Source organism: Bombus impatiens, unplaced genomic scaffold (assembly GCF_000188095.3).
Source record: "Bombus impatiens unplaced genomic scaffold, BIMP_2.2 scf_0723, whole genome shotgun sequence".
In the NCBI taxonomy this organism is placed as follows: Eukaryota; Metazoa; Arthropoda; class Insecta; order Hymenoptera; family Apidae; genus Bombus; species Bombus impatiens.
Window position 1 is genome coordinate 19,843 of NT_177142.1, and position 72,089 is coordinate 91,931.

Sequence of the window (72,089 nt, forward strand, 5' to 3'; positions counted from 1 at the left end):
AAAAATCAGGCGACGATTTTAACACGAAGAAAATAAAAGAGCGTTGCTTGCGAAATGAAAGCCTATTGGCTAATCTGATATAAATGGCAATTGCAACAAAATATATCTAGCTAGCTTGAATAAAACGATAATAATAGGGATAGCGCTGAAGAAAATAAAATCTCATTGCTTTTCGTTCATTATTTTTAACCGTAGACTTCCAGTGACCTTCGACTTTCTGGCAGAAACGAACTTTTATAAAAATTCTTTCTTACGCGATCGAACGTTTAATAACGTTATCGCTGTGGTTCGAGCGCGCCTGAATCACAGTATACACAGAGCATTTGGTTTACTGCTGATTATCGGTTTTAATGGTAAATAATGAGCGGAGCGAATCAGTCAAGATATCTCGTACGATCTCGTAACCTATGGATCGTCGTTCCTTTAAACGAAGTTAAACGGTCACGCCGGCGAGTCGTTGTCAATTAAATGTCATATTACAACATCAATGCAGCCGGACACAATGCCATTAACGACCGACTGACCTCACGCGATTTACAATTAACTAATATCGCGCTGGATCGCTCCGATTAACAAAGTGAATTTTTCTTTTCGGTTGGCCTGGCCTTTCCAACTCAACGATGTGTTTCTTTTCTTTTCCTTTTTTTTTTCTTCCAGGAAGAAACAAAAAGAAAAAAGGCACTGCAGAATGCAATTTCAAATACATAGAAATATAGCGATAGAGCTTGATTCAACTTTGTTTAAATTTCTACGAATAATTTTGTTTGCAAATTATTCCTAGAAATTTTCTATCTGATATTTTCGTCTCTGGCAAGAAACCGAAAGAACGATTCTCTCCTATTCGTGTAATATTCCGAGTAACTTTCGTATTAAAATAAAATAGTTTTAAAAGAGATGGTTATCGTACTGCTCGTTTTTCAACTGCTTCCGTATGCTTCTCTATTTTGTAAGTTATTTTAACATCCGAACTTCTTCGGTTTACAAATGTACAATAGTCAAATGGAAGTTAGATTTACGTTAAAAGAAGAAAATATGGCAATTAAATTAGAGCTTATGCGGGTAGATTTTTCCATATAATTGGAACAGAGCTTTAAACGATAGAAAGAGCACTCCTCTCGTCTCGTCGTGCATGTGTTTTGGAAATCGATTTAAATATCGTGGAAATGTGTCTTTTCAACACTTGTGTAAAGCAAAATGGTAGACTTTAATTCATAAAGAAGTCATAAAGCGTAAAAATTATTTTTAGATAGACAGATATATTGGATACACGCATTGCTCGGGGTCAAATTAAATGGACATCGATTAAAAATAAGTAACAATATTATTGGCGTGATACAGAGAGTAATTGCAAACTATTTCAGTTTGTAAAAAAACACTTTTCCAGATAACATTAACACGAATACGTTCGAAAGTAACGATAAAATGTTGTAACGTGTTCTGAAAAGCGTACTTACAAAGCTTACTTGAAAAACGTTACAAATCGCTTTGTTAAAATATTTGATACATTTTTCATTGCCAATTAGAAAACACAAACATATTTCTCTAATACGAACATTTTTCTAATCCACAACAAATTGAAGTTTTGTGGAAACTCGCAAAACTTGAATGTTCTTGTCGCGGGGTTCAGAAGCATCTGTCCTTAATAAATTGATGAATAAAGATTTTGTAATTTAGTAGGAATATTATACTACTACAAAATGAATTGGATTTTATTTCGAGAACATTGAACTTGGGCGGAGATCTGGTCGTTAAATTATAAAACTGATACATTGAAAATTATGAATCGAAAATGAGAAGAAAATGGAAATTATAACAAATTAATAAACTAAATTTCAGACTAGAGTTTGGTGTGTTATACTATTACAAGATGAACCAGCTTTTATTTAGGATCTTATTGGAAAAAAGTTTTACTTGCAAGGAAAACCAGTCGCTAAATCAGAGAAACTATACAAAATTAATAAAGCAAATTTCATTGGTTTGCTGTATTATATTATTACAAGAATTTGCTCGTATTTCAGATTTTATTTCAAAGAAATTCCACCTGAAGGAAAACTATCTATTAAATTACAGAAACTAAGAAAGATTGAGAAACTAAATTTCAATAGTTTGGAGTATTACATTATTATATAAGAAGAATCTTCTTGTATTTCACATTTTATCTCAAAGATATTCAATTTGAACGAGGAACTAACCCTCACATTGAGAAAACTAAAAGAAAGATCAGAAAACTAAATTCTACTATTTTATTCAAATTATTCCATCTATTATAATTATTACAAAAATTTGTTCGTATTTCAGATTTTATTTCAAAGAAATTCCACCTGGAAGAAAACTATCTATTAAATTACAGAAACTAACAAACAAAGAAACTAAGAAACAAATGCCCAAATTGAGAAAACTGAAAAAAGATCAACAAACTAGATTCTACTATTTTATTCAAATTATTCCATCTATTATATTATTGCAAGAAATTTGTTCGTATTTCAGATTTTATTTCAAAGAAATTCCACCTGAAGGAAAACTATCTATTAAATTACAGAAACTAAGAAACAAATGCTCAAATTGAGAGAACTGAAAAAATATCAACAAACTAGATTCTACTATTTTTTTTACTATTTTATTATATTAGTACAAGAATTTGCTCGTATTTCAGATTTTATTTCAAAGAAATTCCACCTGAAGGAAAACTATCTATTAAATTACAGAAACTAAGAAACAAATGCTCAAATTGAGAGAACTGAAAAAATATCAACAAACTAGATTCTACTATTTTTTTTACTATTTTATTATATTAGTACAAGAATTTGCTCGTATTTCAGATTTTATTTCAAAGAAATTTCAACTGAAAGAAAACTATCTATTAAATTACAGAAACTAAGAAACAAATGCTCAAATTGAGAGAACTGAAAAAATATCAACAAACTAGATTCTACTATTTTTTTTACTATTTTATTATATTAGTACAAGAATTTGCTCGTATTTCAGATTTTATTTCAAAGAAATTCCACCTGGAAGAAAACTATCTATTAAATTACAGAAACTAACAAACAAAAAAAACTAAGAAACAAATGCTCAAATCGAGAAAACTGAAAAAAGATCAACAAACTAGATTCTACTATTTTATTCGAATTATTCCATCTATTATATTATTGCAAGAAGAATTTGCTGGTATTTCAGATGTTTCGAAGAAACTCGATTCGAACGGAAAACTAGCCGTTAGATTGAAGCTAGTGCGTTGCCTACAGTCAACATTAATAGAATGTTTAAACAACGTTAGATAAAAGTTCATTCATGAACAACAGTCGTATCCAGTGTGGAGGGAAAAGAAATGTAGAAAAGTAGGATGCGGTCATCACCGAACAAATTTCAAATAGTTCGACACGTTTCCGGTGCCCCCGTTGCCGTACCAGCTACACAGCCGTGCTAAAATTAATTTCGTCGAAAGAAGAAAAAGATTAAGATGGACGAAAGAAGAAGTAGAAGAATTCGTGGCCGATCGGCAAACCTTACGTATTCGAAAATAGCGCGATGCCTTACACCCGTACGCTAAATCTTTTCCTCTCGTTTATTAACTTATTTATTTACCATTTATTTTCTCTGCAATTACCATCGGCGAGTGTGATCGTCGTTTCTTTTCCTTTCTATCTTCTTCTTTTTTCCGCTTAATAAACAAAATAAGCGGAATTTTTATTCCCTTGATAATTTACACGACATGATCGCGTACTGAGAGTTTTTCGTGTTTCCAAAACACTCGAGGACGGATTTAACCCTCTGCAACCATAATACGCTAGTAAAACTTGTATTCTTTTTTAAGTGATGATTCGATGTTCTGGAAATGCGCAGACAAACGGGAGCAAATAGTAAAAGCGAAATTGTATAAAAGAGCAGCGGACGCGAATACAAATTAGCGTGTTTCAATGGGAGGAAATCTCGCGCGCGCAAAAAAAAGAAAGAAAAAAAAAGAGAAGCAAACCGAAAGGGACATAACTTTTTCGCATTAACATTCTTTTCCCATTCCTACGTTCCAACATCCAACAGGCTCTACACTCTGGTAGACCTTCAACTCGTCCTACTAATACTCGTGTCTAGCTTTCCGCTATTTAAGTAATTTTATGGCCTCGTGCAATTTTTTCATACCTCAAACTTTACATGATAAAGTACTTGAAAGTTACATTTGCCAGAATCGCGGATAAAACAGACTTACATCTCGAGATGGTATTTTCTCGAAATATCATTGCACGAAATATTTATTTATAACTATGTTTCGTACTAGTAGTTCCAAGCATTTGGAGTAAGGTTAATAATTAATAAAAATTGTTTAAAAAAATAATTCAGTAATCACAAATAAGCGGTTAACATATGGTTTATAATATACGTGGACGTTTTAATCGCATCACGGATAAATAACCTGAGCTAGAAATTTCATTGGAATTTGATTTTGGATTAGAAAAACGTAACTGGAAATTAACAAAGTTGGACAGTTCTAAATTGTTTAATAACTTTATTCTAATCGATACCGATATATTATGATCTAATTCTACGTAATCTGTTATCCCGAATAATTAAATAAAAGAAGGAGACAAGCAAGATTTCTTTTAATCTATGCAATTCTTCCAAACTTCATGACTTTCTAATGTCAGAATACCCAACGTTTCTATAATACAACAGCGATACAAATTCGGGTTAAAAGATTGAATGCGATATTTATATTTGACTTTTGTGTATATGAGTTGAAAATTGTGTATACGACTGAGCCAGAGACTAACAGATATACATAAAATTGGTATAGGAACAAGAGGCAGGTGTCTGGACGTGTAGCAACACACGATAATAATGGTAGTTCAGCTGAAAAAGATAGATAAGAGACACAGAGAATTTATTGCTTACACGACGAGAACTGGGTATCGTACGTACCGATGTACGAGTGGTCGTTTCCTATTATTTAACACTTTCGCTACCGTAAGCGTTGATTACTATCTTTTGTTACGTACGCGTCACCAGCCTAGATAACATCAATCACAACTATTTTTATTTCCACCTTTTCTTTGAAATCGCTTTATTCTCCGCAACGAAAGCTACTCCGTGCAAATTAGTCATTAGAAATTTCCCCATGGTCAACTACAATCGCCACGACAACCATGATCGTATTCCGTAATTGTTCATTTCAGAGATAAATCAACAGTGAAGGGAATATCAAAAAGGATATCAAACGTTTAATAGTGTTCTGCTCATTGACTCAAGTAAGAATGTCGTATCTATTTAGCATTTCGAAACCTCCAAAAATACTCAGGTTTTGTTATTTACACAGTTACATTTAAAATATTTAATTATTGGCTTGGCAACTAAGTGATTGCGGATTTTGTCATTAGGTGGTATTTGTCATTAGGCGGTATTGACAAAATCCGCAATCACTTAGTTGCCAACCCAAATATCTCGTAATAGTCTGTTTATTATAAATTTACCTAACAGGTAGAAACGTTGTTGATTTGAGATATTTGCATATACAGGGTGGTTGGTAATTGGTGGTACAAGCGGAAAGGATTTTCAATAATAACAATTTTTTTTTTAAATAAATAAAAAGATATGTAAGATGTCCAAAGTATAGCGCTTTCTATAATATTCGATAGGTAAAACAATTTTCTACCGAGACTCGACTTCTTCAATTATATTGTCAAAAATATGAATTTGTATCAAAATCCGCTAGCAATTGTAATCATGATTGTAATAGGAAAATTTGAAAGCCATTTGAAAATACGTAGGAGTTGCAAAATCATTTATTTCAGATATATTCTTCTAGTTTAGAGAAGAATTAATATGCGCAAATAAACAAACATATAATGCTACAAATGGCCTCAGTATACAAAGGGGTGATTCTATGCGAAAAAAGAAGTCGAAAGTATAGAATAAAAATTTTTTTTTAATTTTTTTTTTAATTTTTCCATCGAGACAACGATCTACAGGGACATCCGTTATAACGAGACGTGATAAAGTGCACGCGTACCCAGCGAAAATTCAAAGTCGATTTTCTCGAAAACAAAGCGTCGAACGAAAAATTGTTATTCTATATTTTCGACTTCTGTTTTCGCGTAGAATCACCACTTTCCGCTTGTACCACCAGTTACCAACCACCCTGTATATCTTGACGAACGAAAAGATGCTAAATGGGACCATTTTAACGAATCAGAATGGTACAGGTCTATAATCTGTAGGAAATTTATTATTGCTGAGTGTATTCTCTAATGGAACAGTTGAACTTCCTGCATACAAATAGGAACAAAGTTCTTTAATCGATTCGAGCAACTCTTAATTCGAAGGTAGCTACTGCGATAAAGCTAAGACTAAAGTTTCCAAAGCAATTGATTCAGTTCACCGTTTTGTCTTACGGATCGTTTTTTCAAAACAGTTCCTCCACGAATATCGACCAGATACTTCGTTCGTATAAAGAAAATCCGGAAACAGCGACCTTTAGTTTTTTTCATTAAATTCTCATGAAAAAAAAAGGAACAACGATTTATATTAAAATTCCTATCGGATGAGAGCACAGGGAAAAAATCGGCATTTTTACCGACGACCTTCGGCTGACAATTGTTAACCGGTGAATTCGTAAATTCGATTACCGAACGAAATCCGATCGGTCATCGTCAGAAACTTGGATTTCTGTTCGTTGAGTTTCAAATAAATTCCTTGTTCGATAATTTACACTCGCGCATAACAATCGCCAAGCGCAAACTTTACCATATTCTACTTTATGGCGAAGGTCACGCATTAGATACAGCAATATGTTCATATAAGTGGCACGGAAGCGTCCGCAATCTGTAATGTCACTACTTCCGGACCTGCGTGTATAAGCATGCTAATAATATCTGACTTTTAATTATCGCCCGACGAGAAATTATTTCTTCCACACCTACGAGGAAGCTGAAGGGTTACGCGATTACAAATCGAACGATTAGACGTATTTCTTTAAAGCATTCGATACAAATATTAGGATCCTCGATTAGGAAAACGTTATTATCAGAAAAAAATATCGAAAATTTGTAATTTTATCGTATCCTTCTTATATCTATTTTGTTATATTTTATAATCATCAATGCTCGTTAAACGAGTTAGTTTTAGACCGCGAAATTTTTTTATGCAGAATCATATTTTTGAGGCTAAATGACTAAAGATAAAAAAAGGTAAAAAATTGTTTTATCTTTCTGTAATATAGAAAGCACAAAACGTTGAATATTTTATATATATTTTCATATCACCTGCGTTCTAATAATTTTCCACTTCGATGCTCTAAATGCATAGAAATTCGCGGTGTAGTTATTAATAACGTTATTTTATTTAACAGTCGAACCGTATTAAATGTATCTCAACTGAAAAGAGAATTTCCACGTAGTAACAAATACGAGTACGTGGCAAATAAAGAATTTAGAATTAACGCTCGTAATGTATTTTTAGGAAGCATCAACATTTAGAAATCATTGTCTTGATTTTCGATAAACTATAAAATCATCCGAGCTATTTCTCCATTTTATCGTGTTGAAGTTAAGGCGATTGAACGTTACGTAACACGATATATTCTCTAGATAGGAGACGTTCGTTCTAATTATTGCGAATTCCAGGAAAAGATATCTCACGATTGATAGAATGGACAAACGACGAGGAAATAAAAAAAAGCACCACCAAATGTTCAACGTTTAATCGTTTAAAGTGTCACATCGTGTCAACTTTTTTGACAAAAAGAAATATTTCCATAAAAATACGTATCCACATTGTGGAAGAATGTTCGTTGAGTGGAAGAGCGTCTTATTTGAATATCGCTAAAATATCGAGATAATTGAAAATAATTGAAACTTAAAGGAAAAAGAAACGTCACTTAATTTTCGTAATTCGACGATATTTCTAATCGCCAAGTCGTCTCATCGACCACTTTCACCAGGTACTTGATCGACTTCTCATCGTGTCAACCTTTTACTTCAAATTTTTCCAATACTCTCTCATTCAGCGTGATAATTTACACCGGTAATTGGTCCGAAAGCGCAATTCCGTTGAATCGATACCGCTAAGAAGCGATAAAAACGAAGCTTATCCGAAGCGTATAAATTATACGGCGAAATATTATTCGCTCGGTGCGATGATAAGCTAAGAATCACAGAAAATAAAAGCATAAAAATATATGGCTCGAATTAACAAGCGAAATTTAGATAAATCACGTTGCATAAACGCGCTTATGTTAAAAAGAAATACAGTGGCGGATGAAAGAAATGTTTAAAATCGATGCGCTGTAATCTCAGCAAATTTTCTACTAACAGTTCCAATTTACCATATTGCTAACTATATTATACCGTCTTTTTATATTTCTTATTTTATAAACTTTCCTTTGTCCGCTACTATATATGTTTAAGAATAGATTTAGCGCGAACATCGGAAATAGAAACGTAGGTGTGAGCATTTAGGTGTGACCCATACTACATTAAAAACAAAGGAATGATGAAGGTATGGGAATGAGTGAATTGGAAAACATAGAAACGGAATCCATTTTCCAACTATCAGTCCAGTCGAATCAAATAGATATTTTTATTATATTACTCGTTTCTGACATATCAATGGTGAACATCGCGTATTTTCCTACCTGTTTGTTTTCTTCCAAATGAATTTATTATTATTCATTTATTTCATCTAGGACCGCGTCTACCAATTTGCATAGTCATTAGCAACCGCGATCTACAAAATAGCCTAACAAGAATATAGGAAAGCTGACGTGTAAAATACAACAAAGCAAGTTGCAAAGTGAGCATATATATCATATACAGTGCAATTGTACGACACAGTACAATTAATCTAAACACGGATTAGCATGATACAGCGTATATTAGAAGTGGCTTAATTATATATAAATAGTATAGAATTAGAACTAAAATTAATACGACAGAGTGTACGTTGGAAGCATAAAGCATCGTAATCGGCGACACGAAGAAGTACAATTAACCGAAACTTAAATTAATACGACAGATTGTACGTTAGAAGCAAGTAGCTTACGATATGACAATTGGCGATGCAGATTAATATCTTTGAGAAAATAAAGAATATGCTTGCAACGTCTTACAAAGAACGTATTGGATATTGGCAAGATACAGGCAGAGAAGACACGACGTGACACCGAGTTCGCCATAAATCGACAAACTGGCACAACCGAGTGTATAATGCGCACGCGAGGAATCCTCGTACGGCGACACTATTATGGTAATACCGGTCCGCCGAAGGTTAAGAACTTAATCGGTGCACAATGAATAGAGTTATGAGAGACTGTGACCGAGAAAATTATTCTGTACTCCATACGCTACTCACGTCCTCGTGGCCGGAAGAACAGAGTCCGAGTTAATGCTTGAAACTTATTTCTGCACTTACTCCAAACCCTGTGAGACTAGAAATACAAACGATCGCAAGAAAAACCGACCGAAATTCCGATCTAGTAAGTAATATGGCTTGTTTACGGAAACCGTTTAGCGTAGCACGCTAATTTGCCTCGAAATTGCCCGGCCTATTTGTTTGAAACGAATAGCGAGCCGAACGTGCTGTCTAAACAAATAGCGGGTCGTTTCCTACATTCTTTTTATTTCGCGTTTCCAGTGTCTAAGATGGAATCGGACGTTAACTGAAATTTATAATTAGCTGTTGGAAGAATCGCGGATAGCAACGATACAGAAGATGATCGCCACAGGGCGAAAACAGAATTGGACGAATAAATTAGAATCACCGTGTCAGCCGATTTATCTCACGGACCTAGCAGCCATTCATTTTCAAAATTCTGTCAAAATTTAAGCGAAAAGCAAGCATTCTGCAATTCCCTTCTGGATATCTGAACAATTTCTCGAGAGAAGATTGGCAAAAGTTTGAAAAATGTGAATCGCGGTTACAGAAAGCAAAGGACGATAGATCAGCTTGGCAACTAAGTGGTTGCGGATTTTGTCATTAGATGGTATTGACAAAAGCCGCAATCGCTTAGTTTCCAATCCAATACATATACATTTTTACATTTCGATTCGATATACGTTTATCGAGTTATATAGGTGGCATTTTGTCCCACAACCTTTCTCCGTCCTTCGCGCAACTTTAATATTTCAGAAGCTCTCAGGTCTTTTCCTGCGAGAAACTTCTCGATACGAGTTTTTACGTCGACGAAATTCCTCGAAAATCGAAACGAACTTTCCGAGCGACCCAATAGTATGTGTATCGTGTACAAAGTATTCGTTTAATTCGATACGTTTACTAATTAAAATCGTGAAATAATAACAGAAAAGATCGCGTTATTGGAACTGCAACGATTTAAGGAAACTCGATGAGGTCTACTCGCTTCGGCTTAACCCGAAGAGAAGCTTCGAGGTATAAACGATCGAATACAAAAAGCGAATAATTTACGTGATCTTTTTTTCTCAATCCGAATGGATCAACGTCTAGAAAATTAACTGCTCTACTATGCCGAAATTCGCCACAACCCTTCATCAACTCGAACAATAGGAACTCCGCCATTAACCACAGACTCCATCGCCAAACCCACGAATCCACCAATTAACCCTCCGTGATGAAACACCAAGCAATCGACGCCCAATATTATTCGCCGGTAAATGATAAAATTGTTGGGCTTTAGGATCACTAAGTTTTCAGAATGCTGTTGAAACTCGACCTATGAGGGAACCTCGATGTTTCGAATAAACAAATTATTTGACAATTTTCTCCCGAGTATCTGGACAATTTTTTAACACACCAATTGCAAAAATACCGAAAGAGAGCGCGTCGAAGTTGCAGAAAATAAGAGATAATGTATTTATTCGTCGACAAATATGATAAAATTGTTGCCTTTTAAAAAGACTTATATAAATACGATATTGCTTATCCCGATATACGGGATGATCTAATAGCTTTGAACGCGATTGAACAATTTTTAATTTATTATCTTTGCCGTTTGTGCGTGTAGGATGGACGTGCATGAGTGGAAAATTAGCTTTTTTCGTTTGTTTTTTATCTTACAATTGATCGTAAAATTTAGGATTGACATCATCGTCAGTTTTCATCAGCTTCACTAGCATCAGCTTCTATACGGTGGATGAAAGAGGCGAAATTGTACGATAAAAGTGTATACTATGCTGACTGTGATTTATGTTGCAACTATCTTTTTCGCGTTCCACCCTCCTGCAAGAATTCTCGCGAGCTTTCAGAAACGATCAGCTACATTACCGAAACTAAAATATTTTCCTGCTAGCGGAGTTGGGAAATTTTGTATTTCTTGGCATCGACTATCAACAGATTTTCCAATATATGTACCGCGACAAACGCTATTAAAATGTTACATCCAAGGGATAAAATTGCATCTTAATAATTAGCAATAATTAGCAATCCATTCATTCTTATCGCACGGATCACGCACAACGTGTCGAAGAATTTTAACACGTAATCGTGTTTTGTTATATTTCGCATATTCTTCCGCTTCAGCAACGATATCAAAGAACAAAAAAAAAACAAAAATTACTACAAGATCAAGCAGGAATTCGAATAAATCGAACGAAATAAATTAATTCCATGCATTTCGAGAAATTACATTACTACGAAACATCAAAGTGAATTAAAAGCATACGTTTCTGGATAGTTTTGACGCCGTACTAAAAATAAAGTGCGCTAGATTTGTAAAAGGAATATAAATCACGAAATAACATTTCGCTATGCACACATGTAATTCATACAGTATATCGAAGCTTTTAAAGTATTCAAACGACTCGATCAAGTAAATGATTCTTGAATTACTCGATACGATCGCAAGGAGCGTTTCATTAACTCTTTCGCTATCTACTGAAATGTAGTACACCGTTTAGAATGTTTAATATTTTCAACACAAACGTACGCGCGTGTTCATCTTTTTATTCTATCTTCGCTTTATGACTAACAGGAAATATTTGAATGTGACGTGCCTCGCAGACGCAGCCGAGTCTCTTAAAACCATTTGACAGAAAGTAAGAAAAGCAAAGTATCAAATTATTGAGAAGGCTATGGTGGAATACTACGGCGCGCAATATTTTGAAAAGCATTGGCAAAATGATTTTAAAATGAAGTTAAAACGAAGAGGTTGAAAAGCAAATGGAAACGTGCTGAATCTTACGATTGTTCCTCTGTAAACAAACAGAGGATGTGACTTACGAAATGAAATAAAAGATACCTTAACTTTAAATTTGAACTTTGATCGATAAGTGCGTTTCCAAGTTCACGCACTTCTACCAGCTTTCTTTTCAAAATCGTTTTAATCGCGTAGTCTCCATCGTTCCCTCGCTCATTGCCGAAATTACGAAACAGTTCGTTAGAAGCCTGACGATCGATACGAAGAGAAACGAACGTGTCGTTAACGAGCCATTAAGAATTATTTAGCGATTGCGTAATGACAAATTCCGCGTCTTCCACAATATTTGTACGACGCGTTAAGTAATCGAACACGCATCGGCCAGTTTTACGTGCGAAAGTGCACGCCGCACGAAACACGCGGCAAATACGAACGCGAGTCGGCGCCGCGATCGATAAACGAAACCGAATCGCCGAGACAGCGCTTTTATTTTTAAGATTCAGCTTTTACCTTAAACGTAGCTGATATCGTCTAGCACGCGATTATCGTGCAGTTCTAATATTTCGCAAATGAAACGTTGTCACAGCTCAGCAACAGATTTCGTAATCAAATACGTACAAGAAAAACGCGAGTTTAAATTTATACGCGTGAAGAGAAGATAGAGAAAAAACGAGGAATGTCACGAAGTAGCTTTATTCAAAAAGTTAAGTTGCCATCTTTTCATCATACAAGAATGAAACGAACGAAACCAAGTTTATACCTGGACGTCCTAAGAATGTTTAATAAAATATTAATTATTTCTACCTGTGTTTTGTTGTAGTACGTAGTGGACATTGTTTTCGATTTGTGCACCGAATCTTCATCTTCCGGAGACGCTTTGAACGTCACGATCGTTGCCGCTTGATGCTTCTGTAATTCTAGTTTTCGCAAACAAAATAAGCCGCAAAGTGGAAAATGACGAAAAATGGACATTGCTCGTTTCCTTCTCTCACATTTCAAGTCGTCTGCGCTGATTATCGCTGTACGATAGATTGCAGATTACGATAATAATAAAAGAAATCGCCTCAAGCAGAGTGAAGAAGATTCCGTGACGAAAATTATCGAAAGTTTTCGAAAAATATTGAGTTCGAAAATTTCAGCTACGACTTCGACATTGCACGCTTTTGCATCTTCACATTCCGCGTAAAGCTATAAAAATCCGCCATCTATTAATAATATTTGACGATTAAATCCTTTTCGCCTGTTTTTTGGTGGGACCTGACGACCTCAACTGCTTGAAACAGCCTATTCGCATTTACATCTGAAACTCGTCGCTCATAGTTTTCTCGCAATCTGTTGCCAGAGTGGAAAAGTGGACACGCGATTTATCATGATTTTCTCCTACGGTTTCGAAATATTCAGCGCGTTTATAGCGCTGTATTTCAGAGATCTGGCGGTTCATCGACACGGGAAAGTGGTCGCGTGTGCCGCGCGTGTCGTCAGGAAACATGACTAACGGTAACCAGCTAAACCAATCGATGAATCCCTCGAATTTCACCAAAAACCTCGTTCTTCGTTACCAGGCTGGCGATTCAATTAAAGCAACGTCCGATTATCACGGCGAAACCGTGGGATTCTGATTTCACTTCGCGGCAGATAGCACCATCCTTCGATACTTTGGCCAGCGTTCTGTCTCCTCTCTTTGCTCTAAACGCGAGATCGCGTTTGCTCAAGATCGCGCAATACCTGTGTTTCCATTGAAAGAGAGAAAGCAAACCTCACGTGACAAATGTACGAGATGCAAGTTTCAAAGTAAACGTAAATGTACGCAGTCTGTTTGAGAAAGTCGAAGTCGAACCTCGTGAAAAAGAGTTTAATAAGAGGGGCGGTTGAAATATTATTAGGATGCTGCTGATTTTTATGCTTCTATGCGGAATGTGAAAAGCATACCGTGCACGAAACGCGTGAATAAAATATCCGATAGGGACGAGAATGTAAAAAAAGATATGGAAAATGTCATCAGTAAACTGTGCATCTTTATGTTTTTGTGAAGGCAAACGCGTATGGAATGCACGTAATACATAAAAATATATAAAATACCAAAGTACAGAGTATTTGTTAGGGTATTTAACAGGTGAAACAAGTCGCTATCTAAGTGCTGTTCGTTTCATTATTCTCACAGAAATATAAATTTGCATAAATATCCGCAACCTAATCATTAGCTTCGGAATTATGAGGCGTCTCCAACTATTTCATTGCACAAAGAAGCTTCTGCAAATCGCAGATAACCGCAGGTAATGTGTTGAGTACCGTGCATCGGCGACTAAGAAAAATTGCAACGTGTATCGAATCTTCAAAGATCGAAATCGGTTGGTATTTTCGATTTGCAAGAAACAGTTTTGAAAAGAGACGACGAGAATCCTGGCAAAATGTGTCGAAAAATGGCATTTTAAGAACAATTGCGTGTAGAGAATTTCTCACAATTTGCTTTCAATTCTTGTTGAATTATCGTATAACATTCCCAAGTAAAAAATACTTCACCGATGAATTGTCCATGTTTATCTTTGCCCAGCAGAGCAAAAGACTGCTTCTTACTCTAGTACCTTTGCATTTCAACGTTTTTAAGCAAAATATTCAATATATTACACAATTCTTGAAATGTGTACAATTACAATTAATTAAACAATTAATTACAAATTATAATTAATTAGTAATTAAAGGATATCAATGAATTAATCTTGTAATGATTGCAAATACTGCTCTTATTGATAAAACATAGTGAAAATGTTCTACCACATAATATGTATCATGTAAAATAATATCAATTGATGAATTAGATAATATAACTCCTGTTAATCCTCCAATTGCAAATATTAAAATAAAACCAATTGATCAAATAAATGTGATATTAAAATTTAGATCCTACATATTTATGTCTTGCTACATAATAAGTATCATGTAAAATAATATCAATTGATGAATTAGATAATGTAACTCCTGTTAATCCTCCAATTGCAAATATTAAAATAAAACCAATTGATCAAGTAAATGTAATATTAAAATTTAGATGCTACATAATATGTATCATGTAAAATAATATCAATGGATGAATTAGATAATGTAACTCCTGTTAATCCTCCAATTGCAAATATTAAAATAAAACCAATTGATCAAATAAATGTGATATTAAAATTGATTTTAGATCCATGATATGTTAGCAGGACAACAATGATCAAACAATGAAGTTGTGGACCTCGTGATAAAAGTTATTATACAACCGGTTAATTTCTATCACACAATGCCTAAGTAAAGATATAAATCGTCTGTATTATGAATCCAGCTTATTGTCTAGTCGTTTTTGTCGTTAGCCACTCAATTCTTCTTTTCTCATCATATAACGTTCTTAAGTAACTTGATTGATACTTCATTCACGAAAGCCCATTTATTATTCGCAACTAATTGCTAGAATGTCCATGCATTCGTGGCAAATTTCAAAGTACGTATACAGACATATGCAGCGCAAACGATATACAAACATATATAAAATAGTACATATAGAAGTAACAGTAAATATACAGGGTGGTTGGTAACTGGTGGCACAAGCGGAAAGGGGGTGATTCTACGCGAAAAAAGAAGTCGAAAATATAAAATAAAATTTTTTTTTTTATTTTTTCATCGAGACAACGATCTACAGTGAGATCCGTTATAACGAGACGTGATAAAGTGCACGCGTACCGAGCCAAAATTCAAAGTCGATTTTCTCGAAAACAAAGCCTCAAACGAAAAATTTTTATTCTATATTTTCGACTTCATTTTTCACGTAGAATCACCTGCTTTCCGCTTGTACCATCAGTTACCAACCACCCTGTATATAAAATAGCGAATATAAGAGCGACAATAAATATGTGTAAAATGTTAAATGCTCAAGCGCGCATCGTATTTAGCGCGAAACAGGAGCAAAATGTTTATATATCATAAAAATATAAAATTGCAGGGACACGCGCACCTGCTAATTACGTTCCATCTCGCGTTCATCATCGCGACACTGCGTATTTTAACAGGTACTACGTGCCCTTCAAATTCGAAGCCAAGTTGCAAGGGAATCCCCTGTCGATAACCGAGTGCTGAACACCCCGTAACTTTATCATGGAACCGTGATAGCCATTTTCCAGGTCACTATCGCCGAATTTCACGTTTCGGAATTTCCACAGGCAACGTGGAACTAGATAAAACGGTAGTCACACACGCGGCAACGGAATAAGCAAGAATCGGCTGTTCTTGCGATGAGGCAATCGCTACACTGTTCGCAGGATATCTCTTACGAATGAATAATAATATCGCGACGAACGCGTGCACCTTGGCGAACATGATATCGGTGAGATAAACGAAGCTTTGGCCTTTTTTTGTTTTGCTAAAAACGAGCCTCGAGAACGCGAGAACAAATGCGATTTTGCAGAGAAAACGCGAGCGACAAATCGAGGGAATAATACGAGCCAGAGGAAGAGAAAATAAAGCCGAATCCTCGTGTAGTGGAAAAGTTGTTGGTCCCTTAAAAAAAAAAGGGCTGCTGATGCCCGATTGCGCTTTAATAATTTATCAGTGCCTGGACTGCGGACGTTCGTACGAATTGAAATTTTTATGAACGCAACGGAAAAGGTAGAAGCCAAGCAGAGACTTGTTTTACTCGCTAAATATTATAACGAGTGGCACGCTCTGGATATTTTATATATTTGCGTATCCTGTACATTTTTGCAGTCTTAAACTTCCTTTAAATGTACGAACAACGTGAAATCTAGCGAAGATAAAATTCATAATCAGTTAGATACATTTCTTTCCGTTGATCTCATAATTTACAGCGTTACTTTCTTTTTATAAAAGCATGTGAGAAATTGCGCATATTGTTGGTACATGAGAAAAATGGAAAAAATAAAGAAATTAGAATGTAATTCGATAATCGAACGATTAACCATAATAACTCATTGTTGATGAAATTTATTTTGTTTGTGCTTACAATATTGTATAAATAAGTACGAAGTAAAGTTTTTTCGTGCAGAGCAAAGTCTTGAAAGAATTCAACTTTGAATAATTGCTACATCACAAACATATGCACATAGCTAACATACAATTCGTCAAGCGACGCTATACCGCATATTGTTTTTCTATACAATGTCTATACATACTCGATTCAAAAAAACACGACAAAAAAAATTACAACGATAATATTTCATTTTACCAACTGTATATCTTTAAGTATATCTGAAAATTGATTTTCTCAAAGACTAACTTCCGAGTGAGAAGTTAACATCCTACATTTTTTATGCATTTTCGCATAATTATTTCCTTCGGACTTATACAACACTCTCGATATCTGGCCAGATTATTTGTCATTATTTATTTATTAAATAGCTGAAAATACGAATAGGCAGTGTACGGTATGATTTGCTGGTGGGTCAAACGTTCTAAAAACCGTCATGACAAATAAAAATGTTTCATTCCATTTGCTTTCTTTTTTAACAGACGACCATGCTACTGTCACGACTATAGTTTATGACCAGACAGCGAACGTTTATGCATTTACAAGAAATTTAAAGGCGCAATAATATGCAACAGCATATAAAATATTCAAAGTGAAACACTTTTCGTAATGTTTAGTATTACCAGACGAAATAAATCTTTATTTAAGTTTCATTTTTCTTAATTAAGTTTATAAAATTATGTGTTTGCCTAAACATCCACGCTCTATTGTGACGTATGAATTACTCACTACGATAAAGGATAAAAGGCAAGGCAAATAGACCGAGAGCTGAAGTAAGCGTGCAGTTGACCTAAAATTGAAAAGCGTAAAAGAAAATCTGAGTATAAAAGAACTGCGTTACTCAGACTACAACTGTTGATTTACGAGGCAAACAGGTACTCGAGTACCCGCTGGAATATTCAGGTAGATGAAAATTACCCGGCTACCGGTAGACACCCAAACAACTGAGATAATCTGAGATAATTGAGAATTCTTGATTCGAGAGAATGTTCAACTACGAGTCTGGTCAGCATTACGTTCGAATCATTCCTTGCGGAATAAGTCGTTGGCCTCTCGAAGATTGCCGATTATTGCTATTTTCCTACTATTCTAATATTCTACTATTTTAATAGAAAATGGCGGAGAGATCGTGTTGAAGAAGAACGTGCTGTTTCGAAAATGATACAGATCCAATTTTTCTAGTAAAATATCTTTTCAACGCAAAATTCCAACGATGTTTGAATGTAATACAGATATAGAAAATGTAGAACATTCGACAAATTAGAAGGGAAACAGAGCGTTTAAATGACCACTTAAAAAATCAGTTATTTTGGAAGAGCTTCAGCTGTAAGTTTGATGAAATAAAAATTAATAATATAGGGAAGTCATACGCGTAGAGGTTATGCCAACAAAAAAGATATCGAGTTTATCGATAGTCGAGCGAATAGTAAAAACAATGAGGCAAGCGCGCCTATCAAACGGCTCGAAACAATTTTACATGTGTGTCATGACAATGATTAAGCAAATGTGCAGTGTGTATGTTGCGAAACGTGTCAAAGATTTTCTTTGAAATGTTAAAGTGTTCAAGAAATTATGCAAATGTGATACACGATCTAACGATATGGAAGAATTAAAAAATTCTATTTCGAAGAAATAAAAATAACAGGGAAAATATCCTATTAAAAACCTGTATAAATCTTTGTCTCGACGAAAATGATCACTATGCGTTATTGGCAATGAAATCATTTATTTTCTATGAATCGTGTTCCTTCGTAATGTAAAAATGTATTTCCTGACTCATCAGTTTCGCCACACTTTTTCTTATAAAATCTGCAACTCTACGTATCTATTTCAGTCGAAATTATTAGAACTACTACAAACAAGATACGGTATTTCTCGTTTAATAGATGCATTTTTAGCCCGCTTAGTAGGCGCAGAATCACGCGGAGTCATCCCCACCAATTCCTAGAACCGCATCCACGAAGTGAGCATTCGCGCCATGTCTGACCAGTGATCGACGTTATGTCAGCTAGCAGTGAGTCATCAAAATAAGAAAAATGGAACTTTTAATCAAATTTTTCTAATTAAATTATCGAGATCTTTTTAATGGAAACGATATAACACATAATTACATACGTTTGAACTGCAGTTAAATTGCACGCTACGGTACCCTCGTTAGTACGTCGAATATTTTCCATCGGAATCAACATTTTTCAGTTTTAACACTCGTAACATTTTCTATCAATTATAGTCTTTTTCAGCATTTTCTGATTTTCAAGGAACCTTGAAACCCAGCGAGATAGAAAGATTACAACGTGTAATTGTGTAAAATGTATGTAATTATATACGTTGTAATCTTTCTATCTCGCTGGGTTTCAAGGTTTCTTGAAAATCAGAAAATACTGAAAAAGACTATAATTGATAGGAAATACCATGCGAGTGCTAAAACTGAAAAATTTTGATTCGGATGGAAAATATTCTACGTACTAACGAGAATACTGTAGCGTGGAACTTAAGTGAAGTTCAGAAGATAGTGACACAACGTCGCCTCTATATACAAAAATATAAATGTCAATAAATATCAGTTATAAATATTATACTGATATAATATAAAGAAAATACAGTACAATGCATTATTATATAATATAAAATAATATAAAAATTAATTATAAATATCAGTCTAAATGAATGGAACGTTGAGCTTTCTTTACAACTAGGAGCTGGCACATACGACCTTTTCTACAGATACACTTTTCTCTCTCATGAATTTCGACTACGTCACAATGCACAAGGTTTCTTCTGCTGCTGAAAAACTTATTTCTTGCCACTTACAGTGTTTTCTACAAGCACTCTTCAATTTTCTATATTTGAGAAACGAATTAACCAAGAGGCGATAACAGCCGGCATTTCTTAGAATGGCATTTGCCTCGATAACAGACGCATAATGCACTCGAACTTACGTCCGTAAAATAGGGAATATGTCTTTACTAAGGAGCTTCGACTGCAATTCGAGAATTCTACAAAATTATGTAACTATATCGCGATACTCGCTAACAATAATAACAATGATATAATCTCAAGTTTCACAGCTTTATCGTCGACCGTATGTTTAGGATTATACGCCCTTTGAACCTTACACTACAAATCTTAGTCACAGTCCACAGTTTTAAGTCTACGTTGCTTCTGACTCGATCACAACTGAGGAGTTCGTGGGAAAAAAAAGCTTGACTTGACTTTTGCCAATTTTTATCCTTTTCCAAGGGAGCAGAATGATCTTCAATCCTCCATAGACAATATATTACGTATTATACAGGGTAACCACCCTGTACCAACCGGTAACTGGTGGCACAAGCGGAAAGGGGGCGATTCTACGCGAAAAAAGAAGTCGAAAATATAGAATAAAAGTTTTTCATTTGAGGCTTTGTTTTCGAGAAAATCGACTTTGAATTTTCGCTCGGTACGCGTGCACTTTATCACGTCTCGTTATAACGGATCTCACTGTAGATTTAAAAAAAAATTTTAAAAAGAATTTAAAAAAATTTTTATTCTATATTTTCGGCTTCTTTTTTCGCGTAGAATCATCCCCCTTTCCGCTTGTACCACTAGTTACCAACCACCCTGTATATTTCCATTGTTAAACCTTTTATTATATTCTCGAAACACGTGAGAAAGTCCCGAGATATTTATCGAAGTCCCTGCTATGTTATAAAATTTATTTTTATGCGAAATGTTTAATATTTGTTATATCGCGTAATCGGTATGGCAATTATTTGTAATTCCGTTGCAGAAGAACATTGCAATCAATTACGTCATGATTATCAGGTTGTTTCTGGAGGAAAATATTTCCAAACTAGGTGGATGCAGAAACAAATAAATCGAATATTCGTTATTAAATAAGACGAGGGGAACGATAGAATGCTTATTAAAATATTCTTTACTCGTGCTATTATCAGACTGAATCACTTTGATATATGAGTCACTAAGAAAGTAACGATTACGATATCTTGATAAAGTAACAATCTCTTTAACAAGAAAGTTATCGCTGACTTGAGACTCATTCTAACAACAGACAGTAGTTAACTCTCCATGGGCAAATTTATAAAAATGAACGATTTTCATTGCTAATTTTCATTGGTAAATCGATACATAAATCGTTTCTTACGACATCGATTCCACTATAGTTTCCGTCAAAGATTGTTTTCGTCACGTCTCGATTATTGCGTTGATAATGAAAATTAAGGTAAACTAGGTAAAAAAAATTAATAAAATTCGTTGCGCAATGGCGTCCTGCTCTCTGTTGCACAATAATTTTACCAACTAGTAACATCAACGAATCGACAAGTTACAAGCTACGTTACGTTATGCTATATAAAATAATCAAACGACGACTTGTAAAATTCATTTATTTCGATTTACTTTATTCAAATTTATCACTGTTACAGAGGAGAATTTATTAGCACCGGTAACTTGCAACTTGCAACGTGCAGAATTCCACCGGTAATAGTAGTTTAATTGTGCAAGAGCAGCACGGATATATCTTTGCCAGCGACTACACGCGACCGTAGGTACTGGATTTCGGAACAAGACTCGCTTGAAAGAGCAGCGGGGCGCCCGTACGCGCTGACACTCGATAAAAAATCGCTTCGAGCACGTTCAGCTCGGGTTTCATTTTGCGGAATAGCTAGGTAAATATGCACGCTGGCCTGGCGTGAATCACGAAGTCACAAAGGCATGAAAGTCTCGGTGAGACAATGCGCGGTGACGACCGGCCACTTTTCAGATCGTAAGCAAGGTGAGTTTCACGGAGATAAGTTATAGAACGACAAAGGGATTTGAAACCGACCGGCGTGGATCGCATTACCGATTCTATTACGCGTCATGTTAAACAGCCGAAGGGAAGAAAGTTCGACGGCGCGCCGGCTAATTTTACGCGGTCGATAATATTCGCCGGATGATTTGATGCCGTGGATCGGTAACGGAACCACGTGAGTCTTCGAATGATTCCACGTTTTTCGAATTAATTGAACCGTTAACCAAACACCGAAGATCGTTGGAAGAATAAAAGAAATACATCGTATCATGTGCAAACGTATCGTGTGCATTATACGAAAGTTCTCGACGTTGCCACATTTTTAGACACCTATAGGAAATTTGAATGCGCAAGTGCACAGAATGCACATAACACAAAAAGATATGTAAGATGTCAAAAGTATAGCGCCAAACACCAAAGGTCGTTGAAAGAATAAAAGAAATACAGTGTTTCGGGAAATTACTGGAATATTTGCCATAGAAAATTTGTATAAACGTATCGTGTGTATTATACGAAAGTTCTCGACGTTGCCACATTTTTAGACACCTATAGGAAATTTGAATGTGCAAGTGCACAGAATGCACATAACACAAAAAGATATGTAAGATGTCAAAAGTATAGCGCCAAACACCAAAGATCGTTGGAAGAATAAAAGAAATACAGTGTTTCGGGAAATTACTGGAATATTTGCCATAGAAAATTTGTATAAACGTATCGTGTGTATTATACGAAAGTTCTCGACGTTGCCACATTTTTAGACACCTATAGGAAATTTGAATGTGCAAGTGCACAGAATGCACATAACACAAAAAGATATGTAAGATGTCCAAAGTATAGCGCTTTCTATAATATTCGATAGGCAAAACAATTTTCTACCGAGACTCGACTTCTTCAATTATATTGTCAAAAATATGAATTTGTATTAAAATCCGCTAGCAATTGTAATCATGATTGCAATAGGAAAATTTGGAAGCCATTTGGAAATACGTAGGAGTTGCAAAATCATTTATTGCAGATATATTCTTCTAGTTTAGAGAAGAATTAATATGCGCAAATAAACAAACATATAATGCTACAAATGGCCTCAATATACAAGGGGGTAATTCTATGCGAAAAAAGAAGTCGAAAGTATAGAATAAAAATTTTTTTAATTTTTTTTTTAATTTTTCCATTGAGACAACGATCTACAGTGAGATCCGTTATAACGAGACGTGATAATTCAAAGTCGATTTTCTCGAAAACAAAGCCTCAAACGAAAAATTTTTATTCTATATTTTCGACTTCTTTTTTCGCGTAGAATCACCCCCTTTCCGCTTCTACCACCAGTTACCAACCACCCTGTATATCGTGGCTTATTGTTATAATTAATAATAATAGATTGTTGGAATATTTTGGTGAGCTTTGCCAAGCGTATCTATGTTTGTAATAAATATAACTTCTGATAGTCGTGTCTCGTTGCCATACTAATGACATTTCAAAATGATCTATATGACATGTATGTATATACATTAAAAGTTTCCAAGAAGGATCGAATTGTACTTTCCTGAACTACTGTACATACAAATACAAGCTTTGTAAATTTCACATCCGAAAACTGCACCGAAGTGATAAGTAGATATCGATACGATGAAACTGTGCTGCAAATGAATAATGATTAAGTGAGTCTTAAAAACTTATATAACCATTGATATTTCTTATCAGTGAACGATGGTATAATCGTGTAATATAATATGATGCATAATATTATTGTAAACTATAGCTATGATTAGTAAATTGTACGCGTCCTTGTAGCAATATCTTCTCATTTCTGTTGGCATAAATCTGATTGATATACATACAGTGGAACATTTCGATTTTCAATGGTTACTTTAGTTGATACAAAAAAGCGAGGCTCAATTAATTTAATCAATTAAGAGACAACGTTACTTAATCGTAAAATTTCCTTTTGAAAAATTATGTTATTGAAAATTATTGAATTTTAGTTTATAATTATTGAATATAATTGATATTGAATTGTGTTTTTTAGCGCTGCTTATAAAAAGGAATTTCAGACGTTTCCTTAATGCTTTCTCCTCACTTCCATATAAATCCTACAATTTTATGACGTTTGAAAAAAATTGAAGTATTCATAGCTCTATAATAAATACTACCCGTTTTTAAATTCATGGAATTTTTTATGACTTTTTAATTTGCGTGCTAGACTTCCATAAAGTGTTTATATTCCAACGTCATTCGTTTATATCTTGATAAAACAAAACTTGTAATTTTTGTAATTTTGCTTTTATTGATTTCTGAAATTTCTTTGCCCATCTCTTTTGCTAATGTTGTTTAATTTTAGTGGCATTATTTCACTGTCTTGCTTTGGTGAGTGAACGATATTATTCACTCATCAAATCATAATTTATTACAACACATGGTTATGATAAATTAGGTAATAAAACAAATTATGAGCAAACATATAACTGGTTTACATTATTTTAATTTTTTTCAACCTGACTATAAGCAGAGCACTGAGACAAGAAAATATCGATTTTCATTATTATAATAAGAAACATCCGCCCACGTTATTAATATTCAGGTATTTCGTTTCCCATTCACCTGCTGTACATATAGCCTTAGTATATCTCACGTAATTTAAATTTACAATAGTAAGAGATATTACAAAATGAAAGAAGCAACGATATTCTGTCCTTTTCTAATCTAGATAAATTCTTATTTTTAATACACCACACCAAATTTTTAACATTATCTTTGGTGGACATTTCTACTTTGTAATTATTATTAATCGACCTATTATATACTGCTGTGTAATTAAAATGTGTATTTTCAGCCGTTATCGATAAAGTCCGATATACGTATACCGTAAAGTCGAGCTATCAGTGGACATTCCTAATTTTTCCCCCTTAGTTTTCATTTATATTTAAAAGATTGTGAAACACACTGAGATATCCGAAGTCTTGTAACAGAAATAGCACATTCCTCGATGTTCGGCTTCTACTACATTGTCGTCCGAATAATTATGCGAGGAAAATTAATTATCGATTCTATTTGTAGAAGTATACAATGAGTAAAATATGATGAACTATCAAATCATCAAGATAATTGCGACGCTTTTAATTAATCGCGTCGTTTAATTATTTTATGCATTCGTAAAATATTTGATGCTTCAAAAACTTTCTTATTAGATATAAACAACATACTATATAAAAGTCTCGGTGCATTATTTATATAGCGTTTTTTTTTACAAAAACAGTAATATCAAAAGTATTCTCTTATTTAAAAATGTTAATTTTTCGCGTTTACCCTATATTTGAGAAAATAACATGTTTTTAGAGACGTTAACTTTAAAGCCATATTATGTAGTTATTTTTATCGGAATATATTCTTTTATGTTTATCTTCATTCTTCTTTACAATTTCCAAAGTAGTGAATAATTAGAAATTATTAGTATAGTATAAGTAGTAAATAATTAGAAATTGCACGTGCTACACCGTAAAAACAAATATCTACCATTTCCAACCTAAGTAAAATGATTAAAAATTGAGGTAAAATAAACCAATGACTTAATTCACGAAAAATGTATACGCTAATATACATTAATAGCAAGAAATATAAAACTATTCATCTCGCAAAACTCTGTAGCGCATCAGAGTATGTATTTAGAAATTCCAAAGTTAAATATATACATTTAAATTCACAAGAATCCTCATAAAGAACAAAATATTTCAATGATAAATCAGCATTTATCAGCATTAATTAAATTAAAATTGTATTACCGTGTTAAATATGTGAAATATCTTGTACATCTCAATTTGCGATTCTTCGTCGCTCGAAAATATATCAAATATATTAAATAAACAAAATATTGCACCTGTTAAGTATTACACTTTACCTATTTTTTTACTATTAAATTATTGTTGAAATTAAAAAAAATCTTTTGTTGTATGTATTCAAAAATACACCCAATGGATGTAGAATTTGTTCGAATTTTGTTTTGTATGGAATATATATATATTCAAGAATTTTTATATTAATTTAGAAAATAAGAAGAAACGAAATAGGACATAGACATTCTATCCGCACTATGGGACCCATGCACATAGAACATATGCATTTCGACCAAACTAATGTACGAAAGAGTATTGAAATGTTAATCATTAGATCGTTGCACAATATCGATATATTTAAAAGAATTGAGTATCCATTCTCGTCTTGTTCTGTTAAATACGTATAAACACATCATATACTGCGGCGAGCGTATAAATTAATTACATTGTAAATCCAACTACTCATATTACAAAAAATTCTATTTCCATTTCTTCCTATAATATAGAATTTAAAAATACATGTATTTTGAAGCACTGGAAATAAAGAACAGCCCCCAAATTTTTATGTCGAGTCTCAAATTACAAGCTAATCGTAAGTGGACTGCATTTGATATAAGAACCTTCCCTATTTATATGCTCGCCACTGCATTATATGTAATTCACAATGGAAAATATGTCTGATACAATACAAACTAATTATAAGTATTGCTCGTGTAAGTGGCTCGTGACTTACTGGCGAAGAGCTTGGACTATAGACGATTCAGTAGTAGCTATATTCAACTATGCTCATATCTAATTTAGATAACATTTTACGAATTCCATTTCTTGTTTTCACAAATAGTATAATGATGTGTAAGATTCCTGTAAGTGTACTATTTCAGTATGCTCAGATTGCATGGGCATCGAGATAAACAAGAACAATAGAATTATTACTTACGATGCAAATTTCGTATACAGTGGCGTACAGTTTACGAAATAAATTTTCGCATTATATCAAAAAAGCGACGTTTTAACGAATTTTAACTAATATCGTATCACTGTATCAAAAAAAATATGTCACGATCTTATATCCAATATTAGCTAAAATTTGTTCGAACATCGTTTGCGGAATATAAAACGAAAAATTGGAGATCTTTTTCACGGCACTGTATGTAACTTAGAAATAGAAGATAGATTTATAAGATACAAATTACATTACAAGCTTCACATTAGATTAAACAAGGTTGAAATTACCATGGAGTGAAAAATCTATACAAGCGCGTAGATGAATAAGATATAGGAGTACACGTAAGATCAGCACGAACCTCTCGATAACTGTACTAATTTTAGAATCGGTTCGCCTCCTGCCTATCGGAAGAATTCGTTTACTGATAGCGGGGATAACCGGCGAAACACCGCATCGAATTAATTTCCATCGTGGTAAAAAAAAAAGAAAAAAAAATGTTGCTACTTCCACTTCATTCCTGCTAATCTGATAATTTCATTAAAGCAGCGCGGCGCAGCGTGCAACGAGAACGTTATAAAAATCATATCCACGATAATTTCTCGTATGGGAAAATCGATTTGCTCAATCGGCAGCCCACAAAGCAGCGATAATAATAAAACGGCTTTTAATATCTTGGCAATTTTCTAAAAACGTTCGCGTCTCTTTACATGCCGCCGAGCTCGAGAAATCTGTGCGTGATCGTAAGCAAGTACGTGTATATACAATGGCAGCAACGTTAAGCAACGCGAGATAACCTAGAGGGCTCGCGACGAAAGTTCGACATCGACAGCGAGCAGGAACGATTTACCCTGTTTTAATCGGTAACACGTTGACTGCCACGGTCGGTGTTCATTGGTCACCGACGTTTTACTACACTTTTTAAAATGACTAAAATAAATTACATTTCATGAACTAAAAAATTGTCGACAATGTGAGTAATGTAGATAACATTGTCAGAAAAAACTGCGCAGGTACAATACGATATTTTGCAAAAATGAAATGTTACGGTATATTTCAATCTATCGCCACTCCCAGGGCAAAATACATATATGTGACAATCAACGCCTTAACTCGTTAAATAAAGCGAATTCAAAGGAAATAAAATTTGTCACAATTTCGGAAAAGCCGCGTACAATAGTCGACCGGCAGAAAAGCCCCAGAGTATCGTGTAGCGACTATGGTCGAGAGCTGTCAAGCGCACGCCGGCTAGACTGGGTCAACTACACTCGTGCTCTCCGATCGGTGGTCGATCTTGGGCAGGACAGAAACGGCGATCCGGCCGAGAGAACCGCATGACATTTGCCAGAGAAGCGGTGAATGAAGCGAGGAAACACGGTGAACGCGAACGTATCGATGGTGAAAAGAAAAAGACGGCACACCCGATAATTCGATCGACGGTACGGCAGCCACGGGTCGAAACGCGACAGAGAGAACAGACCGGAATGGAACGGAACGGTACTGCACGGCACGGCACGGCACGACACGGCACGTCGCGGCGCAGCACGACGCGGCGTAGTTATCGTACAAAAGAGAACGCATCGAATACGGAACGCTAGACGAATTACCGAAATACGCAGGATAAGGACGGTTTACGAGCTACGGTTTACGGTTTACGGTTACCAATCACACGTAAAGACAAAAATGATAGAGATTATGAAGTATCGTAGAGGAAAAATTAAACTCACCCAAAAGTAGCAGCTTAAGTTCCCGCCTGGCATCTCGTTTATCCTTTCGGAGTTGCCGCTCGATCTCCTGATTAATTCGTTTCTGCTCCCTCGCCTCTTCCGACAGGCAGCACGCCATAGCTCAGGACGGCAGGATCCTCGACGGATGGAGGAGGAAGAGAGGAGAAAAATGAGGAGGAAGAGGACGAGGAGGAGGAGGAAAAGGAGGAGGAGGGAGGAGAGGGAGGGAGGAAGGGAGAGAGGGAACGAGCGATTTGCGGTGGTGGCGAGCGATTGCCGAGCGGCGGCGAGGTTCGTCGTAGACAGCAGCGGGCTCGACGGCACGGTATCGTCGTCGGGCCGATATTACCTTGCCACCGCGAACGAGCGACGACGTCTCGTCGCCGTCCTCGTGGTTTCCTTCTCTTCTTCCTTCCCTCTCGTCCTGGCCAAGCCGATCAAATCTTTCCCGATCGTCCGCACCACCACTACTACCGCCACTAGCACGATTCACCACCACTTGTCCACGGCGACGACGACGACGGCGACGACGTCGGTGACAACGACGACAACGTGCACGGAGATAGGCAGCGACTAGACGTAAACGTAGATCCGACGAACGTGTCTCCGGAATCCCCGTATTCTCAACGACGTCGGCACACGCGGCGACGGAGCACTCCTGCTAGGGCTCGACGACGCCAGCGACACATCAACACATGTACGCACACGCACGAACCTCGGCCGGTAGCTTCTCTCTATCTGCCTCTTTTCCTTTTTTCAACCTTCTCTTCCTCGATTCTCTCTAGAACCGAGACCCATCTACCTCTTCCTATTCTCTTTTCCTTTGCTTGATGTGTCCCTCCTTCTCGGTCTTTTCTCTCCTTATTCTTTGTTCACGCACGCACGTTCTGCTGCGACGAAACGTGAAACGCATTCGCGAGAGACGTCGAGGAAGCGGGGGAGACACACGCGCGCACTTTGCTCGCAGCGCGATTTCGACAATTCTGGTGAGACGAGAGCGAGAGAGGATTTTCGCGAGAGCGAGGTCCGTTGGATCGAGATCTAGAGAGTCCCGACTGTACTCCGTCGAATCTCGACCGTCGGTCCCTGGGTCCCCCGCTGTACCCGCGTACTACTCGCGAGAGAGCTCTCGTACGGCTCGTTCACTCGTTCACTCGGTCCCCGGCGCGGTTGGGTGTGGTAACCCACCGGCGCTCTATCTCCTTCTCACACTCTTTCTCTCTCTCACCCCCTCTCTGTTTCGTTTCGTTCTCCTACCCTATCTCTCTGTCTTTCTTCGATTCACACACTCTCTCACTCCCTCTCTCTCTTTCTTTTTCTTCCTTTCTCTCTCTCACTCTCTCTTTCTCTCTCTTTCTTTCTCTCTCTTTAGGGTACTCTTTCTGTACCGCACACGCGACGAGATAGATTCACACTGAATATGCACCGTGTGCGCGCACACACGCAACCTATACGCGAACGTATGCCAAACGAGCGAACGCGATTACGAGAGGTAACGTAGACGGAAACAACGAACCGAGGACGACAGAATAGAAGACGATGACGAGGTCGTCTGCTGTTATTGCCTGTGCTGCACGAGCGCCCACACCTCGAGCGGAGCAACTCCTCCTGCGATTCGCGCCGCGCCCGCTCGGTACGCAGCCTTTTATCAACCCTCGGTCGCTCGAGAATCCTGTTAGACAAAACCAGATTGGCGAAGCCCCGATACGGTAGGTCGTCGTATAGTGGTCTGTAGGCGCGGGGCGCGCACGTGTTCGCTAACGAGATTAAAATCGACGAGAAGGAGGAGGTGCGGCCGCCATCCGCCAGGGAGGAGGCACGGAGAATGGAACAGCGCCGCGTTCAGGATATAGGTTATACTCGTCTCTGTACAACCGACCGATTCTGACGATTCGCAGCGACACGGCCACCGAGAGATCACGCGCGCACTCCCTCTCTCTATCTTCTTCCCTCTTTATCACGCCGCCTCTTCTCCTTTTCTACTACCGGGTCACCCCCGAATCCTTACTTCTTTCTTCCTCCCGTATATTTCGCCACTGTTCTTGCCCTTTCGTTTTTTCACGCCGGCCCCCCTCGTGTCGCCGGTGCGTTCGAAACGAATCTCGCGATTTTCCATTTATTCATCCCCGTCATCGAAAAGTATACGATGTCGCTATATGTACTTACTTTCGTGAAAGAGTATCTCGTGTGAATGCACTTTGTACACCAAACAATACGTCTCGATTGTTGACTGAAAACGTACCGCTGAAATTATTGTGCAATCGATCGTGGATTAATCCGATAATCGCGTCGTTTTTATCGAGCATAGTTTCGTTCTTGGAATTTAAAAATTTCTATCGATAATTTTATAATACATATAAGATACGAGCCGAATCTTATAGATATTGACTTTTGTAACGTATATAGTAGTTTCTACGAATAATAAAGTATATACTCCACAAACGTATTCTAAACGTATGAATATTTGTATTTAACTGTATATATTCGTAATATAACAAATTTTCTAATTATTTTTGTTCACTAAAAAGATACTTAGAGATACTTACAAAATGTCAACAATTATATATATTTATAGCTGTGTTCCTTATTTGTATACAAATGGGATATAAAATAAATGAAATTTTAGTAATATTGTATCAAATGCGATTCTATCTTTCCGATAATTTAGATTTTTATTTAAATAACCTTAAAGTGAAGTCTCTAACGTTAGATGGCGCGTAAGATACTGTTTCGTTCAAAATACAAATTTAGTATATTATTATCATTATCTATAAGCAACAAGCTAATATCTTATAGTCTGTTACATCTTATTTATTTAGTTATTGCATTGTTCTTTCTCAATTTATAATGAATGAAAAAACTTTCAAATTTTTTTATTGTTATAAAAAATGTTCCTGTTTAGAAAAAGCAGTATGTTCCTATGTAAATATTAACAACTGGTATAATTCGTCTACACAGTCTACACTGTACAATTTAGGAATGGTAAGTTTTAAATATTTTAATTTTATTTCTATCTGGAAAATTATGAGTTAAAAATAAATGTTTTTCTGTTTAACTAATAACCATTTAAATAAAATAATAATGAATTATAAAGTTTTTCTCACTAAATGTGGATAGTCTCAAAATTTAAATAAATGAGAGGTACAAAAATAAATGCAAATTATATATAAATGCAATATATAATACAAAAGAATGCGATACTTAAAATAATAAACATTAAAATCCTACAACTTAAATTTATAGTTATCAGTTATACATATAGTAATAGGATTAGTGTCATAGTATAAGGTTTCATGAAATGTACAATTTCTCTATATCATTATATACATATAATGTATACATATATATATTTCTTAGTCAGAGAACCAAAAGCAATAGAAGAATAAGTCATCTATTTTTTTATTTATTTCTCATGTACATAGTTTATTTTACATTTTTGGCACAATTTGGGTTTGGATGAATCTTCGACATGGGATATTGCTACTATTAAATATGAAAATAAAATTATGACGAACACAAATACTATATTATGTTCTTATCATATTTCTATTACCTGTATTTGAATCCTTTATATAAAGTTTTTCTCCAATTAATTTAAATAACGCTACAATTTCATTATCGCCATCCTTGTTGTCAAAAACTTTTGTAATTTTTTCAAAGCCTTCGCAAAGTGCCATTAAACGCCTGCAATATTGTTTACTACTTATGGAATCTTTTTAAACATTTTTGTAAATAAACTATTTACTCTTGTTTATGCCATACATGTTTATCAGTTTTGGTAATTCCAAGTCTAACATACATCTACTCCGTTGATAATTGCTGAGAATAATATTGTATTGTTGATGTAGTTTCTCTATTTGTGATATGGATAATATAGAATTACTAAGAAAGTTTTTGAAGTTTTTTGTTGCTTTGTAAAAGTCCTTTTTCCTTATACAGTTATTATTCATCAGATCATTAAAATGCTTTGGAAGTACTATGTATTTTGAACACTGTTCCATCAAATCTTGTAGGATCATCAATTTATTTTTTTTCTGCACTTGCAACTAGTATGTACCATATATTTAAAACTTTTAAAATAATTAAACTACATGTATGGAATTATATATGAATGATTAACTAAGAAATACCCAAAGATGTATAATACTAAGTACATAATATATATATATATATATATACATTATTTTTTGTTAAGACACAGTTAATATTAACTATAAAAAAAATAAAAATTATTCTTTGAATTGTCTCATTTGGATGATCATATATAAATAATGGTCACAATGTTTAATCTTCTATTTTATGCATATATGATAATTGAAGTAATCGCTATACCTGTTGGAGATGCATTGTTAAATTTACAGTACTAGGTTCAGAATTCATAGAGTAAGATTGAGGAAATGCAAGTAGATGACTAATCTCGAGCACCCTACATGCAGTTAATTGAGATACTTGCAAAGATTGTCCATATTGAGCAAGAGCTTCAAGAGCAGTAATACTTAAATTTAAATGCCGCATTAGAGTTGTTTGTCTATCTTCAGCTAAAGCCTCTTCTATTTGAGTTTCTGCTAAATGTAATTCTAAATTTCCTCGTATTTTTTCAAATTCTTGACATTTCAAACAATTCAATTTCTATAAGTAATATATATCAATATATCATAAGCTTTTTTATCTTACAAATAAAGATATTAAAATATTGCCTTAAGACTTTGTGATTCGTAAAAACTTAGAGGCTTCGTTCTTCCATTATTCTGCTTATCACATAAACCATAATGTGATGAGGTTCTTTCAAAAGGTTTACATTGGTGTGTTATTGAAAGTACAGGCGATAACAACTGCGATGCACACAGAGATACTTCTTCTTCTGATGTTGGTGTGCAGTAGAAACAAGGTTTATGTAAATTAGGATCACTCCATCGTTTATATCTTTGCTCATGAAATCGTGACATTTTTTATCTTCAAATAAATTCCTGTTTTAGTTACATTTTTAATTTTAATTTTTGTCATTCAAATCCAATGGTTTACTTACATCATGAAATTATATATTAAAGAAAAATATAAATTTTTAATATTTCACAGGAGATAATTTTAATAAATTAATATAAGGAAAAGGTTTATTTTAAGGTTGAGTATTAAACAGAACACATATTTGAATCATAAACACTTATGTTACAAACCAGTAATCATTTATTATAATCGTCTTCAATTGAAAAGGACAATTAAAGCGATAAATGTATATATATATATTATATATATACATATATATATACGCATTATAGTTTATATTAAGGTTATAAAGATATGACTAATTGATTCAGTAAAATAAACAACAAGACATAAAAATGACAAATGATATAACAATTGATTGCTCCACTGCTACACTAAATTTTAAACCTCAATATTATTACTTGGGTGCATTCAAAATTCTAATTAATATTAACAATTGATGCTCTTATGTTACATTAATAAATAAATACAACATAAAGAAGATAAGTAGACATAATTATTACTTTCAAGCACATTTCGTTGTATAATCTATTTTTGAAATTATTTGTAATAATGACCTTACTCTACAGAAGTATATTAAAATGAAGTATTAAGTGCAATTATTTTATGATATCACGTTATAATTAATTAATACATCATTTACATTATGTATAATATTGTCGGAAAATTTGTAATGTACATTGTTTTTACCGAAAAGTAAAAAAGAACAATATATCACTTATCTTCTTTAAGTTAATTAAATGCATTTGTTTAATTTTCCAATGAAATAAATAATTTATCATATTAGTAATATTAATAGACCTACTGCCGAACAATTAGTATTATTCGTATTATTGCTGAAACGCATATATCTTTCAATATATTTTATAAATATTCGCGTTTTCAATGTCTGTACCTGTTCTAGGTAATATCAAAACTTGAGTTCAATTTTAATCTAACAGTCGCATATATAACATTTTGGCACGTTCGCAATACATATTATGGATATTTCTTTTTTAATTATTGCAAAGTATACTTAGAAATGAACAAAATAGATTAATTTAAATTTAGAACAAACACTTATCACACTTCACTTTTAAATCATATATTAAATGTGATACAACAATTTCAATGATAACAGATTACATATTAAAATTTTATATTGCTTTTTCTTGAAAGAAAAATTTTGTTTACTAAATATTTATTTGTATGTAGTTCAATGGAATGTACTTGTGTACTTATTCAAATTATATCATAATTGCAAGAGTAATATTAAAGTGAAGCATGATGTGTCGTATTACAATGTATAGCTATCAATTTTTTTGTATATTAAATTTATTATATTCTTGATATGAGTTGGAAATTCATATGGAATTTCCGTATAAATTACTAGATTCTAGTTATACATACTTAAAAACAGAATATACTGGTGCTATTGTTTTTGTTATTATTATTATTTAAATATTTTTTTGCTTTTCAATTACTTTTTCTGTTGGTCCTCTTCGTAGAATATAAATATACGTCCGTTCCCTATCATTATGATTATCATAACTACGTAATTGTAACATATGGTCAACATATTTTCTTAATATGCACCTGTAATATATGACGCATTAACATACTTGTCCACAGTTTGAATTTGTACATGGGATTAATAATTAGTGTGACAATGGATCAATCGGTCAACCATAAAACTTTTCATTTATAAACAATCCAACTTTCCTGTGTTCTGTATGTCTCAGATCAATACAGTAAAATAAAAAGACACACAACTTAATGGAAGCTGAAATCAGTAATCTCCTCGCACTACTTCGTAATCATCTATTATTATAACTCTATTTGTTACATAAAGTTTGATGTAAAATTTTCTTAATAAATCTATTTAACGAGTATTAATTAGCACTACAAATTGTTTTCCTTGGACCACTAGTTCTATCCTCGCTACAGTGGATGTAAGGGCAGTAATAGTAATTTAATTGATCATCGCCATTCGATGTTCTATGTATGTATACCAGAGAAAGATACTTAGTTATAGAACAAATATATATAATATAATAAAAAATATAAATAAATTTTTAAGAACGAATCTTCAAATATGTGTCATTAGTAGAACTTATAATACTCCTCTCAATAGAATTATGTAGAAAATTTTATTATTCTAATGCTCTCATTGATTTAAATATTATAATATTTTGCTCTTATGTAGCAATGTATTGAAGTAAGGATGTATTAGTTGTATTATTTCGTTCTATGCTATTGAATTGCGTTGAAAGTTTGGCATGTTATCTATGTTAATACCGTTATCCGGGTCGAGTCCTAATTTTTCGTCACAAAGTAAATAAAATCTTAATATAAGAATGCAGATAGATAATTGGATTTTTAAAGTTTGATAACTGGCTGCCAAAAGAGGGCATTATAGAGGTGTCTTAAACATTATAATTAGTTCTTACTGATAATTTCAGTGGCCACAAAGTTATTCCATAAAATATTCTTAAAATGTATAATTCTATGTACACTTTCATAAAATAATATTAATTTAATATATAAGTTTTATATTATAGTACTGCGTGATGTATTACAATATATTATTTAATTACTTAAATATTTCATTTGATTATTAATGATGTGTATTCATACATGGGATATGGGAGAAAAATCCCATATTACAAACAATGAATGTTGGCACAGACAGTGGCTGGGTTAAGGCACTTTGGGGTGCTTAATTTTCCACAGTACCCTCCAGCATAACTATCTCATCACACCCCTTTCCCCTTCCCATTGCCCCTCATTGTGTATTTATTATTTATTTCTTTCATACGTATAATACCTCAGATGACTGTGTGATTCTCACTTTGAATATTGTAACTATCCTCAAAATAGAATACGCCGTTTCAGTGAGCATTGGAGTGTAATAGACGAATTTAGTAAAGCTTTCACAGTGGTTTTGTGAAATTTGCTGGGAACATACCCTTTTCATTAGTATCTTCTTTGATGCCCATTAACCAACCTTGTTCCTAAGGGTAATAAAAAGATTCGTTACACTTTTCATTATTTTCAGTGTTACTGTTAGTATTGTTACTATCATTAACATGATAATGAGAATTATGTTGTATCATATTTGTATATATAAAGATATCAAATGAATTACTATGAGAATACAAACCTGTTCTTCTGGATCATCATACTCTACCACACGAATAATATCACCGACATCAAATGACAATTCATCCACGTCTTCGCGTCTATATTTGTAAGTAGCCTTGACTCTGTACAAAACACCAGGTGGCAAGTTGTCAGTTGTTGCCCCTAGAGAGAAATTGGTACCATTTTCATATTCCACGTCTAAAATAATTGAATCCGCCTCATTAGTCATGGACCTGTGATATAGTTCTATTTAAACTTTAACTTTCATTGATTATGTGCAAAACCAAATTCAATTACTAAAATCTTTCATCGAGAAATTTTGATACATAACAAGGCCAAAATTAATAGATAAATTTCGTTTCATCGTTTCAACAACATCCATGCACAATGGGCAGGCAGCATACTTCTATCGACACAGTAGGACAATTTTGCATGTACACTTGTTACATATTACGTACTTTAACATATAATTTGAAAAATCGTGCTATCTTTGGACTCGAACGAATCTCAACCTTTACTTAAAAAGTATATGCATCTTATAAATACGTGCTTGTACAAGTACGTATCGAAAAACTATAAATACACGTTAAAGAATATTTATGCATACATTATATAATATATCATTATATTTAGGCAATAATATAGCTTTTAACCGAATATGTATAAAACGCTCTCCAAATTGTACTGCGGAGAATGCAGACTTAGTCAAGATTAGTTTAGTAATATATTCCAAAAATATTCCTTGATTACTCGTATACAGGCATTTTTATCTCGCAAACCATTTCGACGAAAAGCCTCAATCATCGGTGTATGAACGTTCATCTTTAGAGACGCTAAGAAGCACGTAACCGATGACATTTACTCCCACGTTACATACTTACCAACTGGAATATCGTACAGCTCTTCTACTCGCTTAGAGGCCACAACTGTGTTTTGCGGAGATGCATCCTGATTATTGAGAGAATTATCATTGCTGTTAGCATTGCTGTTAGCATTGCTGTTAGCATTGCTGTTAGCATTGCCATTTAATTGAGTAGTCGGTGATGTGTTTCTTGCTTCTGGAGCAGACTCATCCACGGCTGTAACATGCAACAAAGCTCACTCAAAACTAAACATTGAGCCACATAATTATGTCTGTGGGAACGTCTTATGTGGCATAACTACGTTACACTCATGCACAAAATATTAGTACACAAACGATTCAAATGCACAAAAGACGTATGTAGAGATGCCGTATGCGTATTTACCTGGTGAAATGTTGTTCTGAGCTGGTTGTGTATTGATTATTAAACTGAAACAAGTAAAATTTGCTTAATCCATTGTTTACGGTATACGTGGAAATAAACATCTTGCTGTCTTCAATCGTTTACTTACGCAGAATTGGCGTTAGGCGATTTTGGAGATTGTGGTTCTGTACTCTTCTTCAGCGTGTATGATCCTCTCTGGCTTTCGTTGGCTAATTTATCGACGATTGCCTCTAGCTCAGAATACACCTGGGACATAAGTGTATGATATATAAATTGTATACTTCATAAAAATATCATATAATTATCAGATATACAAGTATTAAATATTCCAAATTTATACATAATACAGATATCGTATATTATATATTATATGTTAAATACTGTATCAGTGGCTTTTCACGTCTATATCTATCGTACAATAAGAAGAATAAATATCGTATATTTTACATCACCAGATAAAAGTTATCAATAAAAGAATCTTTCTATTATTTCTATAATTTCAAGAGAATACGTTTTTTAATTAACAAATAGGGATATTTAATCGGCAAACAAAAATGATCTCTTTTCCAACTAAATTAATGTAACAATAAATCGGTATATGTATATTGCTTGGTCGTATATTTTCCTCTATATAGTGTAATAGATATAGAACCATTAATATAACGAAACTGATGAAATTAATGAAAATAAAATACAATTTGTGCATAGAAATATATGCAAAAGAAATGTGGTCGTTAAATATACCTTAGCACTTTCAGTGTGGAACACTTGTTCAGCGGCGAAGAGCGTTTGTAAATTAGTAACGAGGAAGAGAACACGCGAATCGTACAAAGCTGGTAGCTCGTCATGAAGTTCGGAATTTAGTTGCTCGTATGTACGCTTAGCCTCCTCCAGTAACTCTTTTCCTCGAGAAACTTTCAGCTCGTCCCGTTTCCTTGGATTACACTGTAGCGATTGGAAATTGTGTCTTTGACTGTCATAATCTACTAGCTTCCGTCCACGCTTGTCAATCTTTTTCTGCAACAGATATATATCACGATAATTCGCATCCTATAATCATATTATTATTTCCTATAGCACGAAATAGAAACAAAAATTGCGCGCAGAACATTTCACGTCAATTGATATTCCATTTTAAAATCCTAACCTTATTCTAAGACAGTAGTCAGACAAAGTTATATCGATTATACCAATTTATTTTCGTACGACAATATGTTTATTCACTGTTACATGAGACATACGTACCCTCATCTCTGGGAATTGGCTCTGATATGTGTTGAGAGGCACGAGAACCTGATCAGCAAGCTTATGGGTGAAGTCCTGCCACAACATGTCTAAATTTTGAGCCTGCACGTACAAAAGATCATGTCCTGTCCATTGGCTTTCATAGATCTCGTTTAGGGAATCCATGAGTGTTTTCGACGCTGCTTGAACCGCTGTAAACACACAAACACAACAGAATAGTTTTACGAACACTATTCAAGTAATGATACGTCACGCCTGTAGCGCACAGTGGTATTTCTGTGTTTCTTTTATTAGTAAACTAGCGCATACTGATGATTCTTGACACATTTTTAAAAATTTTATTTTCGTGATTTACTATTCTGGGAGAAGATTAAGTCTGTATAATTATTATTGGAAACTATGAAATTATATGAAAATTTATACAAATTTCGTTAGAAAAGATTAAATGGTTTCCAACGTATGCATTACGTCTGGCGTGTGTTTTATCCGAAAGCAGAGGCGTTTAAAAGATTTCAAGGCCGTTTTCATCTTTTTAAATGGAACTATACATTTTTCTATACAACGTTCGATGCATTTTTCACTTCTCTGTGAAAACAGGTATTTGGGTCGGAAAATGATTAGCTCGAAAGATACTTTAACCTCAATTCTGTGAAACTTATCGTGTGAAAGACATTTGACACAAATTTTAGATATTGCTTTATTACTTGATCCTTAATGCGTTAAAAATATTCCTAAAGTAGCTGTATTCTCTATTTGTAAATTTCTCCAGTGTAAATGTATTTCAAATATTAAAATATCAAATTTTAACACTTATTTATTCATTCAATATTATTAATATTATGAAATATGAGAATATCAAAAAAAAAAAAATACATAATAATATAAAATTATAAATTCTCTCATCTCTTGCAGAATAAGATCCCTGTCAAAATAAGAAGTCTGTCTCCCGAAACAAAATATCCTAAGAGAAATCGATGTGTCGCGCCTGTAAAATTCAGCAACATATTTCGACCTTGGAGGGGGAAATCTGTAATCTGAGAGATTTCTGGAAACACGAGGACCTCAGACAAGGATCGCACAACGTTAATTTAGAACTGCTTCCTTCCATCTTCAAAGAACTCACATCTATATATAATTATTATATCAAATCAAAAATACTTCTGTCCGACTATGTAATTATTTTTACGAATTTTATAGCGTAGCCTTCGAACCACATAAAAAAGACGCGCGCAGTTTCATCGTCAAATTGGATTATTCCTTGCGAGATCTTTCGGTTACTCTCGAGGGCAGTGAATGCCGCCAGATTTCACGACGAATGAGCAAATCCGTATCGAACGATTCCTAACAAATATGTAACGTCGGAAACGTGTAATTAAACGTCTAGGCGTGAGTAAGTCGCATACCAAAACACGCGGCCCAAAGTTTCTTTATACTAATTTATACGGATTTCTTACTTTCCCAGGAAACAACTTTTTGCCAAGAAATGTGCGATTAGAGGTAATTACTTTATTAACCTACTTCCAGTCGCAACTTGCGTTCACTCGCTCGCACGACAATCCTACAGCGATGAATTCAAATCTATAAGCAAGCAGGCTTGCCGATATTACAGGTGCTGGTATTAACACTGTCTTATCTTCTAATTTGCTTTGAACGTTCACGAGATTTCCATAATGCGCGTATATAGTCAACGATATTATTCGATATAAATCAAAAAGTGGAGAAAAATGATCGTAGTATAAGTATCGCCTCTTTAGAATTTTTCTTGGGGAACTTAAAACGTTTATTGGTCATTCGCGATGTCGTATACTGCGACGGATGGACGAATGTATTTTTACATTCATGCGTTTAAAAATTAGAAATTTACAATATTTCGTTACGTTATAAGGTTCCGTTACGAAAAAAGTTATGCAAGCAGACGGATGAGACGTTGGTACTGTGCGAGCTGAAACGACACAAGGAATCATCCGCTGGTGAACACGACTAACATATCAACGACGCCTCTATTCAGATACAGTGTCATTATTGGCTAACAATTAGTCGGCTGATTTCCCTTTCCTGTCATTTCAGTTTGCTGGTAGCGTGCTAACATCTCATCTGCCTACAACACGTAAGTCATTTACTTTTCTTTCTTTTCTTGAGAAGATTTACAATTTATTTATGAAAAAATAAATAGGACGAATATATATCATTGACATTTATATCATGAATATTGATTTACATCATTTGTATTATTAATATTGATATTTATTGATATGTCGTCTAGCAAGGAGATGACAAGAACTGCGAAATCTCGAACAAGTTGGCTGTATGTGCGTTGGATGCTCTCGGTCGGAAACATCCAACATCGAAACAAAGAAATCCAAACTTTGGATTTGGCAAACGAGAAAGGGATTTGGGCGCATGTTTCCGAGAAATTAATCGAGAAATTACGTTCTTGGTGCAAGAGCTTCTTGTGTTTTAAAACGCTAAACCTTAGCAGGTCTAATGACCGCTTTCAAAATTGAATTTAAAGTCGTGCATTCGTTGTTATTTCTTTCGTTCCACTAACTTTCTCTGAATTCTTACGTTTATCTGATTAATCAATTTCTCAGTTTTTGTTAATACAGTTACAATTTCCATCCGTAAAATCGTACAAATACGCAGTGATAGTATAATAAATAGAAATAAACAAAGGCTTATAATATAAAAGATAGATTATAGGAATTTAATATTTAAGAAAATGATATTAATATCGAAAGAATTTATAAAGCGTAAGATATGGTCCCTGGCGTTTCCCCGAAATTGTTGAGAAGTTTCTCTCACTCTGAATCTTATCGTTTCAATATTTTCAATAGTTTTGCTCTGCTTACAAAATTCGTTGTATCTCGAAAGAAGAAAATAGAGCATATGTTTGTACGAAGTTTCTTCATTGTTTTTAGATGCACAATCAGCTCTGCAAGTGGGGCCCACATGTTACGTCACATCCTGTGTACGCAAAAAGTTTCTGTAAATGGCCAAATATTTTCGCGAGCAACTGTACGTGGACGCGAATTCGCAGCCGCGAATTATTCGAATTCAAGTTGCTCAGCTTGCTCGAGTGAAATTGCTGCAAGTAAAATTTAATTGAAGAGGCGCTTAAGTGCATCTTTCACGATGCTGCGTCTCGACAAACGGCAAAAAGAGGAAGGACTCGTGTATCTGCCAATTTGCATACGCATAGCGAGCATAAAATTCCGCCTCGTACGATCTTTCTACGATTCTCTCGAGTCAGCTAGGCGAGTTACGTTAGACTCGCGTAATCCCGCAACGTTTCATACACTGCCGTCCACGAGTCACCGAACACTTGCTCGTTTTGCGCAGGATGATTTTTACAATGTAAATATACGATTTCTCGACCGACTTCGTTGTTTATCTTTAAGCTACTTACAGTCTATTTAAAGCGTGCGCGATTTATTTATCGTGCTATGAAATAATCTGTAGATATCGTGATGCGAAATTAGCGTTTACGTGGAACGTTGAAATTGCATAACGTTAAAGGTATATACGCCACCGTGTATAAGTGTTATATAAGAAATTTGCAAATTATCGCAAATATACGAAATATACATCGATTAAATTCGCTAATTTAATTTTCGCCTGCGATATTATCTCGGGCAACCGCGTGAAATTGATAAATATTGGTAAAAAGAATAATTCATATTAATTAATATAAATAGAAAGTTAATAATCGAAGGTAGATGAAAATTGTTTCTACAAATATCCGAGTTCAACTTTCTAAGTCTGTTCAACGTTTTAGATCTTAGAAAACGATTGCAATATGTGTTTCCAATCGCGTTCTAAAAGTTTCTCTGACTTTGACGAAGCGTGATTTATCGGTGGCGAACATGGAACTTGATCGTTGCAGTTTCACTTTGAATTTGGTGGAACGTTGAATCCGAGTTGTGGGAAAAAGTGCAGAATTAACAGTAGAGCAACACGGTCTTCTATTACGATGCTGAAAGCATGATAAAAATATCAATGTTCTGACTGGATTGCATCAGGTGTCCAAATACATGGAGCAAGCATATTTGGCATATCAGTTTGTTTATGGCGAATACAAAATTACAACAGAGCATGAGAACAAATAAAATTGTATAATACCACAGGGAAATTAATGAACTTTTGTACGTCAAACTGCCGGCAATGGCGAAAAGCGAAGAGTACCTGGAACTTTGGCTGGATCGAAGGATGACGTAAAGCAGCGATTTTGTTACGGTGCAAGTAATTCGGAATAGCGGTATTTCAATCTACCTTCGCTGTAGAAGCTAAAAAACAAGCGGAGAGTAAAATTATTTTCTCCTACGATCTAGTCTCGTACGAAAATCATAGCACAGAAACGATCATCTCAGAAAAATTTCGATTCTGTGTCTTAAAATTTACTTGCGTTGGTCACAGGTGTAACATCCGCGAAAATAACCAATACATTCACGATGTACCCACGTTTCACACGTGAGACGCTGGCACCCACTCGTCTCCTTTTTTGCCTTCGCCGTAGTTTGCACTGCGGGAGAGGCGCGCAGCATCCAGCTTGGTAGGTTTTGCTTCGGAATTGCGAGTCAATAACGTGCCATGTAAAAGCGAAAATTCCATGTGACATTCTGTACTCGCGAAACGTTCGCAAAATCAACTCGAAAGCATAAAATTAATATGCGGACGAGTAGATCAACTGTTGTTGCAAATTCACGCTCTTTTACTCTGCGGATCGAGTCGAAGTTAGGCTTCGTTCACAAACGTCAGTGGTCGACTATCGTTTGCGCTGTTACAAATTAGACTACGTTGTTGTGTAGTTTCTGGGAAATGTCGGTTTTCCGAATTACCGACAATACTGCAAATACGCCGCTTTTCTTCGACTTATACGCGATACTGTACGTGTCGTAAGAATCGTTTCGTTCGAAGTAAGCGAGCGTCCACTAACTTGTAGACGACATTGTACGGTTCTCTGTACGTGTGATTCGACAGCAGAATCCGCGAGAACCGTTAGGCCGATGCTCAGTTCCAGGGAAATTCGGGGAAATTCGTCGATACGGGAAGGTTCGTTCACCGGCGAACGCGCGTTCCGCGAAAACCACGCGATTCATCATGAAAGCGGAAAGCTCGTGGACGCGAGTATCTATCGACAGGTTTCACACGGACCGACCACTGGCACAGCGCATGCGGGTATTTATATGCGAATACTGTTACGTGCCGTCTCTCGGCTGATAAAAGGAAAGGTAAAAGCCATCGGCGTAGAAACGGATTTCCGCGAAAAATTGCGAATGCGGCACGCTTTATCTACCAACTGAGAAACCATCGCCGTTTCCTTATTACAATCTGCCAATGTGACAAAATCTCCCATCCTGTGAAGCTTCTTTCTGTTTCACCATGTTTCTAACACGCTGCCCACCGTTTCGTACAATTCGCTTCACAGACATCCATTAAATGAATCGAAGGACAGGCAAGGAATGCTGCGGAACAGCTTCGTGCAGAAACTTTATTTCTGACGCTTTTGGTGCAGCGAAGAGACAAGCTTGCATACATTTAACGGTATCGTTTATGATACAAAGATATCGTACAGTGCTGCGAACAATTACGGACTCGAATACACTTTCGGTATTATTTCTTCGACATCTGCGAGAAAGCATTGCTCATTCTTGTGAGAGATATATTAATACGTTTGGAACATATTTTTTTTATAATGCAATGTTTATAATACTATATTTTTACATTCACAGTGATGTGAATGCTTGCACACTCAGACACATTTTCTTCTTTATTTGTTCAAACCTTTGTTCTTATTTCCAAGAAACCAGTGATAGTGTCTGGATATGGCAAGTGACATTGTTTTTGGAAAGGTAGATTGATCGCTGTGGGATATCAGGAGATGTTACATGGTGAGCTATTGCCTTTCGTAACCGAAATTCTTTTTCTTTTCTTCTTTATTTGTTCAAACTTTTGTTCTTATTTCCAAGAAACCAGTGATAGTGTCTGGATATGGCAAGTGAAATTGTTTTTGGAAAGGTAGATTGATAGCTGTGGGATATCAGGAGATGTTACATGGTGAGCTATTGCCTTTCGTAACCGAAATTCTTTTTCTTTTCTTCTTTATTTGTTCAAACTTTTGTTCTTATTTTCAAGAAACCAGTGATAGTGTCTGGATATGGCAAGTGACATTGTTTTTGGAAAGGTAGATTGATCGCTGTGGGATGTCAGAAGATGTTACATGGCGAGCTATTGCCTTTCGTAACCGAAATAGAAGACAAAAGAGAATTTTTGTTACAGGAAAGTGGTTCCAAAATTTCGCGATAGAATTATGGCCAGCACTGAGTGCTGACCTGAACTCGATCGAGAACCTATGGGAAATTCCAGCGAGAAAGCTTTACGACCAAGAGAAGCCATTTGTAGAAAATACGGTTGAACTTAAAAAAGGAATAAAATCCGCGTGGCTGGATATTCGAAACGAGAGTTTAAATAAGTTGGTGGATAATGTGCCTGATAATTGGGTTAATAAAAGTAATCAAAGATAAAGGAAAATCCATTAAATATCGAATGAGAACGTAACAAAATCAACGTCGTTGAGTTTATATTTTCACAAGCGAAAACACAATTTTCGAAGAAAATTTCATTGTTTGCAAGCTTCGAAAGAAGAAAGCTTCGGTTTGTTGCATCTTCAGTTTTGCATTATATTGTAATGTAAAATTACATAAGCGGTTTCGTCAGTTTCTGTTTTAATATTATGACGAATCACAAAATAGCGTTGAGTTTATAATTATTCATTGTGTATACTGTATACAGGGTGGTTGGTAATTGGTGGTACAAGCGGAAAGAGGGTGATTCTACGCGAAGAAAGAAGTCGAAAATATAGAATAAAAATTTCTTTTTTAATTTTTTTTAAATTTTTCCATCGAGACAACGATCTACAGTGAGATCCGTTATAACGAGACGTGATAAAGTGCACGCGTACCGAGCCAAAATTCAAAGTCGATTTTCTCGAAAACAAAGCCTCAAACGAAAAATTTTTATTCTATATTTTCGACTTCATTTTTCGCGTAGAATCACCTCCTTTCCGCTTGTACCACCAATTACCAACCGCCCTGTATAAATTACTTTATTTAGGGTTTCCAATAATGCGCAACGTTGGATTTGTGGATAGTTAATCAATTCATCGTTACGTGTTACAGAACAGTTCGACAGTTATTTAATATTTTAACACGAATCGTTTAGTTTTAGAGACTATCCCTGATACGTGACTGATCGCGAGAACGTACCCACTGGCCGCCGACAATGGATGATCGAAGCTGTTGCTTTCAGAGTAGCTAACGCCTTCAGGGACTAGTTGAAAACCCAAAGAATGTGCATTGTTTCCCGCGTTTACGTTGATATTCGTCGTGATTGGAATAGACAACGATCGTCCGCTTTTTACATCGGATGTCTTGATGAGTTGCTCCGGTATGAGCTCCGGTGGTGTGTTCCATCGTCGTTCGTCTTCCTCTGTGAGAAGGACACGATCATCTATGGAATGAGACACGTCCCTCCATGACACGTTTAAAGGAAGAAAATCTTCCATAGCAACGTTTTTATAATTTAACGTGGTTGGCTCCCGTCGCATAGAATCACCCCCTTTCCGCTTGTACCACTACCCTGTACCAATCACCCTGTATAATATAAAGATTGCAAGGCATGCAAGGAGCACTGTACTTTTAAATTTACTGTAGTATCGATAAAGTAACACAAGAAACTCCTGAGAGTTCAATTCTGTTATTGGAAAAGTAACCCGAGATAATTGAACAGCCCGCATCATTCTGCTAAATGTAACTGGGAAAACGCAGCTGCCCTAAACACGGCAATACGCCAATACGTTAATTATGCTATAATAATAGATCTAATAATAGACGGTTGATCTAACAGTAGACAAACTCGATTATACCGATAGGCTTAATTTACCTGTCAAATTAGCACCAAGCGTATAATTTTCAAACTGCAGACTTCAAAAATAATTCTATGCCAACTGTTTATAGATCAATGTAATGATAGGTAGATTTAATGATATAGCGACACGTTTGATTACAGATTTAATTTTAGCGGAGAAAGTATTGATATAATCGCTATCACGTGATATAAATACCATGCTAAGTACATAGCGTCATCCTCGCGAAAGAAAATATCAAACGATATATTTATTTTGTGCAAAACATTACGTAAAATCGTAGGAATAAGAAAAGTTTCGTTCGAGTACACCAACAGAAAGACTACGCCACTGACGTGGAAAAACAAGAAGTTCAAAGTGCTCGACGCTGTAGACGTCGTTCGTTCTTGATATGCAACTTGTTTCCGCTGTGATTTACTTGAATTTATCTGCATGTAAATTACACCATCATAGGTAGCATTTGTGCAGTCTGAAATGATACTAGTCGTCGAAGATCGCGATCATGCGAATGAAATATGTTTGAAAACCGTTGCATCTACTGCAGCCACGGTAGAATTCGATATGGCAAAAATATATAGAAAATATATGTAATACGTTCTTAAATTAATATCACCATATGACATATAATTATTCGTATATATAATAATATACATAATAAATTGTAATTATCGTTCGAATGATTGTGACGTTTCAGGTAAAACATATCTCCCATCTATGGGCAAAGTACAATTTCAGTTACATCGTCAGAAACATTTCTAAATATGTGAACATATAACAAATACGAATTGCTCCTTGCGTACGATTATAAAATTATATGAAATACAGTCAAATTACTTGGTATTTAGTATTATAATATTAATATACTGCTACGATTAACATCAAAACTACGACTTTTTATAATACAGCTTCTACTTACGTAGACAAACTTAAACAAGACTCGACAAAGTTGCAGGTTGCATCTTAGCGTTTATATTTATAGCAAACAATTGCAAATATCCGATCTTCCTCTAAAATTTCCACTTTCTCATAATTATAACAGCGTTTCATTCTCATTACTTTATTCGCTTTTTCTGTTCGCTTTAACGTTGCCTCGATATCCAAGGCCATTAGCAACGTCGTACAGTTTGTAGCTTTATATCTAAATTTACCATCTTTTTGCTACAGCTCTTAATCTCTGGTAGAGAAATTGAGCGAGATTTATTAAGAGATTTACTTCTTAATTACATTGTTACTGCGAGTTAATTTATCCGATGCGATAAAGATATATCTCTGATACGTAGGGTACACGCGTAGATTTCTCTCTCACTGTAAATTACGTTCCAACATTTTACCTGATTCCTTGGAAAAAAGCAATATTTCAAGAATCCTTTCAAATTCAAACGTTTCTTAATTTTATTTCGGAATTTTATTTCAATTTCGTTACCCCAGAGCAGCTGCCAACGTTTTTAAGTGTTTTATTTGAATTTTACTTCAACTAAAAAACAAGACAATTTAAATAAATGAACTTAAATACCAGTTTTGTTCATACTATTGTTGTATTTTGTAATTTTTAAGTGTATGATATATCTTGAAACAATTTCCAGGATGCAAACCTGCTTCTCTTTCGCACGTTGCACAAAGAAACGTGGGACTGAAAAAATGTCCAGTGGGACTCGACATAGGAGTGCAAAGGATTAGATCTAACGTTTATGTTATACAATTCACTGACCTCCTGTGCACCACGAGCCCCGACTTTCCAAACGCGTTCAACGTATCAATGCAAATAGATTTTTTATCAATGCTCTATGATATCATCGTTGAAAATTCATACGTTGGAACAGCTTCTGCGAAAAACGCGCGTATCTATGCTTAGGTAATGGGAAATGGAAGACGTTCTGCGACGTTAGCTGCAAGAATGTGCGATGAAAATACGTAGGTCTTCGTTTGAAAATTTAATCCTCAGCTTCCTAGCGCTCTTCGGAAATACTCGAACCTATTAAATCTGTTGCCACGTAAGGTTAAACAGATGTCAGCGTATTATTCTCTTTTGATATCCCAACGGTCCTCATTTCACATACTTTTGCGAATGCTTTCGAACGTAACTTAAAATATTTCAGCGTTTCTTTAAATTTCATTGCACATGTATATTATTCTATTTACATGTCACAATTTGTATTTCGTTGCAATACAGAGTTCTTCGCTTTGCTGTCATCAGTTAGAAAAGACGACTAAAGAGCGACGAGGAAGAAACATGTGAATCATTTTAGCGACGATCAGCCAGATGACAACATGTATATTTCCAATCGACGAGTATTTCGAAACAGCATGATTAAACTTTTCGCATTTACGCACGAGATATATTTTCTTACTCGATGTCGTTTCTGCTATAAACGAAACGTTTTCCACGGGTTTCTTGTTGCAATAATACGAGATACTTCGTTCACAAGTTTGGGATAAAAATTACTTTCTACGATTATCACACAGATTTAGCGACACGAGCTAAATAATATCATAGCGATGCGTTACTTAGCGTACACGTTCCTGTCAATTTGAATCATCACAGCCTGCGCTAATTATTATCGTACGATAGATTGCACATATGCAGATTACAGTAAAAAGAGAAATTAGTACTCGAGATATTTTGGCTACGAATGGAGAAATTAGAGGAGGAAAAGTTAATAGATAATATCTGGTAATTATAATAATAAAATAAATAGTACTATCTAATAATTTAGTAGACAAATGTACACAAAATGTTCAAAAGAAAATATCAAGTATGTCTACTATTGTACAAGTACATTGATGATCATAATTAAAGTTGTATAGTGAAATAAATGATCAGCGTCACTCATAGTTATTTAAACGATAATATGTACTTCTTATACTTTACTTTACTCGTGTTATTCTCTACAAAACATTCAATTAATTTCATGTTAATATGAACGTTGTGTCAATTGTTCAAATTCATTGTTCTATAATATATATATTTTTACAAAATATATATTTAAGAGGATTCTTGTGTAATAACAACAACAACATCAAGTAGATTTTATGAATTTTTTTTAAGCTATTTACTGATTATATTACATTTATTAACGTCACATTTACATAACTAGAATTACATTTATTAAGTATGCAGTCTGGAAAGTATTTATAAAAATTGTCACACGTGAATCCTTCTTTAATGAATCGAATCTAATTAATTAACAATTATCGTGATCCAAAAATCTGTTTCAAAATTCTCCAGTTTGAAACAATATCACGTTTGGTGCAATCTACTCATATGGACGACACTGCTATTAATATTAATTGAACTATTGCGGACTTACGTTGACTAATTGCAAGTTGATTAAGTTGACTTTCGTTACACGAATCTATTTCCTGATAGATGCATACAGAAATAAAATTCTATTGTATCTTAATAAAAGCTAACTTTAATATTCGTCGAAACACTTGCTGTTTGAATAACCACAAAATTAAAAACCGTATGATCATTTAGCCACTGTGTAACCATTAATAATAATACATAAATCTATACATAATCAAAGTATATATTTTAATGGATATAGTAGTTCTAGTGACACCGAACAGAGGAAACGTTACCCTTTCAAGAGCAAATTTCCTCTCATTTTTCTCCCGTAAGTAGAGCGCGGATATCTAAGCAAATGCATATTTTTTCGAACAAAATTAAAAACACCTAAACAGAAATTTATTTTCCCTGCTAAATGTCATACCAAATATCCACTGCACTGTGGATATCTTATACATTTCTCTATTATTATGTACATTTTCTGTACTCTCGCTGTTTGTTAAATTTACCATGAATGCATAAACATCCACCGAATTGTAAGAAATCATATTCGGCCAGAAATATTGAAAAACAGACGTGAGATGTCTGGTCGTAGCGTCGCGAGATATCTCGTCCAGAGATGCGAGACACGCAGTTAAAATCAGGGCCGTTTCTCTCAACGATTGACGTTGCTACGAGTATTGCGTAGGGCCTGCGCAGAAAGTACGGTCGTTATTCAATGTCTGCGTTATTCATCCAGCCCTCATTCACCTGTGAAACGTACGCAACCCCACGAAACGGAGTACTCGACACGGCTTTTTCAAGCGGCATAGTACGTACGCACAGTTGTACAGAAATTGACTTTCTCCAGGCTACGACTATCGGAGAGATGTGGCAGACAATCTGGACCACATAGCTCGAAACGTTTGATTTTACGAGGCAATTTACCTCGCCAGGTGAATAACCCTACGAGAGAAATTGATTCGACCAGAGCGAACTCGGGTAAAAGGTTGGAGGTCGTTGTATTCCGATAGAGTCGCGTTATATGGCTGTCGATAATGCGAAAATCGTTTCTCGTGTCGTTTTCAGCGACGAAGAGGAATGAAAAAGATCGCTGCATAAACAAGGACGCAAACATTTGTAATTAGACTGTTTGTTGCGAATCAACTGCGAATATTTATGCAAATTTAAATGTTTCTGTACTTCGTTTAAGAAACAGAAACTAAATAAACATCCTTTTCGTTTATTTCTTTCATTAGTCTCATAGCTATTATAAATAGTTTATCACTTTACTTTGGATATTTTGTAATATTTTTGTAATATTTTTGAACACTTTACACGTGTCCTATACATTATTTTTGATATTTATATTTAATTTAATTTATAGCAAATTTGAAGGTGCAGGTGAATCTATCGCGGATATTTATGCAAATTTAAATATTTGTGTACCTCGTTTAAGAAACAGAAACTAAATAAACAACCTTTTCGTCTATTTTCTTTCATTAATCTCATAACTATTATAAATAGTTTAGCACTTTACTTTGGATATTTTGTATATTTTTGCACATTTCACACGTGTCCTATACATTAATTTTGGACATTTATATTTAATTTAATTTATAGTAAATTTGAAGGTGCAGGTGAATCTATCGCGGATATCTATGCAAATTTAAATATTTGTGTACCTCGTTTAAGAAACAGAAACTAAATAAACACCCTTTTCGTTTATTTCTTTCATTAGTCTCATAGCTATTATAAATAGTTTAGCACTTTACTTTGGATATTTTGTATATTTTGCACATTTCACATGTGTTCTATACATTATTTTTGATATTTATATTTAATTTATTTTATAGTAAATTTAAAGGTGCAGGTATTTATATTTTAATTTAATTTGTAGTAAATTTAAAGCTACAGGTATTTATATCTTAATTTAATTTATAGTAATACTAAGGTTAAAATGTGGAATGCACACAGTATTTATTTATTTATTTATTTCAGCCTGTTGGTGTAGATATTAGATTTGGTTTCGTATAATTTACAGACAATATGAAATAAAACTAACACTAAACATACAGAGAACTATAGTAATATAAAACTACATCAATCCTTTGGTTATCCATCGTCCTTATTTCTAAATGCTTTGTCATTACGTAAACCTTCTCCTGGTTACACTTCATCCATTCATTCATTGCCTATCTGTTTCTTTTTAACTGTACTTTATTTATTATATATTTGCATTTATATTTGCAATAATTGTATGTTTCTCCACACTCGTATTCTGCTTCTACTTCTCTCTATTTACGTCTTTCTTCCTGTTCTCCTACTTTCTCTCTACTCTCCGCAACCACCTTATTGCTTGCATATTTACATTTTCTTCCAGAATTTCCTCGACCCTCAAATTCATTCTGTCTGTCGTTTAACATTCCTCCTTCCAGTGCTTCAACAAGCCCTCTATACAACGCTTTCCAGCATTTTCCATACAACGCACATCTCCTCTCCTCTTCCTTGAACCAGAACTCGTTACGATATGCAAAAATATACAATATAAAATATCCGTCTATTGGTAGCACAGATCTTCGCTTAGGCTAGCAGAGTATGGAATATGGATTTGCAGAAAAATTCGCTTGCCGATAGTATCGTGAAATTCGTTGAAGTGCAAGGCTTATACACATAGACAAGCGTCCTTGATTTCCATATTAGGTCAAGTGATTATGGTTCTTCAGAAAAACGTGCTCGTTACACAGGCGTACGTGATTTAAATAATATATCAATGCCTGGTTGTCAAAAACGTAGGATGCAATCACGTTGAAAAATTGCCTTACACGATATTAACAAATACTGGTGACGATCCAAAAGTACCTACACTCAGGTACGTCCAAACACCTTTCCAATTCAAGAGTCTGCATCTTTGTTAGCTTTCTAACTTTCAGCGTCTTGGAACTATACTCTGGCTGATAATATGTTATTATACATATTTAGTATATAATTAAAATACAATAGAATATAATATAAATATAATATTTATAATAAAAGTATATATAATAAAATTCATATATAATTCTCCTTATATAATATTTCTTTTTCTTATATATAAGAGAAGTATATATCACATGCTTTTCTGTTTAGATACTTTAAAATGAATAGAATATAGAGATACTTTTTAATATCTCTCTTTAATCATTTTGCTCAATTTCAGTCTACCATCACTATCAATTATATATATAAGAAAAATATATATTATATGCTTTTCTTTTTAGTTACTTTAAAATGAATAGAATATAGAGATATTTTTTAATGTTCCTTTTGAACTATTTTGTTCAATTTTAGTTTACCATTGCTATTAATCCTATATATAAGAAAAGTATATATCACATGCTTTTCTTCTTAGTCACTTTAAAATGAATAGAATATAGAGATATTTTTTAATGTTCCTTTTGAACCATTTTGCTCAATTTCAGTTTACCATTGCTATTAATTCTATATATAAGAAAAGTATATATCACATGCTTTTCTGCTTAGTCACTTTAAAATGAATAGAATATGGAGATATTTTTTAATGTCTCTTTTGAATCATTTTACTGAATTTCAGTCTACCATCGCTATCAATCATGTTTAAAAGTATGCATATAATTATCAACTGGGACAGGGATTATGTTAATCTTTATGAGCTTGGGATGGGATATTATTTATCGCACATATTATCTTTCAAATTTCAAAATAATTTTTAGCAAGACTGTTGGATTGCTACAATCTTTTTGGAACCACTGGAACACGGTGTACAACTTGCAACATGGCGATTCTCTTACGAATGAAATTCAATGTTCCATGGAAAAAACCTATAGTTTTTCAAACTTCATTGTATAGCAATCCATACTTCTACATTATTAGTTACAAAAAAAAAATTCGTTGAAAAAGTGAAGTTACAACTGCATTACAACTGTACTTTCAAATATTTACTGAGACTCTTAGCAAGAGTAGCACATAGATACGTTTCCCAGCACTTAACATCTGTTCATTGTAAATGAAAAATAAAATAATAAACGTAAGCACGTAGTATGCGCGTCAGACTTCCACGATAACATCCAGCGACAGTGTTTTACGATTATGAGTCAGCATTTAGAAACACGTCAAAGACTTTCGTAATACCAGTTTTGAGTTAATCGAAACTGATTTATATTCGCTGTAGGAAAAGCGGTTCACGTATTGCTGCGGAATCTAGTTCACCGGTTATGTTATTTCGAGTAACTTGTAATGCAAGCTTCGACGCGAATCAAGGCCATGAACGATTACTTCGATAAGCATGATTCAAAAGAGAATCCTTCGACGATTTATTTTTCAGCAGAAAATTATGCAGAATTTATTCTGCAAAAGTACTTTGACATTTCTTGAACAATCTCAACTCGATTTTTACTTTGTCGGTATTTTTTGAACCAAGTGACTGCATTCTGTCCTTGCGGTAGAACTGCAACTTTATCTGAACTTGTCGGCAGACAAACAGTTTACATAATTACAGTTCATATAATAGGAACTCGCCAATTATCCCCGCTACTGTTTTTCCTTCGTATAATAGCAGTTCAGGTTCAAACTCGAACGAATCAAGCGACAAAATTTGGGTCAATCAGGCGTTAAATAAAATTTCGCGTAGATAAATGGACCTCTATTGAGTTATTACGTTTCGTGAAATGAAAGATCAACGGAATATATTAATTTATTTTAGAGAACCGTACTATAAAACTATAACAGCGATCATTTTTCATATACGTTAATAAATAATACGTAATTAAATATAGCGGAAAATCGGACTCATTGGTATTACAACCGTAATTTATGTATTAATCGCATAATTATTATATATCGTAACATTGTAATCGTATAAAAGTATATTTAATATCATAGTTTATTGATGTATTTTAGAGAACCGTAATATAAAACTATAACAGCGATCATTTTTCATATACGTTAATAAATAATACGTAATTAAATATAGCGGAAAATCGGACTCATTGGTATTACAACCGTAATTTATGTATTAATCGCATAATTATTATATATCGTAACATTGTAATCGTATAAAAGTATATTTAATATCATAGTTTATTTATTTATTTTAGAGAACCGTACTATAAAACTATAACAGCGATCATTTTTCATATACGTTAATAAATAATACGTAATTAAATATAGCGGAAAATCGGACTCATTGGTATTACAACCGTAATTTATGTATTAATCGCATAATTATTATATATCGTAACATTGTAATCGTATAAAAGTATATTTAATATCATAGTTTATTTATTTATTTTAGAGAACCGTACTATAAAACTATAACAGCGATCATTTTTCATATACGTTAATAAATAATACGTAATTAAATATAGCGGAAAATCGGACTCATTGGTATTACAACCGTAATTTATGTATTAATCGCATAATTATTATATATCGTAACATTGTAATCGTATAAAAGTATATTTAATATCATAGTTTATTTATTTATTTTAGAGAACCGTACTATAAAACTATAACAGCGATCATTTTTCATATACGTTAATAAATAATACGTAATTAAATATAGCGGAAAATCGGACTCATTGGTATTACAACCGTAATTTATGTATTAATCGCATAATTATTATATATCGTAACATTGTAATCGTATAAAAGTATATTTAATATCATAGTTTATTTATTTATTTTAGAGAACCGTACTATAAAACTATAACAGCGATCATTTTTCATATACGTTAATAAATAATACGTAATTAAATATAGCGGAAAATCGGACTCATTGGTATTACAACCGTAATTTATGTATTAATCGCATAATTATTATATATCGTAACATTGTAATCGTATAAAAGTATATTTAATATCATAGTTTATTTATTTATTTTAGAGAACCGTACTATAAAACTATAACAGCGATCATTTTTCATATACGTTAATAAATAATACGTAATTAAATATAGCGGAAAATCGGACTCATTGGTATTACAACCGTAATTTATGTATTAATCGCATAATTATTATATATCGTAACATTGTAATCGTATAAAAGTATATTTAATATCATAGTTTATTTATTTATTTTAGAGAACCGTACTATAAAACTATAACAGCGATCATTTTTCATATACGTTAATAAATAATACGTAATTAAATATAGCGGAAAATCGGACTCATTGGTATTACAACCGTAATTTATGTATTAATCGCATAATTATTATATATCGTAACATTGTAATCGTATAAAAGTATATTTAATATCATAGTTTATTTATTTATTTTAGAGAACCGTACTATAAAACTATAACAGCGATCATTTTTCATATACGTTAATAAATAATACGTAATTAAATATAGCGGAAAATCTAACATTGTAATCGTAAGTATATTTAATATCATAGCAACAATGTATAATAATTAATATCTCCATTAACCATGCGATGTATTTGTATTCTCTAACTCTCTAAATTTCATTCACCTATCGTTGCACCATAATATAGCATTATTATATCATTGTATTAAAATGAAAGCAATTTTATATCGATTACTAATCATCAATTTGTAGACTATAATGAAAAATGATGACCAACTAGAGTTTCTCTTGTCAGCTGAGCTATATATGATATATATATATCGATGTAACGATCTGCAAAATTTACATTTCGTAGCTGCAGGAATAGCAGTGCTTCGATTCTCTGCAGATTTACAAAGTTAAAAATGTACCTGTTCGACAGATTATCATTAAGACGGTAGGTTTGAACGAGCCGGACTGGGTCAGAGAAAACCAAGGTCACGGCTCGCTTCTCGCGCAGATCTGATAATTTGTGTACGCATTTGCTGCAAATGTTTGGTTTATCGGTTTTACTGCCTGCTGCAGTTCACAGCAGATGCGTAACTGCAATATCGGAAATATTTCACGCGTGCATAAAATAACGACGACTGAAGTTTTTCAAAGAAAGAACGCAATTGCTTCGATATTTTGATCATCGAACGCAGTGTGCATCTATCGTTAATTGTTTGTCGCAATTTTTACTCGAATTTAACAAGCATCCTCTTCCATACAAACTGATGTTAACAGATTTAAAATATTGTCGTTTGTTTAACTTGTATTGTCGTATGTTCATATAAATCATAGAATAGGTGTTTTAATTTGATTTATCTTCGATCGACTTACCTCGAACACACCTGATGTAATTGTTGAACTCTTTTTGCAATCTGTTCGCGGCATTTTGCTGTCTCATGAAGTTCTGCAGATGTTCGTCGAATATGTCATCCGCGGTCCTATCCACTTTGCCCAAATTCTGAAGAAACTGCAACGAGAAAGAACAATTTGTACCACAAACGCTAAATTCTTCACGCATCGTTTTAGTCGTCGGCCGCTGATTTCCCATAATCGCGAAAAATATATACAAAATACAATTGAAGACATCTCAGAACAATGACAATAATTGTTTTAAGTTGCTATATATAATAAACCATGGCGCGTAGGATAGTTAGTTCCATTTTAAGGGGTTGTCCTGAATTAGAATGTTCTAAAACAGCGTCTTTCTGTGATTTTTTTTAGAAGGGAAAGAAAGAAATGAAGTTGTTGAATTTTGAGGTATAGTTTTATATATATTTAAAGAATACAAAAAAATTTCTTTTAAAGTAAAAAGAAAGTTATAACAGATTTCTAAGCTTATTTCACGGGCGTCTAGTCGCTGCAGTTTTCAATCGGCGGGAAACATCCACCTCGTGATTCTAGACGGAAGCAAAGAACCAAAAAAGGATTAAATTATTATATATTTTTCTTCTGGGTGAACTAAGCAACGTCAGAAAAAAATGTGAAATTAAAGCTTTTGGTGGGTTTAAAAAAAAGTGTTCTTAAAAAAAAAATAAACTTTTTAAAAAATAAACAATTATTTAAATAAACTTTTTTTCCGCCGTTGTTAATTCACCCAGAAGAAAAATACATAATAATTTAATTCTTTTTTGGTTTTTTGTTTCGGCCAAGAATTACGAGTTGGAACTTTCACGCTGATTGAAAACTGCAGCCCATGAAATAGGCTTAGAAATCTGTCATAATTTTTTTTTTACTTTAAAAAAAATTTTTTTGTATTCGTTAAATATATATAAAACCATACCTCAAAATTCAATAACTTCATTTCTTTCTTTCCCTTCTAAAAAAATCACAACACAGACGCTGTTTTAGAACATTCTAATTCAGGACACTTCCTTAATTCGGTATACGCGAGGAAACGAGAAGGATACGAACGCAAGAATATCGTCTTGCATCCAATTTCCTTCTTCCGTACTTTCTCTCGTTCGTTTTTACCAATTACGTCCTTCTTCGTCTTTAACCGTTTCAGTGCGAAGCGCGCTGTTTAGATTTCGTGTGGAAAAGTCGCAGTACATTTGAAGGCTACAGACGACTGACGGTATTTTCTATTTCATTGTTATCTTCTCAATCATTTTTATTGACAAACTTGAATTATTTATAAACTAATAATACGCATATATAACAATATAAACGTATTTCATAGAAATCACAAGTATGACGAGCGCTATTGCGCTGTTTAGATTTCGTGTGGAAAGTCGCAGTACATTTCAAGGCTACAGACGACTGATGGTATTTTCTATTTCATTGTTATCTTCTCAATCATTTTTATTGACAAACTTGAATTATTTATAAACTAATAATACGCATATATAACAATATAAACGTATTTCATAGAAATCACAAGTATGACGAGCGCTATTGCGCTGTTTAGATTTCGTGTGGAAAGTCGCAGTACTCGTGTGGAAAAGTCGCAGTACATTTGAACGCTATTTCTATTGAACAAACTTGGATACTTGAATATTTATAAACTAATAATACGCATATATAACAATATAGTTTATATAGCATGTTTCTCTTTACAGTCGATTAAAATTGAAACTACCACACAGGTCAAATTGACTGGTTTTACAATTTTATTTTAAAATTCCTACTTCGTGTTATATTTTTTCCGCAATGATGTAATGACTTTCGCGACGATAACTAAAAGAATAATATAACGAATTTTATTTGGTTTGTTATGTATTCAAACTGAAAATAATTTTGTACCAAGGCTACTTATACTAATACTAGTAAAAATGACTGGTACTTGTGAAAGTGCAAAAGGGTGCTGCAATCTGTTTATCGAACCCCAATTAACCAGTTTCCTCGTTTTGTACAACTTGCCACGCGTTTTGAAAATTTTTATTGCGTATCATTCGATATGACGATATCAGTTATCAGGAAAATTCTAAATGCTAACACTAGAAATACCACAGCAGTCAAAATGACTGGCTCTACAATTTTATAAATGTGTTAACCCTCGTTTAGGGATCATTGTCCCAGATGGATTAATCATACCAAAAATACACTACATAACATGTAATTGCTTCTGTAAGAAAGTAATAAATCAATAAATATAAAAATATTCCATTATTACGTATTTTTTATCATTTTGACTGGTTTTGATAGAAACAGCTTCGTGTTAACTATCGGTGGTTCTAGTGTTAAGACAAACGCTGTCGCGTTGCTCGCCATTTTTCGACTCTGTTTTTTCAAAGACCCCTGGGACTCAAACGATGAACGAACATCGTACATCTTCCTCGTACGCGTGCCATTTCGAAAGCTGCGAATAACAACGTTATCGCACTCTGCGTACAAATATTCTGCCCAGACTCGACGTTTGTCACAAGTCTGCCAAACAGACGATCGTACCTCGTGAAATTCATAAAGCAACAGAACGCCAATGCGTCGTACAATGTCGAAGAAACATCGGCGATGGCGATGGCTCGTCTCGCGGAGGAAATTTGAATCGAGGCCGACTTTGATGGCGAATTTGAAACGGTTCACGAGTAATTCGCTGCATCTTCATAAAGATCCCCTTATCACGGCTCGCTTCAATACGAATCTTCATGAACGCCAATGGATCGCGCAGTGTGTAGGGTACGAGTGACAAGGTAATTGCGAGGCTGCTGCAATTTAGCGTCTATTACGCTTAATGCTGAACAAAGATGAATGGCAGCTCGTATTTTCAAACGAATTGAAAGTCACGTTAGACGTTAGAGCTGCGGGATGATTTGGTGGAAGCGAATACGAAGAATAAAACACGACAGTGGTATCGGGCAAACAAACGTTTCGTGACCGCGCCAGTCCTCCAGAACGCGTATTAATTATGCACCGACTGTTATACTGTGCTATCTGTCGAGTATGAATAATATACAGCGCGGACGAAAAATACCGAACGATCAATAAAAAATGTATTTCTTTCTTTTTAACAAGCGTTTGTCGTGAAATTGTCTTACGCGTTACGCGCGTATAGCTTAGTATCTAGTGTTTGCTATGTAGCCTAATATCTGTAACGTTTAACGGTAAAGAAATTTTTTCGCAAGAAAATACTTTAACGTACATGTATTTTGTAAATTGCCGGTTACACGGAGATTTTTAAATCGTAGACGGCAGGTGCAATTTTTTCTTATTATAGTAAATATAATTAAATTGTATAAATTGTATAAAATAGTATAACAGCTAACGCGATGGATCAACGTGTATTTGTTTCTATTGTAAACTTAACATCTTTCTCGGTGTTTTCGATTTGCGAGAGACAAGATTTTTTCATTTTACTGTAATTTTCTAAATTCTCTGTTTTCTGTATTTTTCTGTTCGACACGGCCTCCGCTTGTTATTGCAACTTGTTTCTATTATAAAGTCAACATCGTTTCCGATGCTCTCGATTTGCGAGAGATAAGATTTTTTCATTGTACTGTAATTTTCTAAATTCTCTGTTTTCTGTATTTTTCTGTTCGACACGGCCTCCGCTTGTTATTGCAACTTGTTTCTATTATAAAGTCAACATCGTTTCCGATGCTCTCGATTTGCGAAAGACAAGATTTTTTCATTCTATTGTAATTTTCTAAATTCTCTGTTTTCTGTATTTTTGTGTTCGACACAGGCTCCGCTTGTTATTACAACTTGTTTCTATTTTAAACTTGTTTCCATTATAAAGTTAACATTGTTTCTCGATTTGCGAAAGATAAGATTTTTCCATTCTACTGCAATTTTCTAAATTCTCTATTTTCTGTATTTTTCTGTTCGACACGGGCTCCGCTTGTTATTGCAACTTGTTTCTATTATAAAGTCAACATCGTTTCCGATGCTCTCGATTTGCGAAAGACAAGATTTTTTCATTCTATTGTAATTTTCTAAATTCTCTGTTTTCTGTATTTTTCTGTTCGACACGGCCTCCGCTTGTTATTGCAACTTGTTTCTATTATAAAGTCAACATCGTTTCCGATGCTCTCGATTTGCGAAAGACAAGATTTTTTCATTCTATTGTAATTTTCTAAATTCTCTGTTTTCTGTATTTTTGTGTTCGACACAGGCTCCGCTTGTTATTACAACTTGTTTCTATTTTAAACTTGTTTCCATTATAAAGTTAACATTGTTTCTCGATTTGCGAAAGATAAGATTTTTCCATTCTACTGCAATTTTCTAAATTCTCTGTTTTCTGTATTTTTCTGTTCGACACAGGCTCCGCTTGTTATTGCAACTTGTTTCCATTTTAAATTTGTTTCTATTATAAAGACAACATCGTTTCCGATGTTCTCGATTTGCGAGAGATAAGACTTTCCCATTCTACTGTAATTTTCTAAATTCTCTGTTTTCTGTATTTTTCTGTTCGACACAGGCTCCGCTTGTTATTGCAACTTGTTTCCATTTTAAATTTGTTTCTATTATAAAGACAACATCGTTTCCGATGTTCTCGATTTGCGAGAGATAAGACTTTCCCATTCTACTGTAATTTTCTAAATTCTCTGTTTTCTGTATTTTTCTGTTCGACACAGGCTCCGCTTGTTATTGCAACTTGTTTCCATTTTAAATTTGTTTCTATTATAAAGACAACATCGTTTCCGATGTTCTCGATTTGCGAGAGATAAGACTTTCCCATTCTACTGTAATTTTCTAAATTCTCTGTTTTCTGTATTTTTGTGCTCGACAATACTCCACTTGTTATTACAACTTGTTTCTGTCATAAAATTAAGATCGCTTCCGATGTTGTCGATTTGCAAAAGATAAGACTTTTCCATTCTACTGTAATTTTCTAATTTCTCTGTTTTCTGTATTTTTGTGCTCGATAATACTCCGCCTGTTTTTTAAATTTATATATACAGCGATTGAAGAAAGCGTTCGAGCACTCGTAGAAACTTCTTGTGTGATAGCGCGACGCATTTTGAAATTTCACTAACAGCGACGAGAGTAAACGAAACGCGATTCTGTCGGTAAGATTTGAAACGAATTTCACATGGAACACAGAAGCTACGAGATATTTATTAGGACACACTTCGCACAGATTATCAAATTATTTGATTAGGCGATCATTCGTCGTATTAACCAACCACGGTACGTAGTATGTCAGTGGCATCATTTTTTGCGCTAATTTTACGCTTAAAACCAGTATTCACATCGTAATCTTTAAACTTTGGTCAAGTAGCAAGCCACGAAATACTCAAAAAAAAAAAAAACTATTGACGCGAGACTACTGCAGCATCACAATATATTTGGCAAACAACTAAACGTCAAAGAAACGTCAGATCCGCGAGAACTCGAGCGTTTCGAACACGATATGAGAAATAAATTCTAAACAATTTCTTGAAAAACGTACTATAAATTAAATTACAGAAGATGCGTATACCAGTGATTACGTTATTTAAAAATTATACAAAGTTTATACAAACTTTATACGATTACCCAAAGTTGTGCAATGAAGCTCGTTTATTATGCTATTCTGCTGTTTTATTTATTATATCATCGTGTTACTTTTTCAATAAGAGATAAACAAAATTATTCACAGATACAAGTAATATAACCACCAATACTTTCGCACACAGAATATTTCGAATAATCGGTGTGCATGAAAGATATGAATTTGTACTTTAAGAAATATATCTGTATTTTTCTGCATTTTTTTAATATCGTTGCACCGATAAAGAATGTAAAGTAATAAAAGAAAAATATGTTAACCTATATCACTCAAATCTTCTCTTTGACGTTTCTTTTAATTTTAACCAAAACAAAAATGTAATTTCTACCAATTTTTTCCAATGTGCACCAATGGTAAATTATTTGCAAATCACATAAACTTGTACCTTGTGTAATTTTCTTTATCGTTATTCTTTTTTTATAACAGAAAAAATATAAACGAGATTAGAAAATATAAACGACTTTAAAACAGATAAAGATACGTAGAAACATGCGCATTTCTATCTTAAAAAACATATCTGTAGTATTTAGTTACGTCGTTGCACCGATGAAAAATGTGAAGCTGTAAGAAAGATATGCTATCGTATATCGTCAATCTTTTCCTCTAATATTTCTTTCAAATGTAACCAAAAACAATATATGACTTTTTCCAGTTTCTCCAAAATATACCAAATATAAATATATAGATATATAAATAAATATATAAATAATATACCAAATATAAATGGGTATATTATTTACACAGAACTACACAGAATTGTACCTTATGTAATGATGTTTCTTTATCGTCATTTTCTTATAACAGATCAAAAAAAAAAATTATTCTCAGACACAAACATTCTGATACTTTCACACACAGAATATTTGGAATAATCGGTGTACGTGAAAAGATACGCATTTCTATTTTAAAATCTCGTCGTTACACTTAGGAAACAAGCGAAACTGTCAGAAAAGAAAAGAAAAGAAAGAGAATTATATATCATTGAAACCTTTTCTCTAACACGTCTTTTAACTTTAATCAACAACAAGATGTGACTTTTTCCACTTTCTCGAGTCACTTTGTATAATACAATGCAATTAGGTTGTGGCAAAACTTTCTTTCGTTTCATAAGGAAATTTTTTATTCTACGTTATTTTATTGAATTACGTATGATCCATTTTCTTCTGTTAAGTTAAAGTCCACAATTATATAATTATATTAATATAATATAATATATAGTAATATAATTATATAAAAATTAGACCATTAAAGACCATAATTATATATAATTATATTAATGTAATATAATAATAATATTAGATCATCCCATAAGTTCGTGCCGACTTTTGTGTATACATTTCATGTGTCGATTTATAAACATACGGCGATAAGGGACCAATGCACTTGAGCTTAGCTGATCGAGAACAGGCTAGAGCAGATTTTCGTGAGTATAAGATCGTAATATAGCGAACACAGTGACTTCTAACAGTAAAAAATCATGAGTGAAATGCGTATCCATTTTCGACATCTCGTGTTATACGAATTTCGGAAAGGAAGTTCTGCAACAATTGCCACGAAAAACATATGTGCTGTTTACGGAGAAAATGCGCTTTCATCTCGCACCTGTAGGAAGTGGTTCCAACGTTCTAGAGCTGGGAATTTCTGTTTAGAAGACGAGGAACGCTCCGGGCGTCCTCCTCAGACAGACGAAGATACAATTCGGGATTTTGTTGAAAAATCACGAAGTTTGACAGTTCAAGAGATGTCAAATGTTCTGAAAATACCTAAGACAACGATTCATAGGTGTTTGAAAAAAATAACATATATAACCGCTCGAAAAACGGCACGAACTTATGGGATGACCTAATATAATAATATAATTATACATTATACAGGGTAGTTGGTACAAGCTGAAAGGGGGTGATTCTACGCGAAAAAAGAAGTCGAAAATATAGAATAAAAATTTTTCGTTTGAGGCTCTGTTTTCGAGAAAATCGACTTTGAATTTTCGCTCGGTACGCGTGCGGTACCTTATAATGGACCTCACTGTAGATCGTTGTCTCGATGGAAAAATGAACAAAAAAATTAAAAAAAATTTTTATTCTATATTTTCGACTTCTTTTTTCATGTTTTCATAGTCTTTTGTTTCATTTCATGTTTGTGTAAAGATACATCGTTGCAAAAAGCACGTTTGTAAAAGGAAGACACTTTTGCGACAATCTAATACGAATCTAAATTTGACAATTTTCAGCTTCAGTCATTATAATAATCTTGCGATTTGTGGGAATCTACAAATTGCTCTGAAATTGCGCTAATTGCTTGGAAAGTACATACGCACATAAAACAGGCTACCGATTATAGTCCGTATCACTTAATGAAAGTAACCGTAAAGCGGGTCCATTAAATTTAATCTTATCCATAACAATTACGGCATAATGAGATGCATTCGCGTTTACGACGTCACAATTTTGATAACCGACGACTGACGATACGTATCTACGTATAGGTGCTATACTCACAACGTTAGTATCCAACGAACCCCTCTGACGCTATTTATAAATTCAAGCACATCAAATAGCGTACGATTATGCTACACGATTATTCCCCGTGAATTTAACCAGCAGAATAGAGCACTGGCGAATTTCAGGCGAAGTGGAAATAAAATAAAAACAAATTCGCCAGAAACGTACCAACATGGGCAGACTGGTCGTGCGATTTGGCTGGGCTTGCGAACCGAGGCTACATACATATTTCAAACGAACGTCAGATATTTCTGTAACGATGCTATTCTGCCTCGTTTTATATCGCCGATCAATCGGAACATTGCTTTTTTTAATACGTGTTTTACGTCGCTTCGGTTACGGGTCATTAGCGACGACGTTACACTTCGATTGATTAGAGAAATATTTTTTATTAGATGGGTAAATAGATAGGTTTTTCAGAAATTATAATTTGCTGTTTATGGAATTCCTCGTGTTGGATTATATTTATAAAAGTGAATATTTAAATGTAAAAATTTAAATGTATAAAGATTAAAGAAATATTTTTATTATGTAGGTAGATAGATAAATTTTTTACAAATTATAATTTAATGTTTATTGAACTCCACATGTTGGATTATATTTATAGAATTGAATATTTAAATGTAAAATATAAAGATGAAAGAAATATCTTTATCATATTGGTAGATGGCTGGATTTTTGACAAATTATAATTTGCTGTTTAGAGAATTCCTCGTGTTGGATTATATTTATGAAAGTGAATATTTAAATGTAAAAATTTAAATGTATAAACATTAAAGAAATATTTTTATCATGTAGGTAGATAGATAGGTTTCTGACAAATTATAATTTACTGTTTATGGAATTCCACGTGTCGGAATATATTTACAGAATTGAATATTTAAATGTAAAGTGTAAGGATTAAAGAAATATTTTTGTCATGTAGGTAGATAGCTGGATTTTTGACAAATTATAATTTGCTGTTTAGAGAATTCCTCGTGTTGGATTATATTTACGAAAGTGAATATTTAAATGTAAAAATTTAAATGTAAAAATTTAAATGTATAAAGATTAAAGAAATATTTTTATTATGTAGGTAGATAGATAAATTTTTTACAAATTATAATTTAATGTTTATTGAACTCCACATGTTGGATTATATTTATAGAATTGAATATTTAAATGTAAAATATAAAGATGAAAGAAATATCTTTATCGTATTGGTAGATAGCTGGATTTTTGACAAATTATAATTTGCTGTTTATGGAACTCCTCGTGTCGTAATATATTTACAGAATAGAATATTTAAATGTAAAGTATAAGGATTAAAGAAATATTTCCATTACATAAGTAGATAGATAGATTTTTGACAAATTATAATTTGCTGTTTATCGAACTCCACGTGTCGGATTATATTTATGAAATGGAACATTTAAATGCAAAGTATATTTAAAGCGAATGTCTAAACCAGATATTTCTGTAACGAGGCATGGAGGCACTGTATGTCTCGTTTTATACCGCCGATCAGTCGGAACGTGTTTTACGTCGCATCAGTTACGAATCATTTGCAATCAAGTTAAACGCAGACTGATAAGAGAAATATTTTTGTTAGATAAATAAAATAGAAACATTGGTAGAATATACATAGATTCTTGACAGATTATAATTTGCTGCTTATCAAGCTTCTTCCGTCGGAATATATTTATGAAATAGAATATTTAAATGCAAAAGATATCTAAAACGAATTTTTAAACCAGATATTTCCATAACGAAGCGTGGAAGCAATATTTCATTTTATATCTTTGACAAATTATAATTTTCTACTTATTAAATTAATATTAATCAATATTTGAAAACGCAAAGATGAGTTTTCTAAAAAGTATCACATCAAGAAATGTCGTTATATCTCGCGAGATTATTTTTTAATAATTTGCGAAATAAAATCTTCAGAGCTTTTATTTAAAATTAAATAAAACTAGATGAGTAATGTGTGATTCATATGAGTGGTACCTTTTTAACTTCGAATAATATAAAAGTAGGCTATTAATTAGTTTTCTTTCAACATATTAACAACATTTTATCGTATTTTATAAGTCGTATATAAAGTTCAGGTACTTTTCTTCTATTGTACTGGGCAAAGTGAAAAGGGCAAAGTGAAATTTAATGCTCAATCAGTTAGCTGTTGCGACCTGCTTGAAAAGCGTTTACGTAAAATGTATCGCAAAAAGCAAGCGATCAAACACAGACTATGTGTAGCTGTTATAACACAGAATTAAGCTGTAACGAAATGGCAATGTTTTATTTTTTAATGTTATTAGTAACAGGGCTCGTCATAACGTGAAATATCATGACGACTATACTCGTAAAAAACTACTAACTGGTTAATCATCGACGTAATAACGTTGCTTTGCTTTCTTCTTTTTTTTTTTTTTCGAAATTAAACATTTTTTAAAGTATCGTCTTCTCTGAAAACATATTCTCAATAGTTTTTGGAGAGATATCAATTGTTAAACAGCGAAATGCATTTTATCATACCACTAAGATACACTGAGATACTAATTTCTCTATGAAATGAAGTATTTTATAATTTGTATCGGTTACCTGGCGTAACGTGGTTTTACGGTTCTAATTTTTAAGCTGCACGAATCTCGTTCGATATAGCCACATGATCTACATAATGTGTCTTATGAGGAAATGATTAATAAAAATAAATGATTTTGCAAAAGTGATAGTTCAAACGTTAGTCTCGGACTTGTAAATCAGGTTTATTTCTTGTTCGTGAGAACAAATTTAAACAAATATATACATACAATAAATTAATAAATGCCATGAATAATTATAAAGTCAATTCTATTTTTAGATTTGTCATAATATTGAAATAAAAACTGACAAGAATCCTTTACATAATTTCATGTTACGATGTAACACAAAACTGAAGATGCGACAAAGAAAAGTTTTCTTCTTTCGAAGAATTAAATTTCGTCCTAAAATTGTAATCTTCACTGCGAAAAATATAAACTTAGTGCAAATTTTGTTACATTTTCATTCTACGTTTAGTGAATTTTTACTAACTAAATATTTTACTAATTAAATTTTCTCCTAAAATTGTAATCTTCACTGCGAAAAAACATAAACTTAGCGCAAATTTTGTTACATTTTCATTCTACGTTTAGTGAATTTTTACTAATACGTTACACTATCCACTAACTTATTTAAAGTTACGTTTCCAATATTCGCCCACGCGGATTTTATTCCTTTTCTGTGTCCAATGATATTTTCTGCAAGTGGCTTCTCCCGATCGTAAAGTTTCCTCGCTACAATTTCCCACAGGTTCTCGATCGCGTTCAGGTCAGCACTCAGTGCTGGCCATCGTGATAATTCTATCGCGAAATTTTCGAGCCACTTTCCTGTAGCAAAAATTCTCTTTTGTCTTCCATTTCCATCACGAAAGGCAATAGCTCGCCATGTAACATTTTCTGACATCCCACAGCGATCAATCTACTTCTCCAAAAACAATTTCACTTGCCATATCCAGGTACTATCACTGTTTTCTTGAAAATATTCAACAAACAAAGAAGAAAATGTGTTTGGATGTATTCACAGCATCGTGGATGAAAAAATATTGTATTATAAAAAATATGAATACATTTCTTTGGAAGAAATTTCTCAAAAGATTGAGCAGCGAAGATCGAGCAGAAAAAGCTTGTTGCTGTAACTTTAAACGTAACGTAACTAAATTTTAATACTGTGATCACGCCAATATAAATCGAACAGACTCGGTCGATCTGTTTACAAGGTTGCTACAAGGTAAACTAACAAACCGAACAGCACAGGTTACGAACAACCTTGTCCTATTTACCATAACTGCAATATTTATATCCAACAAACAGCAAGATGAATTGATAGAGCAGACAGTAACATGACTGATAAATTGCTTTGTACGTCTTTGAATCTGAAAATAAGTTTTCGCTCTCAATGGCTCTTTTAACGCTAGAAGTCATTGTTTGGGTATAATAAGACAACCGTGTGTGCAGTAGACTATGAATAGCGACGGACATAAGAAACGTAGAGGATCTTATACGTCTGTTGATTGCATTATATACGCCAATCAACGTTCATGGCAAAGAAATAACGCGTTAACAGGTTACATTGGCAACGAAGGTGAAGAAGTTTTGCGTCCATAGAACGATTTCTAAATCGTTGAATTCGATCAACTGATTGACCCTTGTGCCATGTATTTTTCCTACACACGTTTCTTTCTCTAACATAGACAAAGTGGCGTGTTTTAAAATGTTCATCTGACAAATCTTTTTATCGATCTTCGTAGCGAATTGATAAGAGATCTGCGCTAGATTTTCTTCTATAATTTCCAGCCATTTTGTAACAATTATTCTACCGATCGACGAAGGTATTGGAACGGGTACGATAGAAAGTAATTCGTTCGAAGATCAGGCAACTGCTCGAAATAAAATTACAGCTCGGCACGAAGCAAATTGTCGCAGAGCCAAATATTGCAGCGTATCTTCGCGCCTTCTCTTTCTTTAACAGACGATGTAATCTAAAGCTGTACATTATGTACATTATGTGTTCTATAGCTGTACATTAATTGTACAAATTAATAAAAAAATTATGTTACGTTAGAAAGAAGATTTATATACGGGGTGTCGGAGATTTAAACGCCCAAACGATGTCAGTATTTTGTGTCTAAGTAAGAAAAAATTGTTATATAGACGTAGGCTTCGAAGATTGTATCCCACTGAGGGTAGCCATCCGCATGTTATATTACTATATCACTAAGCTATAATATTTTACCAAATGTCCTACTAGACAAATTGTAAAATGTAAATAAATAAATAAACAAACAAAAATATAAGCGTAGATCGCTCAAAGCTGTCGGAAAAAGTTACGAGAAAAATATGAAGTTCAAAAATATAAGTGTGAAAAAATATGAAGGAAGAGCAGCAGACTCCCGGTTACTGTGATACCATTTACTTTTATCTTGTCTGTACAAAGGCAACTAATTCTTCTTCTCGAAATGTCCATCGTTTCGACGATACAGAATCGATAATACAATTTATCATCCTGCGAATTTCATTCCCATTTCGTCTCATCTCCGCAAATGTTTCATTCTCAGACGCAGATATTTTGCGACGGAGAATTAGTTATTCACTTTTGCATAGACAGAGTGAACGTATGTATGGCTGGTTTCTGCTTACATCAACACCATCATCATCAACTTCTTACATTACAGTGCAAACGCGAGCCTGTTGCTGCTCTCTTTGTATTTCATATTTTTGTCGTGAATTTTTAACGAAGCTTTAAGCGACCTATGTTTATCTAACGTTTTTGCCCTGTTTAGGCCCATAAAATATACACATGGATAACGTTTAGTCGGTAAAACCAAGGCCAAGCCTGTACATCTCCAAACACCTACGATGCATGGCTGGAGCATAAATAAATAAATAGAGAAAAAATATATTGTACATGCTACATGTAAGCAGAATCGAGGTTTCAAATGTTATAATGAGAAAAGGAAAATATACGTTTGGCGACATTCAGGGAAATATAACAGCATATGGGTTAAACAGTCTAAATTGTATTGTGTATTGTGTGTGCGTTGTGTGTACAGAGAAACTCAGAAACATTATCATTGTATGTTTCGTCTCACTGAATAAAATTACCTTCTATAAGACCGTAATAAAACCTGTCTGGACCTACGGAATTCAGCTATGGGGAACAGCAAGTAATTCCAACATCGAAATACTTCAACGCTTCCAATCGAGAACGCTAAGATCCATTATAAATGCACCCTGGTATGTCTCCAACGAACTAATACATCGCGACCACAAGATACCAACAGTCGAAGAGGAAATAGCAAAATATAGCGACAGATATAGCAAAAGAGTCAACAAACATTGAAACCCCCTAATTACTGGACTACTTGATACGTTGGACCAGATCCGCAGGCTGAAGAGACACTACCCGCTAGACCTAAACGCTAGATTCAATTAGTTATTTAAATTAAGTAATATTTACTTATTTATAATAGTTACTTATAAATTATACTTATCTATAATAAGTATCAACTTATTATAAATAATTAGCCATGTCACTGCGCTACGCTAGAAAAAAATTACTGAAAATTTTCAATGCGAGAATTGATTGTAAATTTTAATAAATAAAAAAGAAAAATTGTATGTTTCGTCCGGTGAATCTTTGCGTAGCCCGGAAACAATATAATCGATCAATATAATTAGTTGGACCGTAATATTCATAAGGAATTGTCGTAGAACTAGCATTTCGATTTGACCGTTAAGTGGTATGGAACACCTTCGAGTCAAGATGTTCCTTATGGTTATTGCTCCATCAGGTAAAAAGTGGGGAAACGTGGATTTTCCTATGTATTTTCATCCGCAAGCTACCGTTGGTGAGGCGACCAACACCCAGAAAGAGTTTTCCTCTGCGGCAGTGTCACGTAAAATTAAGGCTTCGGTTTTAAAGACAAGAAGGTTGAGGCGTAACTCAACTTTATGTTCCTTTTCTATAGAACTTTATTAAATAACACAAGTTTATAAATAACACAGTTTACGCTACTGATCTGGGAGATGTCGACTGATTA

The 72,089-nt window shown here is 34.0% G+C and overlaps 2 protein-coding genes and 2 long non-coding RNA genes across 7 annotated transcripts; 1 reads left to right on the top strand and 3 right to left on the bottom strand.

Moving 5' to 3' along the window:
- Positions 1-28,806: 28,806 nt before the first annotated feature.
- Positions 28,807-30,535, bottom strand: LOC117152143. Its single transcript, XR_004462413.1, has 2 exons — positions 29,914-30,535; positions 28,807-29,284 (listed from the first exon to the last, which is right to left on the bottom strand). It is a non-coding gene; the product is annotated as an uncharacterized LOC117152143 (long non-coding RNA).
- A 19-nt stretch (positions 30,536-30,554) lies between these two features.
- Positions 30,555-42,002, top strand: LOC117152144. The gene is made up of 4 exons (XR_004462414.1): positions 30,555-31,379; positions 39,929-40,402; positions 40,479-40,625; positions 41,280-42,002. It is a non-coding gene; the product is annotated as an uncharacterized LOC117152144 (long non-coding RNA).
- LOC112213508 lies at positions 31,716-32,582 on the bottom strand. Its single transcript, XM_024370281.2, has 3 exons — positions 32,160-32,582; positions 31,951-32,081; positions 31,716-31,877 (listed from the first exon to the last, which is right to left on the bottom strand). The coding sequence occupies exons 1-3, from the start codon at positions 32,414-32,416 to the stop codon at positions 31,801-31,803; spliced, it is 465 nt and encodes a 154-aa protein (XP_024226049.1). The 5' UTR covers positions 32,417-32,582; the 3' UTR covers positions 31,716-31,800.
- On the bottom strand, positions 34,553-57,593 carry LOC100746749 (myc box-dependent-interacting protein 1). 4 transcript variants are annotated; one of them, XM_024370278.2, is made up of 8 exons: positions 57,392-57,593; positions 39,017-39,207; positions 38,516-38,788; positions 37,899-38,017; positions 37,772-37,815; positions 37,406-37,603; positions 36,544-36,686; positions 34,553-36,394 (listed from the first exon to the last, which is right to left on the bottom strand). In XM_024370278.2, the coding sequence occupies exons 1-8, from the start codon at positions 57,576-57,578 to the stop codon at positions 36,314-36,316; spliced, it is 1,236 nt and encodes a 411-aa protein (XP_024226046.1). In that variant the 5' UTR covers positions 57,579-57,593; the 3' UTR covers positions 34,553-36,313. The 4 variants fall into 4 exon arrangements, with proteins under 4 accessions (XP_024226046.1, XP_012245513.1, XP_024226048.1 ...); XM_012390090.3 differs by having other exon boundaries at positions 36,544-36,722; XM_024370280.2 differs by lacking the exon at positions 37,406-37,603.
- Between the last annotated feature and the right edge of the window lie 14,496 nt (positions 57,594-72,089).

Excerpts from the sequence above, each read along its gene's own strand:
- LOC100746749 (XM_012390090.3), bottom strand. The coding sequence starts at position 57,578 with ATGCGTGAAGAATTTAGCGTTTGTGGTACAAATTGTTCTTTCTCGTTG. Across the intron at positions 39,208-57,391 it reads TTACATCAGGTGTGTTCGAG|CGGTTCAAGCAGCGTCGAAA; the intron begins GTAAGTCGATCG and ends GTGTGTTTACAG. Across the intron at positions 37,604-37,771 it reads TCAGAACAACATTTCACCAG|CCGTGGATGAGTCTGCTCCA; the intron begins GTAAATACGCAT and ends TGCATGTTACAG.
- LOC112213508 (XM_024370281.2), bottom strand. The coding sequence starts at position 32,416 with ATGATCCTACAAGATTTGATGGAACAGTGTTCAAAATACATAGTACTT. Across the intron at positions 32,082-32,159 it reads TTACCAAAACTGATAAACAT|GCGTTTAATGGCACTTTGCG; the intron begins GTATGGCATAAA and ends ACAATATTGCAG. Across the intron at positions 31,878-31,950 it reads TATAAAGGATTCAAATACAG|CAATATCCCATGTCGAAGAT; the intron begins GTAATAGAAATA and ends ATTTAATAGTAG.